Genomic DNA, 72089 nt, shown 5'->3' with positions numbered 1-72089 from the left:
TGGGATTTGTAGGGCTCCTCCATGCAGAAAGCCCTTCGCGGGACACCTCGGGAAGGTTCCTGGTCTTTGTCTCGCCTGGTGCTCGGCTGGTGCTGGGGAGACACACCCCTTTGAGGGTCCGCAGCGGCTGGTAGCTGGGGCAAAGTTGTTGGAGTCTCTTCCCATCTTGATCCTGGTCTTTCCTTTTCATCTATTTTGCCTTCATGTCTCATATCAGATATTTTGTCTTTCAGTTTCAACAATTCAGATATGTCTTCATCCTCTTCATATTCTAGTTCTTCTCTTTCTAGGTGCTCCACAATGTGAGCCCACAATGATATACACGATTTGCGATTAACACTTCTTAATATGTTAAGAAAATCACATATTTCTAGCAAGTAATTTTCGGTCAGGTCATTCAACGTTCCTACCACCTGTTCGTGTAACTGCTCGATTTTGTCGACGCTGTAGAAGTTCGGTTGACTGTGCAGGAGTGATTTCTGAACTGGGCCGTCTTTACCGTCTCTTTAATGATCTCCGCTTGGCCTCAGATGACGAGTACTCAACTGCCAACTTAAAGTTCTTCTTCACAGCAACACCTCTCCTACCTGCTTTCTTCCTGGTTTGTAGTGTTTGGATTTAGCTGGCTCAGAATTCAGTGAACAGGTCGTGGACACTGGTCATCTAAGCAGCAATCCCAGCGGTGCCTCCAAATGTTGCACCCTGCATTTGCATACGTATTGCTTAAACACAGGGAAAAATAATCATAAAGGCCGGTTGTTGTTATCTTCAAGGCAACCTTTACTGTAATAAATGAACATTCCCCGCGCTTCAAACCTTATGTACCCAGACATAAAAAATCAAATACCGATACATACTCTTGCTATTTGCCTAGAGGCATCAATAATCAAAGACTGATAAACATCCAATCTCAAAAATAGTTTTACATCACTGATAGGTTCATGAATAATTACCCTTCTGATGTAATTATCAATCACTGCAGGCAGACATGTTATTCAATTATTGACATTTAATTAAATAGATTGCATCATGGATAAGAACCTTAAGGGAAGATACAGCAAAGCCCCTTGTCTTCACGTATCTTCTCGAACGGTAATTCGCGTACGGCTTTAAGGCCATAAATCAAAACAATTACAAGATTGTTGATTAATTCAACATGCGTTAGCAAAAACAACATCTGTAGCTATAATAACAATCAAGGTATTTTCACAATAACAGAAAAGGAAACTAAAACTAACCCTCATTTGGATTAAAACAATCACAACTTCATTTGACCAAACAATAATATAACAATTACACAAAGAAGCCCGAAATGCGTCACAAGGTATGCACACTATACGAGTGTTATGGAAGTGGCAGATATCCCGAGTCCTTGCTGCCTCCTCGGAGCCCGATACTGGGTGAGATGTAGGATAAACAATCCTTGGAGAAGAAGTCACTTTCCGAACAATAGAAAGAATGATTTAACAAAGAAATGATTTACTACACATATATGAAAAATAGTAATACAGAATAAACCCAACAATCACACATGCAATCATTTATAAATTAAACACTTTAGCATGTCACCCCCTATTATTAATAACTTACACAGTTTAGTCTGTCACACAACCACAATCACATGTTTTGGATACTATTTATGGTGGGAAATAGTCCTAGAACCATCCTGGATCTTTATTTTTAGACAGAATAGTGAAAATACATCCACCTACACAATCAACACTAACTCTGGGTAAAAGCACTAACTTGAGCCGACTGGGCTTGGTTCTAATACAACCACCATGCAAAATAAAGATCCCAAATGGAGGTCATTGATTCGGGCATAAAATAACTTCTGAACATCCCTAGATGATTATTTTTATACAGAATAGTCAAAAATACAACCCCATTCCCTTTGGACACAAGTAACAGGTATATACACAAACCAGAACAGACTGGGCCTGGTTCTAATACAACTACTATTTTTGTCGCAAAATGCATGTTTTTGACAGTATTTATGGTGGGAAATAGTCCCAGAAGATCCCTGGATCTTTATTCTTACAGAGAATAGTGAAAATACATCCATCCACACGATCGACACTAATTGTGGGTAAACGCACCAACCAGAACCGACTGGGCCTGGTTCTAAACCACCACTTGTAAATAAAGTGACCAAACGTAAGTAATTCATTCGGGCATAACAGAACTTCTGAACATCGCAAGATGATTATGTCTATACAGAATAGTCAAGTCTACATCCCCATCATCATCCGACTGGACCCTGTTATAATGCAACCACTATTTTGTATATGTGACAGGGTAAAGTGAGTTAAGTTATAAATGAGTGCATGTGTTATGTAAAAATGGTTTTGGGGTTGGGGGTTTATCATTTTTCGATTATTGATGCCTCCAGCCAAATAGCAAGGGTATAGAGGGGTATTCGAGTTTTTGTGTAAAAATGGACTCACGTAGCTATCACGTGGTAATTACGCAGGTATCATGCAGCGGGCATGCGGGAAACATGCAGATGATGCGTGGGGGTCATGAAGCGGGGTGTAGTTAAAAGCAGAGGGGGTTTTCAGGCATATCACTAAAGGTTTGCTTGAAGTAAACAACTGGACCTGTCTGATTTTTCCGCCCTGTCTTTTAAAGGTATTTTGTTTTGTTTTGATGACCGATTGAGTGTGGTGTTTGCAAGAGACAATAGTTAGCATTTGAGAGAGAACATAATGTCCAGTAATGTTTGTTTACGTTTTATGTTTGTGCGTGAATGTGCGAGTCTCGGGTGTATAGTCTATAGCAGTGGTTTTCAAAGTGGGCGGTACCGCCCCCCGGGGGGTGGTGTGAACTTTCAGGGGGGCGCTGACGAATAAACAGGCGAATGGGGGGCGTTGAAATAGTGAAGGGGGCGATGGAGCAATTACAGTAAAATGTGACGTTGGTGTTTGTAGAAAGACCGGAAAAATTGATTGTCTGTAATAAAAAGTCGACAAAAAAACAAGCTTTATTGAAACAAGAAACGTTGTCTGCTCGAGCGCTCACGAGCAGCGCGCATATACCGTATATCACTAATTGTCGCGAGTTTATCGTCGATGCAGGCGACTGGGGAAACCACCACCATCCAGTCAGCCGCAGAGGAGCACACAATAGCGCGCCGGCAACGCTTAACCACAGACGTATGCGCACAGCGACCGGCTTAATCCATCAGCTATCAATTTTTATGATTCGAGGTGAAGAATAAATGATAACCATTTTTGTTTATTAAAATTGTTTTTTTTAGTCTTCAAACTGTTTGTGATTGAAGAATCAACCAATTCTTGTGACATTTAGCAATATAGTCGTTCTAGCGTTCGTTGGAAAGGGGTAAAGAGGGGGGCGTTGGCATTTTGGCCCGGCGGTGAAGGGGGCGGTGGCCAAAAAAGTTTGAAAATCACTGGTCTATAGCAAGCTACCTTCGGCCGCCATTATAGCGTTAGAATGATAGTGCGCAGTATATGACGGCCGTAGTAAAGGAAGATATGTTATTGAGATTTCACAAGCCTCGAGTAGAGCACGGGTAGTGGCGTTAGCAATGTACCCTAAGCCACCATTAGCGTTAGCATTGTGATGTGTATGTGTGTATGACGATCGTAGCACTGAAGCTAAGCTATGCTATTGAGATTCCTTTGCTTGCCCTGCTAACTAGTTGAGGACTTTGCTAAGTTGCAAAACAAGAAGTGACAATTTACCATAGTCAGAAGTTATGACCGTTTATGCAACAAGTACATTGTTTTGGTTTATAACGGGTTGTTAATATATTTAGATGTATATATTTAGGTGTTAATATATTTATATGTATATATTTTGGTGTTATTGTATATTGTGTTTTTGTGTGAATTGATTTGAGATATCACTAAAGGTTTGCTTGAAGTAACAACAACTGGACCTGTCTGATTATTTCCCCCTGTCTTTTAAAGGCAAATACATTGCCCGGAATTCAGGGGTGCAACATATAGCAAAATGCATGTTTTGGACACTATTTATGGTGGGAAATAGCCCCAAAACCGTCCTGGATCTTTATTTTAAAAAAAAAAACAGTGAAAATACATCTACCCACACAATGGATACTATTTCAGGGTAAAAGCACCAACCAGAACCGACTGGGCCTGGTTCTAAACCACCACTTGTAAATAAAGTGCCCAAATTGAGGTCACTGATTCGGGCATAACAGAACTTCTGAACATCCCTAGATGATTATTTTTATACAGAATAATCAAAAATACCTCCTAATCATCATTGGACACAATTTCTGGGTAAAAACACCAACCAGAACCGACTGGGCCTGGTTCTAATACAACCACTATTTTAATCGCAAAATGCCTGTTTTGGACACTGTTTTTGGTGGGAAATAGCTCCAGAATCACTTAGAATGATGCCAATGAAAGACTTACTTGAATTGGACGAGTCTACACTATATACACAGGAACTATGTGTTTCTGACAATGTGTTTGGCAGCAGGGGAACGTTTCAGTTTTTATTGCCTTAATGTGCTTTTCATGGCCTGAAAATCACGTTTTGGCCAAGTATGATAGTTTTTATTGTAACCTAATTTTTTATCACTTAGAATTATGCCAAATAAAAAACTTACATGAATTGGACGATTTTACACTATATACACAGTAACCATGTGTCCCTAACAGTTTGTTTGGTAGCCGGGGAACTTTTCAGTTTTTATTGCCTTTATATGCTTTTCATGCCCTGAAAATCACGTTTTGGCCAAGTATGATAGTTTTCATTATAACTTAATTTCTAGCCATGAGAATGATGCCAAATGGATAACTTACTTGAAGTGGACAATTTTACACTATATACACAATAACTATGTGTCTCTGACAGTTTGTTTGGCAGCAGGGGAACATGTAAGATTTGACAAAGTATCTTTGCAAATGCTTGTTCATATTGTATAAGTTTTTGTAAGTATAACAGCATCGTAGTCATCCTTATGACTGACATGTCAGCATAAACACCCAATTGTCTGACTGAATAATCAATCTTAGTCTTGTGATTGGGGTGACATGTCAGCACAAATACTCAACTGTCCGACACTGATCAATTACTTTTTGCCCTGCAAATGACTGAAATGTATCTGTCCAAAGTCCTAGTGACAACTGTCAGTTTTTCCTGTATTTAAGTCACACACACTGGTCATTCGACTAGAGTTGCAGGAACATCGCGTTGAACAGGACCCTACTGTAGGAACTCTCACTGTCCACTTTGCAGTCTGGTAATAAACCTATTTTCTATTTAAATTGATCTCACTGTTTCTTAGCCTGCTCCTGAAGTTGTAGTTTCAGACCTAACATACTATGGTGCCGAAAACCCGAGACCCAACAGCCAACAATTGCCGGAGTGACGACGGAGCAAGACGATAGCAACCTCCATTGAAAGGATCAACCCGACAGCTGTTCTGTCGCCGCTGCGGTGATCTGGTGACGGGTCTCCTGAACTGGAGCAGGTTCGGAACGAGAAAGATTGTGAGTTCACCCTTTGATTTCTGTCTCTGTGAAGTGTAATAATTTGAATAAGTATTATCACTGCGGTAGTAATAACAGTTTATGGTCTGGGACCACCTTGCACAGAACGTAATAGTTTTTGGGTCCGGGACCAATGAAAGTAGAACAAGAATAAGCAAGGGCTTTATAGTCTTGGTCTGTTAATTGAGCCAGGGACTCAACTAAGACTTTTGGTCTTTGTGTATTCAGAGATATTGGGTGAAACACAAAGTAGAGATCAATTTTGGGTAATTTAGAAAATAATTGTTGTTTAAACTATTAAGTAAGTGATTAATATGGGTCAGAAAGCAACAAAAGGGGTGGGTTTATTGTCAGACTGCAAAATAAAAATCGGAGAGTTACCGGATGTGAAATATATGCAAATGCATTGTATGGGAAGTTGCCTGTATCTGCCAAGATGGGTGAAGAAACATGGTTTCTGTCCCAATTTGAAGGATATGGAAAGTTTGATGAGCTCAGAAAGGAAATTGTTAAAGGAAAGAGAGAGACAGGAAAAGAAACGAGAGGAAGTGGAGAAAAAGTTGTTGGTGTTGAAAATATGGAAAGAACAGTGAGTGAAACGTCTACACGACATCGAAAAAAAGAAGAAAAAGAAGAACGAGCGTAAACAAGGTCTCATCACCACCATGAAAATCAGCCCGGAAGAAGAAACCAAAGTCCATCGGAGACCATCACAACCAGAAAACGCCCACGCTGCTGAAAGATTGCCCAACTCTCTTCCTCCAGCGGCGCCACCCACCGCTCTTATCTACCCCTCCCTCGTAGGATTGGTACGCCCCCCCCCCCCAAAATATGATACCTCCGCCCCGCGCGCTGACGACACCATTTTGTCACAAGGCCACACCAGATCCGGCAACTCCTACCGACCTCAAAACTCTGGAGAATATTGGAACGGAAGAGGAAGAGGGGTTGGGGTTTTGTTAGCCCCCTTCACAAACGATGGCGGCAGAAAAAAATAAATGTCGAAACCTACCCAATGATGGCTGTGGCGACTCCAAGGTGGGGGGAAAAACAACAACCACCCACCCTATTGGTCTACCGACCCTGGACCGAGGCAGAATGCCTGGAAGCATGCAAGGGACTAGGGGATGTGGAAGAAAATGCGGAACAATGGGCCTGAAACTTCCGTTAGTTAGTGGCATCCAATCACCTAGATGGAGCTTAAGTGGAGAAAGCCTTAAAGAACTCTCTGAAACATAGATTTGGCAGAGTCAGAGAGAGATTCACAGAACGTGATGCAGGGGGAAACGTATTAGCCTCCGACTCCCAAGCCCTAAACGGAGAAATAGAAAGGCTACTAGGAAGAGCAGTGGCAATGTTCCAGAGATCCCCCGACAACCAAAGAATAAGGACATGTACGCAGAAAGAGGGCGAGAGTACAAATGATTACTATGCCAGATTAGAAAGCTGTGTCAAGTCCAACAGCCGCCTGATGGAAGACGGCGATGAAAATGGCCCATTCCGAGTCCAGTTGAAACAATGGTTTATCGAAGGACTCCAAGTTCCCATTTCCGGATTCATCAGAAAACACTTTGTCACCTACAAGACTGCCTCATCCGCTGACCTACTCCAATGGGCAAGCCACGCAGAGGAGAACATTCGCTCCAAGAAGGAAAGGGCCCAGGTGACCGCCAGCGCACAAATGATAACCGAGGTGCTTCAAGCCACCACCATGTTTGTCGAGGATACAGATCCCTGAGAAATGCCTCAGAAACCCGCAACATTGACCAGTAAACCCGTGATCGAATTGGTAGACGATGCTACAACTGTCACCAGAAAGGACACTGGGCCCGAGACTGTCCAGAGTCTCACCTAAAGAGACAGTTTGGATTCTATTACTCAGGACCACAGAGACAACGGGAGGACAGGGAACCCCAATACGATGAACCACAATGACGCCAGAAGTCCGCCCAAGAGGACTCCCTCGAACCATCTATGAGGGGATGGGAGGACGAGGAAAACGAGGACGAAGAAGAAATTAACCTAGGTAACAAGGAACCCCTCCCCTTCCCAGCTATGGACTTTGCAGTCTATGCCGCATACTCCCGATCTTTGGACAACCAACCCCGAGTACAACTCTTGGTAGGGCCTCACCGCACACCAGTTTGGTTCCTGGTGGATTCAGGGGCCGATCGGACCGCCCTGTCCAACAAGGTTCCAGGAGTCAAGCCGGAGGGGTTGATCTGTTTGGATATGGCTATTCCAATGTTAATCTTTTATTTCAAAGGACTGCTTGCGTGAGTTTTTGACTGTTACTCAAGTAGATTGCAGTACTTAAATGTGTCCGCAAGACGGCGAAAATGAGCACTTTTCAGGTGTAACACATAGGGAAAATGTTCTTATTTTTTATTCTTTTTTTTCATTCTCCAGCTTCCCTCCCCGGGGGAAATGCACTCAATAACCCTAACCCAAATATTAACCCCTAACAATAACCCTAACCCCTAACAATAACCCGAACCCCTAACAATAACCCTAACCCCTAACAATAACCCTAACCCCTAACCATAACCCCAACCCCTAACAATAACCCTAAACATAACCCAAACCCCTAACAATAACCATGACACCAACCGTAACCCCAACCCCTAACAATAACCATAGCACCAACCATAACCCCAACCATAGCCCAGCCCGAAACCCCGACCATAACCCCAACCATAACCCCAACCATAACCCCAACCATAACCCCAACCATAACCCCAACTATAACCCCAACCATAACCCCAACCATAACCGTAACCCTAACCATAACCCCAACCATAACCCCAACCATAACACTAACCATAACCCCAACAATAAGACAGCCCGTAACCCCGACCATAACCCCAACCATAACCCAGCCCGTAACCCCGACCACAACCCCAAACATAACCCAGCCCGTAACCCCGACCATAACCCCAACCATAACCCAGCCCGTAACCCCGACCATAATCCCAACCATAACCATAACCCCAACCATAACCAAAACCCTAACCATAACCCCAACCATAACCCTAACCCCAACCCTAACCCCAACCTAAACCCCAACCATAACCCCAACCATAACCCCAACCATAACCCTAACCCCCAACCATAACCCTAAACCCAACCATAACCATAACCATAACCCCAACCATAACCATAACCCTAACCATAACCCCAACCATAGCCCAGCCCGAAACCCCGACCATAACCCCAACCATAACCCCAACCATAACCCCAACCATAACCCCAACTATAACCCCAACCATAACCCCAACCATAACCTTAACCCTAACCATAACCCCAACCATAACCCCAACCATAACACTAACCATAACCCCAACAATAAGACAGCCCGTAACCCCGACCATAACCCCAACCATAACCCAGCCCGTAACCCCGACCACAACCCCAACCATAACCCAGCCCGTAACCCCGACCATAACCCCAACCATAACCCAGCCCGTAACCCCGACCATAATCCCAACCATAACCATAACCCCAACCATAACCAAAACCCTAACCATAACCCCAACCATAACCCTAACCCCAACCCTAACCCCAACCCTAACCCCAACCTAAACCCCAACCCCAACCCCAACCATAACCCTAACCCCCAACCATAACCCTAAACCCAACCATAACCATAACCATAACCATAACCCCAACCATAACCATAACCCTAACCATAACCCCAACCATAACCCTAACCCCAACCATTTCCCTAACTGTAACCATAACCCTAACCATAACCCCAACCCCAGCCCCAACCATAACCCTAACCATAACCCTAACCCCAACCATAACCATAACCATAACCCTAACCCTAACCATAACCCCAACCATAACCCTAACCCCCAACCATAACCATAACCCTAACCATAAACCTAACCATCTTGGACTACAATAACAATCAAAGTATTTTACCAATAACAAAAACAGGAGAATAGACCTAACAACATTTAGATTAGAACAATTATGCAACTTCCTTGACCTAAGAATCATATAATATAATCATAATCATATAATAATTACATAAAGAAAAACCCGAAGTCCACGGTCAAATAACAGAACAACATTCTTGTTATTGGCCGAATAGCCCTGGCCTCGTTACAAACACTTTGAAAATAGAAAGAGAATGATTTAACAAAGAAATGAATTAATACAACTATATTTATAATAGTAATACAGAATAAACCCAACATTCCCCCGTTTTTATAACATGTATGTTATTAATCATTTCTTAGTAATCACAAAATGGTAATGTCGGGTGACTGTGATTTTTCCCCGCCTACTCCTTACTCCCATGGCTGTTCTGAAAGAGAAAGAACATAATTATATTCGTCCAATTTGTCCTCGGATTTACCGTACTCCTGGACCTCACTGCATTCCCCAAACCGTCCCATAAGATACAACTCATGTACTTTAGAATTTGTAGGGGCAATTGCAGTAGTTATAAGTCGGCTTAGCAAGGAGCGCAAACAGGGGATACTACATCACCCACACAATGGTAGGATAGCGGTAATTGTGCCTATAGTCACCACGAAGGATGTAGCCAAATCTTTAGATTTTCCAAAGGTCTTATCCCACCAATCTGACAATGCGGACGTATCTACTCCAGAATGCTCTTGCATATTGCGGTTCAGTGTTTGCAGGCCAGTAATGGCCCTGGTGAGAGATCCACTGGGTGACGTGTTGTTCAGTATGAAGGTGCAACATTGTTTTCCAAACATTGCACACACGCCCCCTGTTTCAAGGATCATATCCACCGCTATGCGATTCTGGAACGCCATCAGACTGGTAGCTGCCAGTTGTTCCTTCATGGCCACAAATCCCTGTTTAATATAATTTCCAAGTTTTGGACATTGTAATGTAAGTAATTTATTCTATCCACATTTTTGTTTGGGGTGATTAGAAGGAAGATAGATTCCCAACCTGCTGCGATCTGATTAGCCAGCTTATACTCATCTGGTACGCCCCGGGGGATGCCAATCGTATCAATGTATGTTGGATCTCCTTCCCTCCATGCCTCTCGACGATGTCGGGAGGGTCGACCCTTCAGCACCTCCGAATTCTGAGCCGCCAATTGTATCTCTTCCACTGTGGATGGAAAAACAGACACCGGTAAGAGCAGTGAGACCAAAGTACCTAGTCCTGCCGCGTTTCGGCAGGAGTCGTATAATTTATCTACCACCCCGCCACCATAGGCCAGAACGTGGTATCAGGGGTGTAGTTTGTTTTAGAACGCCGGTACACCACGTCTCATTTATCGCCCCCAGCTTCAGACCATGCCCTGTAAGGTTTAAGCAGGTAAAATGATTAAACAGTGGAAAGATTGACTTCCTATTTACTGCGTAACAGGATAAACACTATTTCAATATTTTTTTCTGTACAAGTAGGACACGTTTTTTTTTCATTTGTAAAAACACTTTTCCCCAAAAGAATGGTGATTGAGGGAGTTGTAAGATCCCATCGTATTTTCCCTTGTCTGGTAGTTTATTCTAATCCTTTGTAAGATGGTTTAGTCTCAATTGAAACCATATGGAGACGTCAAACCCGATATAAAAGAGTTCCCTATAGTTTTATGGTATTGCTTGCTGAGCAATAATCTTTTCTTACCCGTCCTCTCAATGTTTCAATTGAGACCACCCTTTTACCAAAGTAGCTCCACATAGTGCTTGCCTTCTTTACACTCCATTAACAGCGCCCAATTATCCCCCGTTTGGGAAATCCCTGTTTCAGAAATAAATTTCACAGGTTAATATGTCAGTCCAAGCTTTCCAATCTTGACCAATTTCTGCAACAAGGCTTTTCCCAATCTTTAATTTTTTGCTGTTAATGTACCACACATATTTCCCACCATAGATTGACCCCTTGTATGGCAACCGGGACGTCGCCGAGTCCAAATATATATTTTCAATCTGGAAATTTGATTTAGTAGGTAATGTTAATTAAATGTAAATGTGAATTTTTCCCGGTTTACCCTCCCGTAAGAAGGTGTATCCTCAATTGAAACGCCTCCGCCTTTTTCTCCAACTGGAGAAAACAACCCTACTGTGGAAAGGAATAGAATCACAATCATCATTAATCTCATTGCCCCAAAAGCAATAATTGTTTTCAACATGACTTTTTGTCTTTGTTTAGGGATTTTTCCTCTTGAAACGTTTCAATTTAGACAACCTTCTTACTGTGGGAAAGGTGCATCCGTGTCCCCTTTCAGTAACAAGGACCCTCCCACTTTGCGTTGCTCCGATGTTTCTTCTTTTATGCTGCGTATCAGCATCCAGTCTTCAAGAATCACCGTCACTTCGTCCGTTTCCTGTTGAGAAGCAAAATCTCCCTCTGATAGTCTAAATTTGGTGTGTTTTTTTTTCCTGATAGATTTGCCTCATCATCCAATTGTCATTGTGTAGTGAACAATAACAATTTGTAAGGTCTACCAAACAGGACTTCATATAAGGTCCGCCAATTGTGGATGGTAGACAACTATTATATTGACAAAATGGGAGCCATTATCACTATAGATAGTTTCTGGAATTCCATATTGTGGAATGATATCTATATGATCTAATAAAATAAAATCTATATGTATCTTTTGAAATGGACATGTAGGTATGCATATAGATTTAAACCATAAGCCTTGTAGCGCCGTTGTAGCAAGGCCACCTCCCCCTTGTCGAGACATAGGACTTCCCTTGACTCAAGCCCAAATTATTTTCTTATTGATCTTTTATTGATAGATTATGTCTCGGTGGTCTGCCAATCAAAAAACACAAAAAGACAAACTATCATTCACGCTCACACTCATAAACAGAAGAATTTAGTGTGTTCAACCAGTCTAGCATCCATAATTTCATTTTGTGGGAGTAAACTGGAGTACCCGGAGAAAATCCACAAATTCTCGAGGACGCCATGAATACCCCACATTCCGGAAGGTCTGGATCCACCCCGCATTCATTAGTAGATCCTTTAATTTACACACCCCCACTCTAGTATTTTAACCGTTTGTAAAAAATTACCTTCAAGTTTCACACAAAGTTATATCCTTTTTAATGCTATCAGTTTAGCTGTTTGTTCCCCGAATTGAGGTGGCAATAGTTTCACATTTAAGGTTTTTATTTTCACAGCCGCCATGACCTAATGGCCCCCTATCAGGTTTTTTGGAAAATCCCAATTCCCCATAATAGCATGCCAATCACCTTTTAATGCGGCCATCCAAATTTGTTTCCACTTTTTTCAGGTGATAAGATAATCTCACCCATTTGTAAAACAAATTCATCCACGCCTATTTTATACAACATGACGCCTATGGCCTTTATTACGTCGCCTTGACTCCAAATTCTATGAACCAAGATAACACGGCGAATTTGTAAGCGAATTTCGCCCATCCCATTTTGTTCATAGATAACCCATCTACCTAAAGCGTCACTTGTTTCAAAACATGAAAGGCCCCACTAGAATTTGGGCATCAAGCGCCAAATAGAGCCTATTTACACATTTGTCTCAAATTTGTTTTAGATATGGGGTCCCCAATTTCCCAAAATTTCCCAGAATTCATGTACCAACACATCCTGTCAAAATCCAAAGCGACTAACATAACCTGTTTCAAAGCCAGATTTTGGAATTTGGAGAATTTCTCCTTTCCCCCTCTTATCTAAGCTTGTTATTGCCACTCGTTATCACTGTAACATTCAGGCGTATTAACCCCATCGTTGCAATGGTACGAATTTCAAGCTAAAGTTCTCACCAATTTGCATGCCCTTAAAGCAGTAAAAAGCAACGTTATTTGGTTGTATCAATTGACCAATGCTTATCCAATCCGTAATATCCCTAAAATCATCAATATGACCTGTGACAAAGCATATTTCCTCCCGCCAGGACAACAGACAATGTTTTTTCAAGTACACTTTGAAAAACATTCCATGTTACTCCATTCTTAGGGAAAATATGCTCATCCTAAACCAATTATTTTATCTACAATTCACCTAATTATTTGGATGAATGCCATGAATTTCCTAATGCCACTGTCGCATTGTAAATTTCCCATCTGATGTCGTTAACAGCCAAATAACTCAATACCTACTATATACTTTGTAAATCACATCATATTATGTTTACTTAAGACAAGAGTCATTTCCCATAGCTCCCTGTTACCAAAACATAAATCTACAACAATTAAATTAGAGAAATCAACCTTTTGTTAGGCATTTTCTAATTACAATTTTTAATGTTTTAAAAACCTTATTGTCACCAATATACCATAATATTGTAAATTTTGTCATCCTGGCCTTTTCTTTAACCAGCCAACCTCCTGGATTAAAGTATTTTGAACAATCAAAATATTCAGAAATAGTATTACTATTATTTTATCCTCCAAAAGCTAGTTTCCTTTAACTAAGAGCCCTTTGAAATCCACAATTGCTCAAAAATGACTATTTTGGTCTATTCCCAAATCCAAAGCTTTTTACCAAATCAACCTTTTACGAAACAGATTTTCTATCCTCTTAATATACATTTCATTTTAAAACCCAAAAAATGAATGCGAAAGCATTCGCATAAACTTGCATTTCTTGCAGACCATGTATTGTTCTTATTCTATAAAATCCAAACAGAAAACGCCATAAGCCGCTAACTATGACCTCCACTCTTGCTGCGAAAGCAGCATTGTTATCTTATGTTTACAAACCAGCGAGTCAACACTTGAAACGTCGCCTCTTTTTTCCCTGTGCCCAAATACAACGCTTTTTAGAGAAGACAACCATTAAACAGTCAAATAAACCCCTCTTCCGATATTCAACTACATCACAATATTTTTCCAAGACCCCATATATCCAGAATATGTATGCTGCAAGCACAACAATATGGCAAAAACCCATGTTCTGCCCTCAAGTTTGCTTCAGCACCCCCAAAGCCAATTATTATTATTATAATGTCTTCACGGAAAGGATCACAAAATTTTAGTCGTTTACACGGTCCGAACGCTCCCGAAAGCCCAACACAGTTAAATCGTCTGCCCCGCGGCCCACAGGTTTCACTCCCATCTAATCAGCAGCCGCTGCACCAGAACGCTTCTCCCGCAGTCGACACATTATTTGGCAAGTCTAGAGCATAATAAAAACACAGGTGACATTCCCTGCTAAACATTTAAATGATCATTTTGTATATATTCTTTTGTCTTTTTAAACACCATCTTCCCGCTAGCGGACGGGATCAAAACCCAAGCTGCAATAAGCCATCACATTGCTGTAAATTGATAGTACATATAGGTTATATTAACAAAGCACCACCAGCACTTGGAAATAACAATTCTAATTGTTGTTATACAAGCCCCAGCATCACAAAAAACCCAATTTAATTGTAATCACAAAACGTCATACCTGGATTAACCAAATCAAATACCAGTGTCTCCATTAATTTTCTATTTTTGTTAAACTTCCTCCGCGCCCGTCACCCATCTGTAAATATTTTCCCCGTTATCCGAGGAGGCCCCACTATTTTTCCTTACCAAACAGTACTTTCCCGCCCCCACGGTCTTAAATATATATCCCCGTTATCTGAGGGAGCCCCCCCCCCCACTATTTTCCCCACTATTAGTGTCTGTGGAACAAGCTGTTACACTTTTATCCATTCACATATTATTTATATATGTATATTACCTCTATGCATTATTGCATATATTATCCTGCATTTTATGCATTTTTAAGCTGGCCAGCAAACCCATATTTATTTATCCATAAATTAAGCTGTGTAATATTTTTAAAGCGTTTTGTCTTTCCAATTTTTTCCAATCCTTACAAGTTAGACGTATTTTTTTGGATCGTCATCCAAACCCGCCTTACAACACGTGTTTCCCGTATTTTACTTTTTTGTGTGAGTTCGTGTGCCTCACACAGTTAACTTTATTATATTTATTATTATTATTATTATTACCTCTTCAACTGTATTTCCTAGGCTTATCTTAAATTTACTGCAGAAACCACACAAACACCATACAACGTTTACAATATATTCGTGCCTACCCTTGAGACACAGGACACTTTCCAGCCCCAAAATTGTACCTCCAGTACAATATATTCGTGCCTACCCTTGAGACACAGGACACTTTCCAGCAAAGTGCCCCAAACCGTACCTGCCATTGACTAGTATAAACACAGGGTTTTTGTCGCCATCACCCAGGACGCGAAACCAGCCCACAATGGACCTCACATTCAATGTCCCTTTAACGCATTTGGAAACACCGTCACAACATGCAGACATTAATGTGGACTTACCCGAGATCCATCAGATGTCTCCCTCCAGCAGGAAAAGTCTTCAACCGCCGAGAATCCAGGCGCCCCCGTCGAAAACTCCGGCCCACCAAGGGTTTTGAAGACGCCGTGCGCACGGTCACTTACCAGATGTCGAACAGCAGCGCCTGGGTTCTCGCTCCGGTATATTGACCTCCATGGCTCAGAAGGACCAAAATGTTAGGTTCATTAATAATTACCTTCGTCCGTAATTATCAATAACTGCAGGCAGACATCTTATTCAATTATTGACATTTAATTAAATAGAATGGATAACAGGTAAAACCTCAGAGGGGAGATTCAGCAAGTCAGGGTTTCTCCTACAACTTCCGAACGTCTCCCCGAATAGACGTTTTCGTACGACTCTTATTGCCATGAATCAAAACAATTTACAGAGTTGTTGATCATTCCATCACGTATGAGTAAAAACAACATCTGGGACTACAATAACAATCAAAGTATTTTACCAATAACAAAAACAGGAGACTAGACCTAACAACATTTAGATTAGAACAATTATGCAACTTCCTTGACCTAAGAATCATATAATATAATCATAATCATATAATAAATACATAAAGAAAAACCCGAAGTGCACGGTTAAATAACAGAAACAACATTCTTGTTATTGGCCGAATAGCCCTGGCCTCGTCACAAAGAGACTACCAAATCTCAAGGACCCAGATTGGGTGGATTGTTTGTATAACCATCCTGGAACAGGCAGTCCAGGTTAAAAATGACTTGGCGGTTATTCGTGACCTCGCAACACTTTGAAAATAGAAAGAGAATGATTTAACAAAGAAATGAATTAATAAAACTATATTTATAATAGTAATACAGAATAAACCCAACAATAACCCTAACCATAACCGCAACCATAACCATAACCCCAACCATAACCCTAACCCTTACCCTAACCCTTATCCTAACCATAACCCCAACCATATCCCCAACCATAACCCTAACCATAACTCCAACCATAACCCAGCCCGTAACCCCGACCATAACCCCAACTATAACCCAGCCCGTAACACCGACCATAACCCCAAACATAACCCAGCCCGTAACCCCGACCATAACCCCAACCATAACCCAGCCCGTAACCCCAAACATAATCCCAACCATAACCATAACCCCAACCATAACCATAACCCTAACACTAACCCCAACCATAACCCTAACCCCCAACCATAACCCTAACCCCAACCCTAACCATAACCCTAACCCTAACCATAACCCTAACGATAACCCTAACCATAACCCCAACCATAACCCTAACCATAACCCTAACCCCAACCGTAACCATAACCCTAACCCTAACCATAACCCCAACCATAACCCTAACCCCAACCATAACCAAAACCCTAACCATAACCCCAACCCCAAACATAACCCTAACCATAACCCCAACTATAACCCTAACGTTAACCATAAACATAACCCCAACCATAACCCTAACCATAACCCGAACCATAACCCTAACCCTAACCCGAACACAAACCATAACACTAACCCTAACCATAACCCCAACGATAACCCTAACCATAACCCCAACCATAACCCTAACCATAACCCGAACCATAACCCTAACCCTAACCCTAACCCCAACCCCAACCCCAACCCCAACCCAAACCCAAATCATAACACTAACCCTAACCATAACCCCAACCATAACCCTAACCATAACCCCAACCATAAACCTAACCATAACTCCAACCCTAAACATAACCCCAACCATAACCCCAACCATAACACTAACCATAACCCCAACCATAACCCTTACCATAACCCCAACCATAACCCCAACCATAACCCTAACCATAACCCCAACCATAACCCTAACCATAACCCCAACCATAACCATAACCCCAACCATAACCTTAACCATAACCCTAACCATAACCATAACCCCAACCATAACCATAACCCTAACCCTAACCCAACCATAACCATAACCATAACCCAGCCCGTAACCCCGACCATAACCCTAATCATAACCCCAACCATAACACCAACCCTAACCCAGCCCGTAACCCCAACCTTAACCCTAACCATAACCCCAACCAAAACCATTACCCCAACCATAACCATAACCCCAACCATAACCATAACCCCAACCATAACCATAACCCCAACCATAACCCCAACCATAACCCTAACCATAACCCTAACCATAACCCCAACCCTGACCCTAACCATAACCCCAACCATAACCATAATCCTAACCATAAACCCAACCCTAACCCTAACCCTTGACATTTGACCCTTGACCTTTGACCTTTGACCTTAACCATAACCATAACCCAAACCTAAACCATAACCATAACCACAACCACAACCACAACCACAACCCTAACCCTAACCTTTGACATTTGACCTTTGACTAAAGGAGGTCAAAGGTCAGGGGTTGGGGTTATGGTTATGGTTTGGGTTATGGTTATTGTTAGGGGTCTGGGTTATGGTTATGGTTAGGGTTATTGTTAGGAGTTGGGGTTATTGTTAGGGGTTGAAGTTATGGTTTGGGTTATGGTTATTGTCAGGGGTTATTGTTAGGGGTTATGGTTATTGTTAGGGGTTTGGGTTATGGTTGGGGTTATTGTTGGGGTTATTGTTAGGGGTCTGGGTTTTGGTTATGGTTAGGGTTATTGTTAGTGGTTGGGGTTATGGTTATTGATAGGGGTTGGGGTTATTGTTGGGGGTTATGGTTATTGTTAGGGGTTATGGTTATTGTTAGGGGTTGGGGTTATTGTTAGTGGTTAGGGTTATTGTTAGGGGTTATGGTTATTGTTAGGGGTTATTGTTAGGGTTTGGGGTTATAGTTATGGTTGGGGTTATTGTTAGGGGTTTGGGTTTTTGTTAGGGGTTATTTTTAGGGGTTGGGGTTATTGTTAGCGGTTGGGGTTACTGTTAGGGGTTGGGGTTTTTGTTAGGGTTTGGGGTTATGGTTATGGTTGGGGTTATTGTTAGGGGTTCGGGTTATGGTTATTGTTAGGGGTTGGGGTTACTGTTAGGGGTTGGGGTTATTGTTAGGGGTTGGGGTTATTGTTAGGGGTTGGGGTTATGGTTATGGTTGGGGTTATTGTTAGGGGTTATGGTTATTGTTAAGGGTTCGGGTTATGGTTTGGGTTATGGTTATTGTTAGGGGTTGGGGTTATGGCTTGGGTTAGGGATATGGTTGTGGTTATTGTTAGGGGTTGGGGTTATGGTTATGGTTAGGGTTATTGTTAGGGGTTGGGGTTATGGTTATTGTTAGGGGTTGGGGTTATTGTTAGGGGTTGGGGTTATTTTTGGGGGTTATGGTTATTGTTAGGGGTTATGGTTATGGTTATTGTTAGGGGTTATGGTTATGGTTATTGTTAGGGGTTGGGGTTATTGTTAGGGGTTAGGGTTATTCTTAGGGGTTATGGATATTGTTAAGGGTTGGGGTTATGGTTATGGTTGGGGTTATTGTTAGGGGTTGGGGTTATTGTTAGGGGTTGGGGTTATTGTTTGGGGTTATGGTTATTGTTAGGGGTTATGGTTATTGTTAGGGGTTGGGGTTATTGTTAGGGGTTGGGGTTATTGTTAGGGGTTAGGGTTATTGTAAGTGGTTATTTTTAGGGGTTGGGATTATTGTTAGGGGTTGGGGTTATTGTTAGGGGTTGGGGTTATTGTTAGGGGTTAGGGTTATGGGTATGGTTGGGGATATTGTTAGGGGATATGGTTATTGTTAGGGGTTGGGGTTATGGTTTGGGTTATGGTTATTGTTAGGGGTTGGGGTTATGGTTTGGGTTAGGGCAGTGCTTCTCAAATAGTGGGGCGCGCCCCCCTGGGGGGGCGCGGTGCGATACCTGGGGGGGCGCGTGTAACCCTGGGGAACAGGATTTTATTCGGCCGTACTAGTATAAAGTGTAATTGCGCATCCACAACAGTAGCCTGCAGTGGCGCTCTCATTGTTACTTCTGTCATGTTTGTGAGAGTGCAACATTTCACATGTTGTACCTATAACACTTTTATAAAATGATTTTATTTATAGTCACGGTGGGAAGTGGGGGGGGGGGGGGGGCGCGAATAGTTTTATTCTTGCTAGGGGGGGCCTAACAGAAAATAATTGAGAAGCACTGGGTTAGGGTTATGGTTGTGGTTATTGTTAGGGGTTGGGGTTATGGTTTGGGTTAGGGTTATTGTTAGGGGTTGGGGTTATTGTTGGGGGTTATGGTTTTTGTGAGGGGTTGGGGTTATGGTTATTGTTAGGGGTTGGGGTTATTGTTAGGGGTTAGGGTTATTGTTAGGGGTTGGGGTTATTGTTAGGGTTTAGGTTTATTGTTAGGGGTTGGGGTTATTGTTAAGGGTTATGGTTATTGTTAGGGGTTGGTACAGTAGACAATAATATTTGTGATTATAATAGTGATTGTATTTTAATAGGTCGGGTTCGGTTCTGGAAGGTTATTTTACCTATGGATGTGGTCAGATCTCTGGGTGCATGTATTTTCTATCATTTTGTGTAAAAATTATAATCCTGGCTGGTTCTATGGCTATATGCGACCATTATTAGTGTTCAAATTAGTCATATTTGTCATTCAAATAGTGTTTGCATTATAACAGGTTGCGTTCGGTTCTGGAGGGTCATTTTACTTATGGATGTGGTCTAATTTCATATTGGATGTATTTTCCACAGGGTCATTTTACTTATGGATGTGGTCTAATTTCATATTGGATGTATTTTCCACCATTCTGTATAAAATATATACTTTCATGGACGTTCTGGGGTTATTTCCATCCATAAATAGTGTCCGAAACAAGCATATTTAATAATAAAAATCCCTTAAAACCAATAAAATGGATTAAATTTACGACTAAAACGTATTTAAATGATGAAATATAATTACTTGATTTTTAAAAAATATATTCTGTATTTTTAGACACTATAAATGAGCCCAGGGAACGTAATTTAGCAATAAAAAAGGGTTATTTTAACTAGTTGTAATGACAAAATTTGTTAGCCAGACGGTAGAGTTTCTCCCTTTTCCAAACAGCGTCCATCGTCTATTTCTTACGGTAGTGTATAAAAATGGGTCCAAAACGGTTCTGTTGGGTCAATTTACACGGGGTAAAGTGCCTGAATATTTGCTGGGACTATATGACTTTTTCTATCAAAAGAATCAGTTTTGGGTGTATATTCAGCCGGGAAATGGTTTTGGTACAAATAAAAATGGATGACTGATTTGTAGTTGCGTGTACTAAAAACGTTCCATTTCAATTCTGGAGGGTTATTTTGATTTGAGATATTTTTCTTTCTATAGATAGATGTATTGTTGATTGATTGGTGAAAAAATTAACTTCCAGGGATATTCTGTTGATTTTTTATAACTATAAATAGTAGCATAAATCATGCCTATTTGCGCTAAAATGATGCTTGCATTATAACAAGGTCCAGTCGGTTCTGGTTGTTGTTTTTAACTGAGAATTGTGTCAAATGTGTGAAAGGATGTATTTTACTTATGCTGTGTAAAAATAAAGATCTAGTAATGTTCTTGGACTATTTTATACCATAAATAGTGTCATAAACATGGGCACTTGATATAGCATAGTGCCTTGTATTAAAAACGGTCCATTTCGGTTCTGGAAGGTTATTTTTATTCAGGACTTTGTCTTATCTCTGGGTGGATGTATTAATGACTGATTTGTGAAGAAATTAACTTTCAGGGACGTTCTGGGACTATTTCTAACCATAAATAGTGTCAAAAAATGTGTTTATTTGCGATAAAATGTTGCCTGTATTTGAACCAGGTCCAGTTGGTTCGACCCGGGGATGGTGTCCATTGAATAAAAGAATGTGTTATTGATTAAATAGTGTAAAAATTATCATCTAGAGATGTTCTGGAGCTTTATTATTCCATAATCAATGACCTCCATTTGGGTACTGTGTTTTTGCATGGTGGTTGCATTATAACCGGTCCATTTCGGTTTTGGATTGTTGTTTTAAATAGAATTTTTTTCATTGTGTTTGTAAATGTATTTTGCTTATTCTGGGTAAAAAAAAAGATCATGGGTGGTTCTGGGGCTATTTGTCACCATAATAAATGTCAAAAACATGGTAATTTGCGATAAAAATAAGGGTTGCATTATAACCGGTCCATTTCGGTTCTGATGATTTTATTTGCCTGTTACTTGTGTTTAATGATGATGTGAATGTATTTTCTAATTTAATTCAAAGTTTCATCATCCAGGCATGTTCTGTGGCTTTGTAATATCATATTCAATGACGTCTAATTTTTTACTTTATTTTGCACGTTTTTTGTATTAGAACCGAGCCTACTCGGTTCTGGTTGGTGCTATTAATTAGAATTTTTAAGATTTTGTGAGTGGATGTATTAGCATTTTTCTGTGAAAAAAATCAACATCCAGGATGGTTCTGGGGCTATTTGTCACCATAATAAATGTCAAAAACTTACTAATTTGCGATAAAAATAAGGGTTGCATTATAACCGGTCCGTTTCGGTTCTGGTGGGTGTATTTGCCCAAAATCTTTGTGCATTGATGATGATGATGATGTATTTTTGACAATTCTGTATAAAAATTATCATCCAGGCATGTTTTGTGGCTTTGTAATGTTATAATCAATGACCTCAATTTTTGAATTATTTTTGCACATTTTTTTGTATTAGAACCGAGCCTACTCGGTTCTGGTTGGTGCTGTTAACCAGGGGTTTTTATCTCATGTAGATGAATGTGTTCAATCATTCTGTGTAAAAATGAAGATCCAGAATGGTTCTGGGGCTATTTGCCACTATAAAATGTGCTCAAAACATGTTAATTTGCCATAAAAATAAAGGTTGCATTATAAACTGTCCATTTCGGTTCTGGTGGGTGTGTTTGCCCAAAATCTTTGTCCATTGATGATGGTGATGTTTTTTTTTGACAATTCTGTATAAAATTTATCATCCAGGGATGTTCTGGGGCTTTGTAATATCATATTCAATGACGTCTAATTTTTTACTTTATTTTGCACGTTTTTTTGTATTAGAACCGAGCCTACTCGGTTCTGGTTGGTGCTGGTAACCAGGGGTTTTTACCTCATGTAGATGAATGTGTTTCAATCATTCTGTGTAAAAATGAAGATCCAGGATGGTTCTGGGGCTATTTAACCAGAATTTTTTAGATTATGTGAGTGGATGTATTTCAATTATTCTGTAAAAAACAACAACATCCAGGATGGTTCTGGGGCTATTTGTCACCATAATAAATGTCAAAAACATACTAATTTGCGATAAAAATAAGGGTGTCATTTTAACCGGTCCATTTCGGTTCTAGTGGGTGTATTTGCCCAAAATCTTTGTGCATTGATTATGTTGATGTATTTTTGACAATTCTGAATAAAAATAATCATCCAGGGATGTTCTGGGGCTTTGTAATATCATATTCAATGACGTCTAATTTTTTACTTTATTTTGCACGTTTTTTTGTATTAGAACCGAGCCTACTCGGTTCTGGTTGGTGCTGGTAACCAGGGGTTTTTACCTCATGTAGATGAATGTGTTTCAATCATTCTGTGTAAAAATGAAGATCCAGGATGGTTCTGGGGCTATTTAACCAGAATTTTTTAGATTATGTGAGTGGATGTATTTCAATTATTCTGTAAAAAACAACAACATCCAGGATGGTTCTGGGGCTATTTGTCACCATAATAAATGTCAAAAACATACTAATTTGCGATAAAAATAAGGGTGTCATTTTAACCGGTCCATTTCGGTTCTAGTGGGTGTATTTGCCCAAAATCTTTGTGCATTGATTATGTTGATGTATTTTTGACAATTCTGAATAAAAATAATCATCCAGGGATGTTCTGGGGCTTTGTAATATCATATTCAATGACGTCTAATTTTTTACTTTATTTTGCACGTTTTTTTGTATTAGAACCGAGCCTACTCGGTTCTGGTTGGTGCTGGTAACCAGGGGTTTTTACCTCATGTAGATGAATGTGTTTCAATCATTCTGTGTAAAAATGAAGATCCAGGATGGTTCTGGGGCTATTTGTCACCATAATAAATGTCAAAAACATGCTAATTTGCGATAAAAATAAGGATTGCATTATAACCGGTCCATTTCGGTTCCGGTGGGTGTATTTGCCTGGAACTTGTATCTAATAATGACATGGATGTCTTTCTGACTAAGATGTGTAAAACTTATCACCCATTGATGTTCTGGAGCTTTGTTATACGTACCATAATCAATGAACTCAGTTTTCGCAATTTATTTTGCAAGTTTTTTTGTATAAGAACCTAGCCCACTCGGTTCTGGTTGATGCTGTTAACTAAAGGTTTTTACACAATGTAGGTGAATGTGTTTCAATCATTCTGTGTAAAAATAAAGATCCAGGATGCTTCTGGGGTTATTTGCCATCATAAAGAGTGTCAAAAAATGCTAATTTGCGATAAAAATATAGGTTGCATTATAACCGGTCCATTTTAGTTCTGGTGGGTTTATTTGCCTAAGACTTGTGTCTATTGGTGACATGGATGTCTTATTGACTGATATATGTAAAAATTATTACCCAGTGATGTTCTGGAGCTTTGTTATACCATAATCAATAAACTCAGTTTTCACAATTTTTTTAAAAAAGTTTTTTGTATTAGAACAAAGCCCACTCGGTTCTGGTTGATGTTGTTAACCAGGGATTTTTACTTCATGTAGATGGATGTGTTTCAATCATTCTGTGTAAAAATAAAGATCCAGGATGGTTCTGGGGCTATTTGCCACTATAAAATGTGTTCAAAATATGCAAATTTGCGATAAAATCAATGCCTGTATTAGAACCGGTCCATTTCCGTTCTGGTTGGTGTATTGACCCAGGATTGGTTTCTAATGAGAATGTGAATGTGTTTTCTAATCTTATTTAAATTTTTATAATCCAGACATGTTCTGGGGCTTTGTTACACTATAATCAATGACCTCCAATTTTGTACTTTATTTTGCACGTTTCTCTTATTAGAACCGAGCCCACTCAGTTCTGGTTAATGCTATTAATCAGGGATTTTTCCCCAATGTGGGTGAATGTATAACAATCGTTTTGTGTAAAAATAAAGATGTAGGGTGGTTCTGGGGCTATTTTATATTATAAAATGTGTCCAAAACATGCTAATTTGCGATAAAAATAGTGCCTGTGTTGCACCCCTGAATTCCGAGCAATGTATTTGCCTTTAAAAGACAGGGGGAAATAATCAGACAGGTCCGTTGTTGTTACTTCAAGCAAACCTTAAGTGATATCTCAAATCAATTCACACAAAAACACAATATATAATAACACCTAAATATATACATATAAATATATTAACAACCCGTTATAAACCAAAACAATGTACTTGTTACATAAACGGTCATAACTTCTGACTATGGTAAATTGTCACCTTTTGTTTTGCAACTTAGCAAAGTCCTCAACTAGTTAGCAGGGCAAACAAAGGAATCTCAATAGCATAGCTTAGCAAAGTCCTCAGCTAGTTAGCAGAGAAAACAAAGGAATCTCAATAGCATAGCTTAGCTTCATTGCTACGATCGTCATACACACACATCACAATGCTAACGCTAATGGCGGCCGAGGGTACATTGCTAACGCCACTACCCGTGCTCTACTCGAGGCTCATGAAATCGCAATAACATACCTTCCTTTACGACGGCCGTCATATACTGCACACTATCATGCTAACGCTATAATGGCGGCCGAAGGTAGCTTGCTATAAACCATAAACCCGAGACTCGCACATTCACGCACACACATAAAAACGTAAACAAACATTACTAGACATTATGTTCTCTCTCAAATGCTAACTATTGTCTCTTGCAAACACCACACTCAATCGGTCATCAAAACAAAACAAAATACCTTTAAAAGACAGGGCGGAAAAATCAGACAGGTCCAGTTGTTTACTTCAAGCAAACCTTTAGTGATATGCCTGAAAACCCCCTCTGCTTTTAACTACACCCCGCTTCATGACCCCCACGCATCATCTGCATGTCTCCCGCATGCCTCCTGCGTGATACTTGCGTGATTACCACGTGATAGCTACGTGAGTCCATTTTTACACAAAAACTCGAATACCCCTCTATACCCTTGCTATTTGGCTGGAGGCATCAATAATCAAAGAATGATAAACCCCCAATCCCAAAAACCAATTTTACATAACACATGCACTCATTTATAACTTAACTCACTTTACCCTGTCACACCTGTAATATAACCGGTCCAATTTGGTTCTGGTAGGTGTATTTACTCAGGACTTGTGTCCAATGATGAAATGGATCTATTACTATTCTATATAAAAATTATCATCCATGGATGTTCTGGGGCTTTGTAATGTCCAAATCAATGACCTCTATTTGTGTACTTTATTTTTGCATGGTTGTTGTATTAGAACCGGTCCATGTCGGTTCTGGAGAATGCTATAAACCAGTATTTTTACCCCCGTATAGGTAGATGTATTATAATCATTCTGTGAAAAAATAAACTTCCAGGGACATTCTGGGGCTATTTGCCATCACAAATATTGTCAAAAAGTGTATTTTTGTGATAAAAATAGTGCTTGTATTAGAACCGGTCCACGTCGGTTCTGGAGAATGCTATAAACCAGTATTTTTACCCCCGTATAGGTAGATGTATTATCATTATTCTGTGAAAAAATAAACTTCCAGTGACATTCTGGAGCTATTTGCCATCACAAATAGTGTCAAAAAGTGTATATTTGCGATAAAAATAGTGCTTGTATTAGAACCGGTCCATTTCGGTTCTGGTTGGTGTATTTACTCAAAACTTGTTTCCAATGATGATGGGAAAGTATTATTGACTATTCTGTATAAAAATTATCATTCAGGCATGTTCTGAAACTTTGTTATACTATAATGAATGACCTCTATTTGAGCACTATATCTTGCACATTTTCATGTATTAGAACTGGTCCATATCGGTTCTGAATGATGTTATTAACCAGAAATTGTGTCTATTATGTTTGTGGAGGTATTTACGGTTTTTTGTGTAAAAATAATCATCCTGGCTGGTTCTGGGACAATTTCAGGAACGTTTTGGGACTATTTCCCACCATAAATAGTATCAAAAACATGCTTATTTGCGATAAACTCAGTGGTTGCATTATAAGAGGTTGGGGTTCGGTTCTGGTGGGTTGTTTGACCTGGAAATGGTGTCTATTGATGATGTGGATTCTAATATGATTTAAAGTTTCATCATCCAGGGATGTTCTGGAGCTTTGTTATGTCCAAATCAATGACATCCAATTGACCACTATGATTTTGCATGGTTGTTGTATTAGAACCGGTCCATGTCAGTTCTGGTTAGTGCTATTAACTTGAATTTTTTTATATTGTGTATATGGAACTATTTTGCTTATTCTGTGAAAAATAAAGATTAAAGATGGTTCTGTGGATATTTGCCACTATAAAATGTGCTCAAAACATGCTAATTTGCAATAAAAACAATGTCTTTATTATAACCGGTCCATTTCGGTTCTGGTTAGTGTATTGACAAAGGGTTGGTGTCCAATGATGATGTGGGTATATTTTCTAAAATACTTTAAAGTTTTATCATTAAGGCATATTCTAGGGCTATAATATAATCAATGACCTCTATTTGGGTACTCTATTTTTGCATAGTTGTCGTATTAGAACCGGTCCATGTCAGTTCTGGAGGATGCTATTAATAAGATATTTTTATATTGTGTATATGGATCTATTTTGCTCATTCTTTGAAAAAATAAAGGTTATGGATGGTTCTGGGGCTATTTGCCACCATAATAAAGGTCAAAAACATGCTAATTTGCGATAAAAACAATGTCTTTATTATAACCGGTCAATTTCGGTTCTGGTTGGTAAATTGACCCAGGGATGGTGTCCAATGATGATGTGAATCTATTTTCTATTATAGTTTAAAGTTTTATCATTAAGACATATTCTGGGGCTTAGTTATACCGTAATCAATGACCTCTATTTGGGTACTCAATTTTTGCATAGTTGTCGTATTAGAACCGGTCCATGTCGGTTCTGGAGGATGCTATTAATTAAATTTTTTTATATTGTGTAGATGGATCTATTTTGCTCGTTCTGTGAAAAAATAAAGATTATGGATGTTTCTGGGGCCATTTGCCACTATAATACATGTCAAAAACATGCTAATTTGCGATAAAAACAATGTCTTTATTATAACCGGTCCATTTCGGTTCTGGTTAGTTTATTGACACAGGGTTGGTGTCCAATGATGATTTGAATCTATTTTCTAATATACTTTAAAGTTTTATCATTAAGACATATTCTGGGGCTTAGTTATTCTATAATCAATGACCTTCATTTGGGTACTGTATTTTGCCACTTTATTTGTATTAGAACCAAGCTCAGTCGGTTCTGTTTGGAGCAATTAAACAAAGTTTTTTCCCCCTTGTAGATTAATGTATTTTTGTCATTCTGTGAAAAAATAAAGATCCAGGATGGTTCTGGGGCTATTTCCCATCATAAACAGTGTCCAAAACAGTCATATTTGCGATGAAATTAATGGCTGCATTATAAGAGGTTGGGTTCGGTTCTGGTGGGTTGTTTGGCCTAAAATTGGTGTCTAATGATGATATGAATGTATTCTCTAATGAAATTTACATTTTTATCATCCTGGTATGTTCTGGGGCTAAGTTATACTACAATGAATGACCTCGAATTGACCACTTGATTTTTGCATGGTTGTTGTATTAGAACCAGTCCATATCGGTTCTGGTTGGTGCATTTACTCGGGAACTTTGTCCATCATGTTGGTCAATGTATTTTTAATATTCTGTGTAAAATTTATCATCATAACAGGTTCTGGGACTATGTGCGACAACAAATAGTCTCTAAAACCAGTATATTTGCGATAAAATCAGTGCTGGTATTATAACCGGTCCATTCCGGTTCTGGTGGGTTTATTTAGTTGTGGATGGTGTCCAATAAAAATATGGATCTAATTTTTACTGTTCTGAAATTTTTTTTTCATCCTGGGTTGTTTTGGGCCTTAGTAATGTCCAAATCAATGATCTCCAATTTACCACTTTATTTTGCGACGTTGTTGTATTAGAACCGGTTCATATCGGTTCTGGATGGTGCATTTACTCGGGACCTTTGTCCATTATGTTGGTAGATTATTTTTCGATCATCTCTGAAAAAATAATCATCCTAGCTGGTCCTTGGGCTATAGGCGACAACAAATAGTGTCAAAGACTTGTAAAATTCCGGCAAAATCAGTGCTTGTATTATAACCGGCCCATTCCGGTTCGGGTGGGTGTATTTAGTTGGGGATGGTGTCAAATGATGACATTGATCTATTTCTGACTAATCTAACCTTAAAAATAACCTTAACTAAAAATATCATCCAGTTATGTTCTGGGCCTTAGTTATGTCTAATCAATGACCTCCAATTGACCACTTTATTTACAAGGAATGCTTGTATTAGAACTGGGCCCAGTCGGTTCTGGTTAGTGCATTTACTTAGGAACTTTGTCCATTATGTTGGTAGAGGTATTTTTGTTAATTTGTGAAAAAATAATCATCCTAACTGGTTCTGGGGCTATAGCCGACAACAAATAGTGTCAAAAACTTGCAAAATTGCGATAAAATCAGTGCCTGTATTATAACCGGTCGGTGTCGGTTCTGGTTGGTCTATTGTCACGGAAATGGTGTCCAATGATAAAAGGGATCTATTATTGACTAATGTCTATAAAAATTATCATCCAGTTATGTTCTGGGGCTTAGTTATGTCCAAATCAATGACCTCCAATTGATCACTTTATTTACGAGGAATGCTTGTATTAGAACCGAGCCAAATCAGTTCTGGTTGGTGCCTTTACTCAGGAATAGTCTCATATTTGTGGGTGAATGTATTTCTGACTATTCTGTGTTAAAATCATCATCGTAGCATGTTCTAGGGTTATTTGCCACCATAAATAGTGTCAAAAACATGCTAATTTGCGATACAAAATGTACCTGTATTATAACCGGTCGGTGTTGGTTCTGGTTGGTCTATTGACACGGGGATGGTGTCCAATGATGAAAGGGATCTATAATTGACTATTCTGTATAAAATTATCATCCAGGGATGTTCAGAAGTTCTGTTATGTCCAAATCAATGACATCGACTTTGGACACTTTAACATCACATATTTTGTATTAGAAAAAGGCTCAATCGGTTCTGGATGTTTATTTTATACACAAATAGTGTCATATGACTGGTTGAATGTATATTTAACTATTCTGTTTAAAAATAAGGATCCAGGCTGGTTCTGGTCAAAATAGGGGCCCAAAACATGCATATTCACATAGAATGTATTTAATTCGACCTCCATAAATGGTTAAAGTGTATTAAAATAGACCTCCATGAATGGTGGAAGTGTATTAAAATAGACCTCCATAAATGGGTAAAGTGTATAAAAATGGTCCTCCATAAATGTTGAAAATGTTTTTAAATAGACCTCCTTAAATGGTGAAAATGTATTAAAATAGACCTCCATAAATGGTAAAAGTGTTTAAATAGACCTCCATAAATAGTGAAAATGTATTAAAATAGACCTCCATGATTGATAAAAGTGTATTTAAATGGACCTCCATAAATGGTAAAAATGTATTAAAATAGACCTCCAGAAATCACCAAAATGTATAAAAAGAGACCTCCATAAAACGTGAGTGTATGAAAATAGACTTCCATGGAGAAATAAACCTCCAGAAATGCTTAAAATGTATAAAATAGGACCTCCATAAAACGTGAAAGTGTATAAAAATAGACTTCCATGGAGAAATAGACCTCCAGAAATGCTCAAAATGTATAAAATAGGACCTCCATAAAACGCAAAAGTGTATTTAATTCGACTTCCATGGAAATGGGTCTTTAGGATTTTTCAAAGGGGTGCTTTCCGTGGGTGCGCCACCGCTCACGGCCATACCACCCTGAAAAGGCCCGATCTCATCCGATCTCGCAGGCCAAGCATGGTTCGGGCCTGGTAAGTACCTGTTTGGGAGACCGCTTGGGAATACCAGGTGCTGTGAGCATCATGCCCCGCATCTTTTTCGACATTTCATGGATGTCCAACTGCTGGCGCAATACCGCACACAGCCTTACCACCCTGAAAAGGCCCGATCTCGTCCGATCTCGGAAGCCATGCATGGTTCGGGCCTGGTAAGTACCTGTTTGGGAGACCGCTTGGGAATACCAGGTGCTGTGAGCATCATGCCCCGCATCTTTTTCGACATTTCATGGATGTCCAACTGCTGACGCAATACCGCACACAGCCTTACCACCCTGAAAAGGCCCGATCTCGTCCGATCTCGGAAGCCAAGCATGGTTCGGGCCTGGTTAATACCTGTTTGGGAGACCGCTTGGGAATACCAGGTGCTGTGAGCATCATGACCCAGATCTGATCATATCCCAGATTTTTTCGACATTTCATGGGTGTCCATCTGCAGGTATTGTACTGCTCACGGCCATACCACCCTGAAAAGGCCCGATCTCGTCCGATCTCGGAAGCCAAGCATGATTCGGGCCTGGTTAGTACCTGTTTGGGAGATCGCTTGGGAATACCAGGTGCTGTGAGCATCATGTCCCAGATCTTTTTTTGACATTTCATGGGTGTCCATCTGCTGGCACTATACTGCTCACGGCCATACCATCCTGATAAGGCCCAATCTCGTCTGAGCTCGGAAGCCAAGCATAGTTCGGGCCTGGTAAGTACCTATTTTGGAGACCGCTTGGGAATACCAGGTGCAGTGAGCATCATGCCCCGCATCTTTTTCGACATTTCATGGGTGTCCATCTGCTGGGGAATTACCGCTCACGGCCATACCACCCTGAATAGGCCCGATCACGTCCGAACTCAGAAGCCAAGCATGGTTAGGCCTGGTTAGTACCTGCTCGGGAGACCGCTTGGGAATACTGGGTGCTGTGAGCATCATGCCCCGCATCTTTTTCGACATTTCATGGGTGTCCATCTGCTGCCAATGTACCGCTCACGGCCATACCACCCTGAAAAGGCCCGATCTCGTCCGACCTCGGAAGCCAAGCATAGTTTGGGCCTGGTTAGTACCTGTTTGGGAGACCGCTTGGGAATACCAGGTGCTGTGAGCATCATGCCCCGCATCTTTTTCGACATTTCATGGGTGTCCATCTGCTGGTGCAGTACCGCTCACGGCCATACCACCCTAAAAAGGCCTGATCTCGTTCGATCCTGGAAGTCAAGCATGGTTCGGGCCTGGTTAGTACCTGTTTGGGAGACCGCTTGGGAATACCAGGCACTGTGAGCATCATGTCCCAGATCTTTTTTCGACATTTCATGGGTGTCCATATACTTTCGGCCTTCCAAAGCCTGAAGGACTTCCCTCCTTTACACGTCCGGGCGACATTTCATTGAAGCGATCCTTTCTGACAAACTGCATTCACCTAGTAGTCGAAGGAATTAAAGCAAGAAAATAATGGGCAGCAACCGAGTCGACTACATTAACGAATGGCCGTCCAAAGAGGACCCGCCCTTTTGCCAACACCGGACCCAAATACACGACCCCCATGCCGAAAATTGGAACATCATGCCCCGCATCTTTTTCGACATTTCATGGGTGTCCATCTGCTGGCGCAGTACCGAATGCGGTCATACCCCCCTGAAAAGGCCCGATCTAGTCCGATATCGGAAGCCAAGCATGGTTTGGGCCTGGTTAGTACCTGTTTGGGAGACTGCTTGGGAATACCAGGTGCTGTGAGCATCATGCCCCGCATCTTTTTCGACATTTCATGGGTGTCCATCTGCTGGTGCAGCACCGCTCACGGCTATACCACCATGAAAAGGCCCGATCTCGTCCGATCTTAGAAGCCAAGCATGGTTCGGGCCTGCTTAGTACCTGTTTGGGAGTCCACATGGGAATACCAGGTGCTGTTAGCATCATGTCCCAGATCTTTTTTCGACATTTCATGGTGTCCATCTCCTGGCACAATACCGCTCACGGACATACCACCCTGAAAAGGCCCGATCTCGTCCGATATCGGAAGCCAAGCATGGTTTGGACCTGGTTAGTACCTGCTTGGGAGACTGCTTGGGAATACCAGGTGCTGTTAGTGTCATGTCCCAGATCTTTTTTCGACATTTCATGGAAGTCCATCTGCTGACATTGTACAGCTCACGGCCATACCACCCTGAAAAGGCCCGATCTCGTCCGGTATCGGAAGCCAAGCATGGTTTGGACCTGGTTAGTACCTGCTTGGGAGACTGCTTGGGAATACCAGGTGCTGTTAGTGTCATGCCCCGCATCTTTTTCGACATTTAATGGGTGTCCATCTAATGGAGCATTACCGCTCACGGCCATACCACCCTGAAAAGGCCCGATCTCGTCCGATCTCGGAAGCCAAACGTTGTTCGGGCCTGGTTAGTACCTGTTTGGGAGACCGCTTGGGAATACCAGGTGAGGTGATCATCATACCCCGCATCTTTTTCGACATTTGATGGGTGTCCATCTGCTGGTGCATTGTGGCTCACGGCCATACTACCCGAAAAGGCCTTATCTCGTCCGATATCGGAAGTCAAGCATGGTTCGGGCCTGGTTAGTACCTGTTTGGGAGACCGCTTGGGAATACCAAGTGCTGTGAGCATCATGTCCCAGATCTTTTTTCGACGTTTCATGGGTGTCCATCTGCTGGTGCAGTACCGCACGCGGTCATACCACCCTGAAAAGGCCCGATCTCGTCCGATCTCAGAAGCCAAGCATGGTTCGGGCGGGCCTGGTTAGTACCTGTTTGGGAGACCACTTGGGAATACCAGGTGCTGTGAGCATCATGTCCCAGATCTTTTTTCGACATTTCATGGGGGTCCACCTGCTGGTGCAGTATCGTTCACGGCCATACCACCCCGAAAAGGCCTGATTTCGTCCGATCTTGGAAGTCAAGCATGGTTCGGGCCTGGTTAGTTTCTGTTTGGGAGACCGCTTGCGAATACCAGGTTCTGTGAGCATCATGCTCCGGATCTTTTTCGACATTTCATGGGTGTCCATCTCCTTTCGGCCTTCTAAAGCCTAAATAACTTCCTTCCTGGTTGGGAGACCGCTCGGGAATAACCCCAACCCATAACAATAACCTTAACCCAAACCATAACCCCAACCATAACCATAACCCCAACAATAACCATAACCCCAACCATAACCATAACCCCAACCATAACCATAACCCCAACCATTACCATAACCCCTAACCCCTGACAATAACCCTAACCCAAACCCCTAGCAATAACCCTAACCCAAACCATAACCCGAAGCATAACCCCAACCATAACCCAAACCGTAACCCAAACCGTAACCCAAACCGTAACCCAAACCGTAACCCAAACCGTAACCCAAACCGTAACCCAAACCGTAACCCAAACCGGAACCCAAACCGTAACCCAAACCGTAACCGAAACCGTAGCCCAAACCGTAACCCAAACCGTAACCCAAACCGTAACCCAAACCGTAAACCAAACCGTAACCCAAACCGTAACCCAAACCGTAACCCAAACCGTAACCCAAACCGTAACCCAAACCGTAACCCAAAGCGTAACCCAAAGCGTAACCCAAAGCATAACCCAAACCATAACCCAAACCATAACCCAAACCATAACCCAAACCAAAACCCAAACCATAACCCAAACCATAACCCAAACCATAACCCAAACCATAACCCAAACCATAACCCAAACCATAACCCAAACCATAACCCAAACCATAACCCAAACCATAACCCAAACCATAACCCAAACCATAACCCAAACCATAACCCAAACCATAACCCAAACCATAACCCAAACCATAACCCAAACCATAACCCAAACCATAACCCAAACCATAACCCAAACCATAACCCAAACCGTAACCCAAACCATAACCCAAACCATAACCCAAACCATAATCCAAACCATAACCCCTAACCCCTAACAATAACCCTAACCCAAACCCTAACCCAAACCCTAACCCCAACCCCTAACAATAACCCTAACCACAACCATAACCCCAACCATAACCATAACCCAAACCATAACCCAAACCATAACCCAAACCATAACCCAAACCATAACCCAAACCATAACCCAAACCATAACCCAAACCATAACCCAAACCATAACCCAAACCATAACCCAAACCATAACCCAAACCATAACCCAAACCATAACCCAAACCATAACCCAAACCATAACCCAAACCATAACCCAAACCATAACCCAAACCATAACCCAAACCATAACCCAAACCATAACCCAAACCATTATCCAAACCATAACCCCAACCCCTAACAATAACCTTAACCCAAACCATAACCCCAACCATAACCATAACCCAAACCACAACCCCTAACATTAACCCTAACCATAACCTTAACCCCAACCATAACCATAACTATAACCAAAACCCAAACCATAACCCCTAACCCCCTAAAAATAACCCTAACCCAAACATACCCCCAACCGCTAACAATAACCCTAACCCAAAGCATGCCCCCTAACCCCTAACAATAACCCTAACCCAACCATAACCCCAACCATAACCCCAACCATAACCCCAACCATAACCATAACCCAAACCATAACCCCAACCATAACCATAACCCAAACCACAACCCCTAACCCCTAACAATAACTGATAGGTCTGAAAATACAACTTCAGGAGCAGGTTAAGAACGAGTGAGATCAATTTAAATAAGAAATAGGTTTATTACCGGACTGCAGGATGGTTGGAGAATGCTCCGACAGCTGTGAACCTCTCACAGCCTGCCTTCCTCGCGATTCTCTCTGAATGAACAGAGCTCAGTCTTTTTATAGGAACTATAGGGTAATATTTCTAAGACAGTGATGTAGGACAGAGCTTATGTAAACAAAACTTTGGGCTAATATGGTTAGACATTAGCAGGTTTAAGTTGTATGCAAACATGATATTTTTATAGCACACACAAACTGCCGCAGCCTATCTTATATTGCGCGTTTCGAACAAACAGTTCCAAAGTGAGTTGGCCATATTCCACAATACGTACAAACAATTGCAAGGCCAGCTAGTTAGCTATCTTACAATTCGTAGTGCGAACAAACAATTGCAAGGCCAGCTAGTTGGCTTTTCCTCGTTCCACTGTCCTAACAAACAATTGTAAAACCAGTTTGGCCACATTGGCTGGACATGAACAAACAATTATTAAACCAGTTGGCAGGTCTACCCCAATAATAACCCTATCCCAAACCATAACCCCAACCCCTAACAATAACCCTAACCCAAACCATAACCCCAACCATAAGCATAACCCAAACCATAACCCCTAACAATAACCCTAACCCAAACCATAACCCCAACCATAACCATAACCCCATCCATAAGCATAACCCAAACCATAACCCCTAACAATAACCCTAACCCAAACCATAACCCCAACCCCTAACAACAACCATAACCCAAACCATAACCCCAACCATAACCATAACCCAAACCATAAACCCTAACCCCGAACAATAACCTAACCCATACCATAACATAACCAAAACCATAACCCCTTACAATAACCCTAATCCAAACCATAATCCAATCCATAACCACAACCCCAACCATAACATAACCCAAACCATAAACCCCAACCCCTAACATTAACCATACCCCAAACCATAACCCCTAACCCTTAACAATAACCCTAACATAAACCATAAACCATAACCCCAACCCCTAACAATAACCCTAACCCTAACCCTAACCCTAACCCAAACCCTAACCTCAACCATAACCATAAACCCAACCAGAACCCCTAACCCCTAAAAATAACCCTAACCCAAATCATAACCCCTACCCCTAACAATAACCCTAAACCAAACCATAACCCCAACCATAACCATAACACCAACCATAACCATAACCCCAACCATAACCATAACCCCAACCATAACCCCTAACAATAACCCTAACCCAACCCATAACCCCAACCATAACAATAACCCAAACCATAACCATAAGCAAAACCATAACACCTAACAATAGCCCTAACCAAAACCATAACCCCAACCCCTAACAATAACCCTAACCCAAACCATAACCATAACCCCAACCATAACCATAACCCAAACCATAACCCCAACCATAACCATAACCCAAACCATAACCCCTAACATTAACCCTAACCCAAACCATTAACCCAACCCCTAACAATAACCCTAACCCAAACCGTAACCCCAACCATAACCATAACCCAAACCATAACCCCAAACTCCTAACAATAACCCTAACCCAAACCATAACCCCTCACTCCTAACAATAACCTTAACCCAAACCATAACCCCAACCATAACCCCAACCATAATCCCAACCATAACCCAAACCATAACCCCAACCATAACCCCAACCATAACCCCAACCATAACCCCAACCATAACCCCAACCATAACCCCAACCATAACCCCAACCATAACCCAACCCATAACCCCAACCATAACAATAACCTAAACCATAACCCCTAACAATAACCCTAACCCAAACTATAAACCCAACTCCTAACAATAACCCTAACCCAAACCAAAACCCCAACCCCTAACAATAACCCTAACCCAAACCATAACCCCTAACCCCTAATAATAACCCTAACCATAACCATTACCCCAACCCCTATCAATAACCCTAACCCAACCCATAATCCCAACCATAACAATAACCTAAACCATAACCCCTAACAATAACCCTAACCCAAACTATAACCCCAACCCCTAACAATAACCCTAACCATAACCATAACCCCAACCCCTATCAATAACCCTAACCCAAACCATAACCATAACCCCAACCATAACCATAAACATAACCCAAACTATAACCCCTAACCCCTAACAAAAACCATAACCATAACCATAACCCCTAACAATAACCCTAACCCAAACCATAACCCGAACCATAAACATAACCCAAACCATAACCCCTAACAATAACCCTAACCCAAACCATAACCCCAACCATAACCATATTCCCAACCATAACCATAACCCCAACCACAACCCAAACCATAACCCAAACCATAACCCAAACCATAACCCAAACCATAACCCAAACCATAACCCAAACCATAACCCAAACCATAACCCAAACCATAACCCAAACCATAACCCAAACCATAACCCAAACCATAACCCAAACCATAACCCAAACCATAACCAAAACCATCACCCAAACCATCACCCAAACCATAACCCCTAACCCCTAACAATAACCCTAACCCAAACCATAACCCTTAACCCTTAACAATAACCCTAACATAAACCATAAACCATAACCCCAACCCATAACAATAACCCTAACCCTAACCCTAACCCTAACCCAAACCATAACCATAACCCTAACCCTAACCCCAACCATAGCCATAAACCCAACCATAACCCTTAACCCCTAACAATAACCCTAACCCAAACCATAAGCCCTACCCCTAACAAAAACCCTAAACCATAACCATAACCCCAACCATAACCATAACCCCAACCATAACCCCAACCCCTAACAATAAACCCAACCCAAACCATAACCATAACCCCAACCATAACCATAACCCCAACCATAACCATAACCCAAACCATAACCCAAACCATAACCCAAACCATAACCCAAACCATAACCCAAACCATAACCCAAACCATAACCCAAACCGTTACCCAAACCATAACCCCAACCATAACCATAACCCAAACCATAACCCCTAACATTAACCCTAACCCAAACCAAAAGCCCAACCCCTAACAATAACCCTAACCCAAATATTAACCCCAACCATAACCATAACCCAAACCATAACCCCAAACTCCCAACAATAACCCTAACCCAAACCATAACCCCTAACTCCTAAAAATAACCTTAACCCAAACCATAACCCCTAACTCCTAAAAATAACCTTAACCCAAACCATAACCTCAACCATAACCCCAACCATAACATAACCCAAACCATAAACCCCAACCCCTAACATTAACCATACCCCAAACCATAACCCCTAACCCTTAACAATAACCCTAACATAAACCATAAACCATAACCCCAACCCCTAACAATAACCCTAACCCTAACCCTAACCCTAACCCAAACCCTAACCTCAACCATAACCATAAACCCAACCAGAACCCCTAACCCCTAAAAATAACCCTAACCCAAATCATAACCCCTACCCCTAACAATAACCCTAAACCAAACCATAACCCCAACCATAACCATAACACCAACCATAACCATAACCCCAACCATAACCATAACCCCAACCATAACCCCTAACAATAACCCTAACCCAACCCATAACCCCAACCATAACAATAACCCAAACCATAACCATAAGCAAAACCATAACACCTAACAATAGCCCTAACCAAAACCATAACCCCAACCCCTAACAATAACCCTAACCTAAACCATAACCATAACCCCAACCATAACCATAACCCAAACCATAACCCCAACCATAACCATAACCCAAACCATAACCCCTAACATTAACCCTAACCCAAACCATTAACCCAACCCCTAACAATAACCCTAACCCAAACCGTAACCCCAACCATAACCATAACCCAAACCATAACCCCAAACTCCTAACAATAACCCTAACCCAAACCATAACCCCTAACTCCTAACAATAACCTTAACCCAAACCATAACCCCAACCATAACCCCAACCATAATCCCAACCATAACCCAAACCATAACCCCAACCATAACCCCAACCATAACCCCAACCATAACCCCAACCATAACCCCAACCATAACCCCAACCATAACCCAACCCATAACCCCAACCATAACAATAACCTAAACCATAACCCCTAACAATAACCCTAACCCAAACTATAAACCCAACTCCTAACAATAACCCTAACCCAAACCAAAACCCCAACCCCTAACAATAACCCTAACCCAAACCATAACCCCTAACCCCTAATAATAACCCTAACCATAACCATTACCCCAACCCCTATCAATAACCCTAACCCAACCCATAATCCCAACCATAACAATAACCTAAACCATAACCCCTAACAATAACCCTAACCCAAACTATAACCCCAACCCCTAACAATAACCCTAACCATAACCATAACCCCAACCCCTATCAATAACCCTAACCCAAACCATAACCATAACCCCAACCATAACCATAAACATAACCCAAACTATAACCCCTAACCCCTAACAAAAACCATAACCATAACCATAACCCCTAACAATAACCCTAACCCAAACCATAACCCGAACCATAAACATAACCCAAACCATAACCCCTAACAATAACCCTAACCCAAACCATAACCCCAACCATAACCATATTCCCAACCATAACCATAACCCCAACCACAACCCAAACCATAACCCAAACCATAACCCAAACCATAACCCAAACCATAACCCAAACCATAACCCAAACCATAACCCAAACCATAACCCAAACCATAACCCAAACCATAACCCAAACCATAACCCAAACCATAACCCAAACCATAACCCAAACCATAACCCAAACCATAACCAAAACCATCACCCAAACCATCACCCAAACCATAACCCCTAACCCCTAACAATAACCCTAACCCAAACCATAACCCTTAACCCTTAACAATAACCCTAACATAAACCATAAACCATAACCCCAACCCATAACAATAACCCTAACCCTAACCCAAACCATAACCATAACCCTAACCCTAACCCCAACCATAGCCATAAACCCAACCATAACCCTTAACCCCTAACAATAACCCTAACCCAAACCATAAGCCCTACCCCTAACAAAAACCCTAAACCATAACCATAACCCCAACCATAACCATAACCCCAACCATAACCCCAACCCCTAACAATAAACCCAACCCAAACCATAACCATAACCCCAACCATAACCATAACCCCAACCATAACCATAACCCAAACCATAACCCAAACCATAACCCAAACCATAACCCAAACCATAACCCAAACCATAACCCAAACCGTTACCCAAACCATAACCCCAACCATAACCATAACCCAAACCATAACCCCTAACATTAACCCTAACCCAAACCAAAAGCCCAACCCCTAACAATAACCCTAACCCAAATATTAACCCCAACCATAACCATAACCCAAACCATAACCCCAAACTCCCAACAATAACCCTAACCCAAACCATAACCCCTAACTCCTAAAAATAACCTTAACCCAAACCATAACCCCTAACTCCTAAAAATAACCTTAACCCAAACCATAACCTCAACCATAACCCCAACCATAACCATAACGCAAACCATAACCAAAACCATAACCATAACCAAAACCATAACCATAACCATAACCCAAACCATAACCCCTAACCCCTAACAATATCCCTAACCCAAACCATAACCCAAAGCCCTAAAAATAACCAAAACCATAACCCCAACCATAACCATAACCCAAACCATAACCCCAACCCCTAACAATAACCCTAAACCAACCCATAACCCCAACCATAACAATAACCTAAACAATAATCCCTAACAATAACCCTAACACAAACTATAACCCTAACACCTAACAATGACCCTAACCCAAACCAAAACCCCAACCCCTAACAATAACCATTACCCAAACCATAACCCAAACCATAACCCAAACCATAACCCAAACCATAACCCAAACCATAACCCAAACCATAACCAAACCATAACCCAAACCATAACCCAAACCATAACCCAAACCATAACCCAAACCATGACCCAAACCATAACCCAAACCATAACCCAAACCATAACCCAAACCATAACCCAAACCATAACCCAAACCATAACCCAAACCATAACCCCTAACCCCTAACAATAACCATAACCATACCCATAACCCCAACCCCTATCAATAACCCTAACCCAAACCATAACCATAACCCCAACCATAACCATAACCATAACCCAAACCATAACCCCTTACAATAACCCTAATCCAAACCATAATCCAATCCATAACCACAACCCCAACCATAACATAACCCAAACCATAACCCCCAACCCTTAACATTAACCATATCCCAAACCATAACCCCTAACCCTTAACAATAACCCTAACATAAATCATAAACCATAACCGCAACCCCTAACAATAACCCTAAACCTAACCTTAACCCTAACCCTAAACCAAACCCTAACCCCAACCATAACCATAAACCCAACCAGAACCCCTAACCCCTAAAAATAACCCTAACCCAAATCATAACCCCTACCCCTAACAATAACCCTAAACCAAACCATAACCCCAACCATAACCATAAACCCAACCAGAACCCCTAACCCCTAAAAATAACCCTAACCCAAATCATAACCCCTACCCCTAACAATAACCCTAAACCAAACCATAACCCCAACCATACCCATAACCCCATTCATAACCATAACCCCAACCATAACCATAACCCCAACCATAACCATAATCCCAACCATAACCATAACCCCAACCATAACCCCTAACAATAACCCTAACCCAACCCATAGCCCCAACCATAACAATAACCCAAACCTTAACCATAAGCAAAACCATAACACCTAACAATAGCCCTAACCCAAACCATAACCCCAACCCCTAACAATAACCCTAACCCAAACCATAACCATAACCCCAACCATAACCATAACCCAAACCATAACCCAAACCATAACCCAAACCATAACCCAAACCATAACCCAAACCATAACCCAAACCATAACCAAAACCATAACCAAAACCATCACCCAAACCATCACCCAAACCATCACCCAAACCATCACCCAAACCATCACCCAAACCATCACCCAAACCATCACCCAAACCATCACCCAAACCATAACCCCTAACCCCTAACAATAACCCTAACCCAAACCAAAACCCCTAACCCTTAACAATAACCCTAACATAAACCATAAACCATAACCCCAACCCATAACAATAACCCTAACCCTAACCCAAACCCAAACCCAAACCCTAACCCCAACCCCAACCATAGCCATAAACCCAACCATAACCCTTAACCCCTAACAATAACCCTAACCCAAACCATAAGCCCTACCCCTAACAATAACCCTAAACCATAACCATAACCCCAACCAAAACCATAACCCCAACCATAACCATAACCCCAACCATAACCATAACCCCAACCATAACCCCAACCCCTAACAATAAACCCAACCCAAACCATAACCATAACCCCAACCATAACCATAACCCAAACCATAACCCAAACCATAACCCAAACCATAACCCAAACCATAACCCAAACCATAACCCAAACCATAACCCAAACCATAACCCCAACCATAACCATAACCCAAACCATAACCCCTAACAATAACCCTAACCCAAATATTAACCCCAACCATAACCATAACCCAAACCATAAACCCAAACTCCCAACAATAACCCTAACCCAAACCATAACCCCTAACTCCTAAAAATAACCTTAACCCAAACCATAACCCCTAACTCCTAAAAATAACCTTAACCCAAACCATAACCTCAACCATAACCCCAACCATAACCATAACCCAAACCATAACCAAAACCATAACCCCTAACAATAACCCTAACCCAAACCATAACCCTAACCCCTAACAATAACCCTAACCCAAACCATAACCCCAACCATAACCATAACCCAAACCATAACCCCTAACCCCTAACAATATCCCTAACCCAAACCATAACCCAAAGCCCTAAAAATAACCAAAACCGTAACCCCAACCATAACCATAACACAAACCATAACCCCAACCCCTAACAATAACCCTAACCCAACCCATAACCCCAACCATAACAATAACCTAAACCATAACCCCTAACAATAACCCTAACCCAAACCAAAACCCCAACCCCTAACAATAACCCTAACCCAAACCATAAACCAAACCATAACCCAAACCATAACCCAAACCATAACCCAAACCATAACCCAAACCATAACCAAAACCATAACCCAAACCATAACCGAAACCATAACCCATACCATAACCCAAAACATAACCTAAACCATAACCCAAACCATAACCCAAACCATAACCCAAACCATAACCCAAACCATAACCCCTAACCCCCAACAATAACCCTAACCATAACCATAACCCCAACCCCTATCAATAACCCTAACCCAAACCATAACCTTAACCCCAACCATAACCATAACCCAAACCATAACCCCTAACCCCTAACAAAAACCCTAACCATAACCATAACCCCTAACAATAACCCTTACCCAAACCATAACCCGAACCATTACCCGAACCTTAACCATATCCCAAACCATAACCCCTAACCCCTAACAAAAACCCTAACCATAACCCCTAACAATAACCCTTACCCAAACCATAACCCGAACCTTAACCATAACCCAAACCATAACCCCTAACCCCTAACAATAACCCTAACCCAAACCATAACCCCAACCATAACCATATTCCCAACCATAACCCCAACCACAACCCAAACCATAACCCAAACCATAACCCAAACCATAACCCAAACCATAACCCAAACCATAACCAAAACCATAACCCAAACCATAACCCAAACCATAACCCAAACCATAACCCAAACCATAACCCAAACCATAACCCAAACCATAACCCAAACCATAACCCAAACCATAACCCAAACCATAACCCAAACCATAACCCCAAACCATAACCCAAACCATAACCCAAACCATAACCCAAACCATAACCCAAACCATAACCCAAACCATAACCCAAACCATAACCCAAACCATAACCCAAACCATAACCCAAACCATAACCCAAACCATAACCCAAACCATAATCCAAACCATAACCAAAACCATAACCCCTAACAATAACCCTAACCCAAACTATAACCCTAACCCCTAACAATAACCCTAACCCAAACCATAACCCCAACCATAACCCTAACCCAAACCATAACCCCAACCATAACCATAACCCAAACCATAACCCCTAACCCCTAACAATATCCCTAACCCAAACCATAACCCAAACCCCTAAAAATAACCAAAACCATAACCCCAACCATAACCCAAACCATAACCCCAACCCCTAACAAAAACCCTACCCAACCCATAACCCCAACCATAACAATAACCTAAACCATAACCCCTAACAATAACCCTAATCCAAACTATAACCCTAACACCTAACAATAACCCTAACCCAAACCAAAACCCCAACCCCTAACAATAACCCTAACCCAAACCATAACCCAAACCATAACCCAAACCATAACCCAAACCATAACCCAAACCATAACCAAAACCATAACCCAAACCATAACCAAAACCATAACCCAAACAGTAACCGAAACCATAACCCATACCATAACCCAAAACATAACCTAAACCATAACCCAAACCATAACCCAAACCATAACCCAAACCATAACCCAAACCATAACCCAAACCATAACCCAAACCATAACCCAAACCATAACCCCTAACCCCTAACAATAACCCTAACCATAACCATAACCCCAACCCCTATCAATAACCCTAACCCAAACCATAACCATAACCCCAATCATAACCATAACCCAAACCATAACCCCTAACCCCTAACAAAAACCGTAACCATAACCATAACCCCTAACAATAACCCTTACCCAAACCATAACCCGAACCATTACCCGAACCTTAACCATAACCCAAACCATAACCCCTAACCCCTAACAATAACCCTAACCCAAACCATAACCCCAACCATAACCATATTCCCAACCATAACCCCAACCACAACCCAAACCATAACCCAAACCATAACCCAAACCATAACCCAAACCCTAACCAAAACCATAACCCCAACCATAACCATAACCCAAACCATAACCCCTAACCCCTAACAATATCCCTAACCCAAACATAACCCCAACCCCTAAAAATAACCCTAACCAATACCATAACCCCAACCATAACCATAACCCCAACCCCTAACAATAACCCTAACCCAACCCATAACCCCAACCATAACAATAACCTAAACCATAACCCCTAACAATAACCCTAACCCAAACTATAACCCCAACCCCTAACAATAACCCTAACCCAAACCAAAACCCCAACCCCTAACAATAACCCTAACCCAAACCATAACCCGAACCATAAACATAACCCAAACCATAACCCCTAACAATAACCCTAACCCAAACCATAACCCCAACCATAACCAGATTCCCAACCATAACCAGATTCCCAACCATAACCATAACCCCAACCACAACCCAAAACATAACCCAAACCATAACCATAACGCAAACCATAACCAAAACCATAACCCAAACCATAACCCAAACCATAACCCAAACCATAACCCAAACCATAACCCAAACCATAACCCAAACCATAACCCAAACCATAACCCAAACCATAACCCAAACCATAACCCAAACCATAACCATAACCATAACCATAACCATAACCCAAACCATAACCATAACCATAACCCAAACCATAACCCCAACCATAACCATAACCCAAACCATAACCCCTAACCCCTAACAATTACCCTAACCCAAACCATAACCCCAACCATAACCATATTCCCAACCATAACCATAACCCCAACCATAACCATAACCATAACCCTAACCATAACCATAACCATAACCATAACCCAAACCATAACCCCTAACAATAACCCTAACCCAACCCATAACCCCAACCATAACCATAACCAGAACCATAACCATAACCTAAACCATAAACATAACTCAAACCATAACCCAAACCATAAACATAACTCAAACCATAACCCAAACCATAACCCCTAACAAATATCCCTAACCCAAACCATAACCCCAACCCCTAACAATAACCCTAACCAAAACCATAAACCCAACCATAACCATAACCCAAACCATAACCCCAACCCCTAACAACAACGCTAACCCAAACCATAACCCCAACTATAACCATAACCCAAAACATAACCACAACCATAACCAAAACCCCAACCATAACCATAACCCAAACCATAACCCCTAGCCCCTAACAATAACCCTAACCCAACCCATAACCCCAACCATAACCATAACCCAAACCATAACCATAACCCAAACCATAACCCCTAACAATAACCCTAACCCAAACCATAACCATAACCCTAACCATAACCATAACCCCAACCCATAACAATAACCCTAAACCTAACCCAAATCATAACCCCAACCATAACCATAACCCTAACCATAACCCCTAACAATAACCCTAACCCAAACCATAACCCCAAACCATAACCCCTAACCCCTAACAATAACCCTAACCCAACCCATAACCCCAACCTTAACCATAACCCAAACCATAACCATAAGCCAAACCATAACACCTAACGGTAACCCTAACCCAAACCATAACCCTTACCCCTAACAATAACCCTAACCCAAACCATAACCCCAACCATAACCATAACCCAAACAATAACCCCTAACCCCTAACAATATCCCTAACCCAAACCATAACCCCAACCCCTAAAAATAACCCTAACCAAAACCATAACCCCAACCATAACCATAACCCCAACCCCTAACAATAACCCTAACCCAACCCATAACCCCAACCTCTAACAATAACCCTAACCCAAACCATAACCCAAACCATAACCCAAACCATAACCCAAACCATAACCCAAACCATAACCCAAACCATAACCCAAACCATAACCCAAACCATAACCCAAACCATAACCCAAACCATAACCGTAACCATAACCCAAACCATAACCCAAACCATAACCCAAACCATAACCCAAACCATAACCCAAACCATAACCCAAACCATAACCCAAACCATAACCCAAACCATAACCCAAACCATAACCCCTAACAATAACCCTAACCATAACCATAACCCCAACCCCTATCAATAACCCTAACCCAAACTATAACCCCAACCCCTAACAATAACCCAAACCAAAACCCCATCCCCTAACAATAACACTAACCCAAACCATAACCCAAACCATAACCCAAACCATAACCCAAACCATAACCCAAACCATAACCCAAACCATAACCCAAACCATAACCCAAACCATAACCCAAACCATAACCCAAACATTAACCCAAACCATAACCCAAACCATAACCCAAACCATAACCCAAACCATAACCCAAACCATAACCCAAACCATAACCCAAACCATAACCCAAACCATAACCAAAACCATAACCCAAACCATAACCCAAACCATAACCCAAACCATAACCCAAACCATAACCCAAACCATAACCCCAACCATAACCATAACCCAAACCATAACCCCTAACATTAACCCTAACCCAAACCATTAACCCAACCCCTAACAATAACCCTGACCCAAACCGTAACCCCAACCATAACCATAACCCAAACCATAACCCCAAACTCCTAACAATAACCCTAACCCAAACCATAACCCATAAAACAAAAATAAAATTTGATGATATTACACTATGTATAGAGAGACATTTGTGTCTCTGACAGTTTTACACAGTTTTACAAGTTATGACTCCAGACTCTTAATTTACAATTCTGCCTTTATGGATACATTGCATCACCACCCCCTGAGTGGATCACTTACCTCTCACTGTCTTTCACTTACCTTCATTCAGCATGTAGGTGTCAGATCACCTTGTACCTAATGTCTATTCATATTACCTCACCCGAAGTTATTACACAGAAGGGATTGTGTTGTGTTACCCCAAGTTTAGAGTCCCAACGGATGTGGGAAACTTACAGCGTCTGTCTGCCAGAGAGCAGCAGCTGGAACTGATTGTGACCAGGGTGGCATGGGTCCCTGATCATGTCCCTGGCTCTGCTGAGGTAACGATGGCTGGCAATGTCTTCCAGTGAGGGCAGAGTAGCCGACGATCTTCTGCGTAGTGGTGATACCTTTCTAAATAGCCTTTTTGTCTGCTGCCGTTCTTCCCGCGTACCACCAAATGTGCTTTTTATGTGCTGATAAGCACGTTTTGGTCGAATATGAAAGTTTTCAAGTGTGCACTTGACCCTAGATGACCTGGAGAGTGACAGTTACTCCTGAAGTTGAACCTCTTCTCATCGCACAATACAAGGAAAAAATTGCAAACCCTGTTAGCCAGCCTTGCTTATATTTCTCGAGGCGAACAAACAATTGCAAGGCCAACTAGTTAGTCTTTCTTACATTCCATGATCTTTTAATTCAATTGTAAAACCAGTTTGGCTAGTCTACCTTGCATTCTATGATCTTATCAAACAAAGGTAAAACCAGTATGACCACATGGTGCGACAAGAATAAACAATTATTAAGCCAGTTAGCCAGTCCATCCCACAATTCCCTCCTTTTGTGTCTGTGAAAATATCGAAATATTGAAATGGCTGTTTCCATGAGCCAGAGAAGAACCAGTCAAGCCATCCTCGTTGTGGAACTGAATCTCCGGTCACAGCTCTCTGCATGTTCCTAATAGCCTGCAGGGCATCATGGACCGAGCAGGACATGCCGGCAGGGATGAAGGGGCAGCACGAGTCTCCCACCATGGCACACACACAGCCCCGCTGGGTGGCCACCCCGTCAAGAGCAGGGCAGCCCTGGAAAATCACCTGGGCCATGGCGGCTACCCAGCCTGACTGATGCGCCGACACAGGCCCGGAACCTGCCTTCAATGGTCTTCAAATGCAGGGCGTTCCTTGCCGCTCCCACTCAAAAGAACTGAGCCATTACGATTTTGGATGAGACTGACCAGTATTTGTGTTTGAGGGACACATCCGAGCCACACACTTGATCATGGTCGTGAGCTCCGTCAATAATGTGCCCAAATGGAGGTCATTGATTCGGGAATAACAGAACTTCTGAAGATCCCTAGATGATTATTTTTATACATAATAATCAAAAATACATCCCCATCGTCAATGGATACAATTTTTCGGGTAAATTCACTAACCAGAACAGACTGGGCCTGGTTCTAATACAACCACTATTTTAATCCCAGAATGCCTGTTTTGGACACTGTTTATGGAGGGAAAATAGCTCCAGAACCATCCTGGATCATTATTTTTACACAGAATAGTGAAAATACATCCATCTACACATTCAACACTAATTATGGGTAGAACCACCAACCAGAACCGACTGGGCCCGGTTCTAATACGACCACTATTTTAATCGCAAAATGCCTGTTTTGGACAATGTTTATGGTGGGAAACATTATTTTTATAGAAAATAGTGAAACTACATCTACCTACTCAATCAACACAAATTCTGGGTAAATACATCAACCAGAACCGATTAGGCCTTGTTCTAATACAACCACTATTTTTATCGCAAAATGTTTTGGACACTATTGACGGTGGGAAATATTCCCAAAACATCCCTGCATCTTTAATTTTACTCATAATAGTGAAAATGCATCCATCCAAACAATTGACACTAAATCTGGGTAAAAGCGGCAACCAGAACCGACTGGGCCCGGTTCTAATACGACCACTATTTTAATCGCAAAATGCCTGTTTTGGACAATGTTTATGGTGGGAAACATTATTTTTATAGAAAATAGTGAAACTACATCCACCTACTCAACCAACACAAATTCTGGGTAAATACACCAACCAGAACCGATTGGGCCTTGTTCTAATACAACCACTATTTTTATCGCAAAATGTTTTGGACACTATTGACGGTGGGAAATATTCCCAAAACATCCCTGCATCTTTAATTTTACACATAATAGTGAAAATGCATCCATCCACACAATTGACACTAAATCTGGGTAAAAGCGGCAACCAGAACTGACTGGTCCCGGTTCTAATTCAACAACCATGCAAAATTAAGATCCATTGGAGGTTTTTTATTCTTGTATAAAAAAAGCCCCAAAACATCCCTGCATGATTATTTTTAAACAGAATAGTAAAATATACATCCCAATCATCTTTGGACACAAGTTTCAGATATAAACAGCAACCAGACCCGACTGGACCCAGTTATAATGCAACTACTATTTTTTATCGCAAAATGCATGTTTTGGAGAAATTTTATGCTGGGAAATAGCCCTAGAACCATCCTGGATCTTTAATTTTAGACAGAATTGTGAAAATACATCCACCTACACAATCATTACTAACTCTGGGTATAAGACCCAACCAAAACCGACTGGGCTTGGTTCTAATACAACCACCATGCAAAATAAAGTGCCCCAATGGAGGTCATTTATTCGGGCATAAAATAACTTCTGAACATCCCTAGATGACAATTTTTATACAGAATAGTGAAAAATACAACCCCATTCCCATCGGACACAAGTTACGGGTGTATACACAAACCAGAACCGACTGGGCCTGGTTCTAATACAACCACTATGCAAAATAAAGTGCCCAAAGGGAGGTCATTGATTAGGGCATAAAAAAACTTCTGAAAATCCCTAGATGATTATTTTTAAAGAGAATAGTCAAAAATACATCCCCATTATCATTTGACACAAGTTCCGGCTACATACATCAACCAGAACCGACTGGGCCTGGTTCTAATTCAACCACCATGCAAAATAACGATCCATAATGGAGGTTTATGATTCTTGTATAAAAAAAGCCACAAAACATCCCTGCATGATTATGTTTAAACAGAACAGTAAAATATACATCCCCATCATCTTTGGACACAAGTTTCGGATATAAACAGCAACCAGAACCGAGACGACCCAGTTATAATGCAACTACTATTTTTTATCGCAAAATGCATGTTTTGGAGACTATTTATGATGGCAAATACCCCTAGAACCATCCTGGATCTTTATTTTTAGACAGAATAGTGAAAATACATCCACCTACACAATCAACACTAACTCTGGGTAAAAGCACCAACCAGAACCGACTCGGCTTGGTTCTACTACAACCACCATGCAAAATAAAGTGCCCAAATGGAGGTCATTTATTCGGGCATAGAAAAACTTCTGAACATCCCTAGATGATATTTTTTAATACAGAATAGTCAAAAATACAACCCCATTCCTATTGGACACACATTACGGGTGTAGACACAAACCAGAACCGACTGGGCCTGGTTCTAATACAACCACTATTTTTGTCGCAAAATGCATGTTTTTGACACTATTTATGGTGGGAAATAGTCTCAGAACATCCCTGGATCTTTATTCTTACAGAGAATAGTGAAAATACATCCACTCACACAATCGACACTAATTGTGGGTAAAGCACCAACCAGAACCGACTGGGCCTGGTTCTAAACAACCACTTGTAATTAAAGTGCCCAAATTGAGGTCATTGTTTCAGGCATAACAGAACTTCTGAACATCCCTAGAATATTATTTTCATAAAGAATAATCAAAAATACATCCCCATCATCATTGGACACAATTTCTGGGTAAAAACATGAACCAGAACCGACTGGTCCTGGTTCTAATACAACCACTACTTTAACCGCAAAATGCCTGTTTTGGACACTGTTTGTGGTGGGAAATAGCTCCAGAACCATCCTTGATCATTATTGTTATACAAAATAGTGAAAATACATCCACTCACACAATAAACACAAATTCTGGGTAAAAGCACCAACCAAAACCGACTGGGCCTGTTTCTAAACCACCACTTGTAAATAAAGTGACCAAATGAAAGTAATTCATTCGGGCATAACAGAACTTCTGAACATCGCTAGATGATTACTTCTATACAGAATAGTCAAGTATACATCCCCATCATAATTGGACACAAGTTTCGTATACAAACACCCACCAGAACCGACTGGACCCTGTTATAATGCAGCCACTATTTTGTATCGCAAAATGCATGTTTTGGACACTATTTATGGTGGGAAATAGCCCCAAAACTGTCCTGGATCTTTATTTTTAGACAGAATAGTGAAAATACATCTACCCACACAATGGATACTATATCTGGGTAAAAGCACCAACCAGAACCGACTGGGCCTGGTTCTTAAAAACCACCACTTGTAAATAAAGTGCCCAAATTGAGGTCATTGATTCGGGCATAACAGAACTTCTGAACATCCCTAGATTATTTTTATACAGAATCTGACGATTTGTTTGGCAGCAGGGGAACACTTCAGTTTTTATTGCCTTAATGTGCTTTTCATGCACTGAAAATCATGTTTTGGCCGAGTATGATAGTTTTCATTATAACTTATTTTCTATCACTAAGAATGAAAAAAAAAAGGAAAATCTTACTTGAATTGGACAATTTTACACTATATACACAGTAACTATGTGTCTCTGACAGTTTGTTTCGCAGCGGGGGAACATTTTAGTTTTTATTGCCTTAATGTGCTTTTCATGCGCTGAAAATCACGTTTTGGCCAAGTATCATAGTTTTCACTATAATTTAATTTCTATCACTTAGAATGATGCTAAATGAAAAACTTACTTGAATTGGACGATTATACAATATATACACAGTTACTATGTGTCTCTGACAGTTTGTTTCGCAGCGGGGGAACATTTCAGGTTTTATTGCCTTAATGTGCATTTAATGCACTGAAAATCACGTTTTGGCCAAGTATCATAGTTTTCACTATTACTTAATTTCTATCACTTAGAATGATGCCAAAGGCAAAACCTACTTGAATTGGACGATTTTACACTATATACACAGTAACTATGTTTCTCTGACAATTTGTTTGGAAGCAGGGGAACATTTCAGTTTTTATTGCCTTAATGTGCATTTCATGCGATGAAAATCACGTTTTGGCCAAGTATCATAGTTTTCACTATAACTTAATTTCTATCACTCAGAATGATGCCAAATGAAAAACCTACTTGAATTGGACGATTATACACTATATACACAGTAACTATGTGTCTCTGACAGTTTGTTTGGCAGCAGGGGAACATTTCAGTTTTTATTGCCTGAATGTGCTTTTCATGCGCTGAAAATCATGTTTTGGCCAAGTATCATAGTTTTCATTATAACTTAATATCTAGCCATAAGAATGATGCCAAACTAAAAACTTATTAAATTATAAAATTTGATGATATTACACTATGTATATAGCGACATTTGTGTCTCTGACAGTTTTACACAGTTTTACAAGTTATGACTCCAGACTCTTAATTTACAATTCTGCCTTTATGGATACATTGCATCACCACCCCCTGAGTGGATCACTTACCTCTCACTGTCTTTCACTTACCTTCATTCAGCATGTAGGTGTCAGATCACCTTGTACCTAATGTCTATTCATATTACCTCACCCGAAGTTATTACACAGAAGGGATTGTGTTGTGTTACCCCAAGTTTAGAGTCCCAACGGATGTGGGAAACTTACAGCGTCTGTCTGCCAGAGAGCAGCAGCTGGAACCGATTGTGACCAGGGTGGCATGGGTCCCTGATCATGTCCCTGGCTCTGCTGAGGTAACGAGGGCTGGCAATGTCTTCCAGTGAGGGCAGAGTAGCTGACGATCTTCTGCGTAGTGGTGATACCTTTCTAAATAGCTTTTTTGTCTGGTGCCGTTCTTTCCGCGTACCACCAAATGTGTTTTTTATGCGCTGATAAGCACATTTTGGTCGAATATTAAAGTTTCCAAGTGTGCACTTGACCCTGGATGACCTGGAGAGTGACAGTTACTCCTGAAGTTGAACCTTTTTTCATCGCACAATTCAAGGAAACAATTGCAAACCCTGTTAGCCAGCCTTTCTTATATTTCGCGAGGCGAACAAACAATTGCAAGGCCAACTAGTTCGTCTTTCTTACATTCCACAATCCTTTTAATCAATTGTAAAACCAGTTTGGCTAGTCTACCTTGCATTCTACGATCTTAACAAACAAAGGTAAAACCAGTATGACCACATGGTGCGACAAGAATAAACAATTATTTAGCCAGTTAGCCAGTCCATCCCACAATTCCTTCTTTTGTGTCTGTGAAAATATCGAAATATTGAAGTGGCTGTTTCTATGAGCCAGAAAAGTACCAGTCAAGCCATCCTCGTTGTGGAACTGAATCTCCGGTCACAGCTCTCTGCATGTTCCTAATAGCCTGCAGGGCATCATGGACCGAGCAGGACATGCCGGCAGGGATGAAATGGCAGCACGAGTCTCCCACCATGAAACACACACAGCTCCACTGGGTGGCCACTCCGTCAAGAGCAGGGCAGCCCTGGAAAATCACCTGGGCCATAGCGGCTACCCAGCCTGACTGATGCGCCGACACAGGCCTGGAACCTGCCTTCAATGGTCTTCAAATGCAGGGCGTTCCTTGCCGCTCCCACTCAAGGGAACTGAGCCATTACGATTTTGGATGAGACTGACCAGTATTTGTGTTTGAGGGACACATCCGAGCCACACACTGGATCATGGTCGTGAGCTCCGTCAATAATGTGCCCAAATGGAGGTCATTGATTCGGGAATAACAGAACTTCTGAAGATCCCTAGATAATTATTTTTATACATAATAATCAAAAATACATCCCCATCGTCAATGGATACAATTTTTCGGGTAAATTCACTAACCAGAACAGACTGGGCCTGGTTCTAATACAACCACTATTTTAATCGCAGAATGCCTTTTTTGGACACTGTTTATGGTGGGAAAATAGCTCCAGAACCATCCTGGATCATTATTTTTACACAGAATAGTGAAAATACATCCATCTACACATTCAACACTAATTATGGGTAGAACCACCAACCAGAACCGACTGGGCCCGGTTCTAATACGACCACTATTTTAATCGCAAAATGCCTGTTTTGGACAATGTTTATGGTGGGAAACATTATTTTTATAGAAAATAGTGAAACTACATCTACCTACTCATTCAACACAAATTCTGGGTAAATACACCAACCAGAACCGATTGGGCCTTGTTCTAATACAACCACTATTTTTATCGCAAAATGTTTTGGACACTATTGACGGTGGGAAATATTCCCAAAACATCCCTGCATCTTTAATTTTACTCATAATAGTGAAAATGTATCCATCCACACAATTGACACTAAATCTGGGTAAAAGCGGCAACCAGAACCGACTGGGCCCGGTTCTAATACGACCACTATTTTAATCGCAAAATGCCTGTTTTGGACAATGTTTATGGTGGGAATTATTATTTTTATAGAAAATAGTGAAACTACATCCACCTACTCAACCAACACAAATTCTGGGTAAATACACCAACCAGAACCGATTGGGCCTTGTTCTAATACAACCACTATTTTTATCGCAAAATGTTTTGGACACTATTGACTGTGGGAAATATTCCCAAAACATCCCTGCATCTTTAATTTTACACATAATAGTGAAAATGCATCCATCCACACAATTGACACTAAATCTGGGTAAAAGCGGAAACCAGAACCGACTGGTCCCGGTTCTAATTCAACAACCATGCAAAATTAAGATCCATTGGAGGTTTTTTATTCTTGTATAAAAAAAAGCCCCAAAACATCCCTGCATGATTATTTTTAAACAGAATAGTAAAATATACATCCCAATGATCTTTGGACACAAGCTTCAGATATAAACAGCAACCAGACCCGACTGGACCCAGTTATAATGCAACTACTATTTTTTATCGCAAAATGCATGTTTTGGAGAAAATTTATGCTGGGAAATAGCCCTAGAATCATCCTGGATCTTTAATTTTAGAATGAATTGTGAAAATACATCCACCTACACAATCAAAACTAACTCTGGGTATAAGACCCAACCAGAACCGACTGGGCTTGGTTCTAATACAACCACCATGCAAAATAAAGTGCCCTAATGGAGGTCATTTATCCGGGCATAAAATAACTTCGGAACATCCCAAGATGACGATTTTTATACAGAATAGTGAAAAATACAACCCCATTCCCATCGGACACAAGTTACGGGTGTATACACAAACCAGAACCGACTGGGCCTGGTTCTAATACAACCACTATGCAAAATAAAGTGCCCAAAGGGAGGTCATTGATTAGGGCATAAAAGAACTTCTGAAAATCCCTAAATGATTATTTTTATAGAGAATAGTCAAAAATACATCCCCATTATCATTTGACACAAGTTTCGGCTACATACATCAACCAGAAACGACTGGGCCTGGTTCTAATAGGACCACTATTTTAATCGCAAAATGCCTGTTTTGGACACTATTGACGGTGGGAAATATTCCCTGAACATCCCTGCATCTTTAATTTTACACAGAATAGTGAAAATGCATCCATCAACACAATTGACACTAATTCTTGGTAAAAGCACCAACCAGAACCGACTGGGCCCGGTTCTAATTCAACCACCATGCAAAATAACGATCCATAATGGAGGTTTTTGATTCTTGTATAAAAAAAAGCCAAAAAACATCCCTGCATGATCATGTTTAAAGAGAATAGTAAAATATACATCCCCATCATCTTTGGACACAAGTTTCGGATATAAACAGCAACCAGAACCGAGACGACCCAGTTATAATGCAACTACTATTTTTTATCGCAAAATGCATGTTTTGGAGACTATTTATGGTGGCAAATACCCCTAGAACCATCCTGGATCTTTATTTTTAGACAGAATAGTGAAAATGCATCCATCAACACAATTGACACTAATTCTTGGTAAAAGCACCAACCAGAACCGACTGGGCCCGGTTCTAATTCAACCACCATGCAAAATAACGATCCATAATGGAGGTTTTTGATTCTTGTATAAAAAAAAGCCAAAAAACATCCCTGCATGATCATGTTTAAACGGAATAGTAAAATATACATCCCCATCATCTTTGGACACAAGTTTCGGATATAAACAGCAACCAGAACCGAGACGACCCAGTTATAATGCAACTACTATTTTTTATCGCAAAATGCATGTTTTGGAGACTATTTATGGTGGCAAATACCCCTAGAACCATCCTGGATCTTTATTTTTAGACAGAATAGTGAAAATACATCCACCTACACAATCAACACTAAATCTGGGTAAAAGCACCAACCAGAACCGACTCGGCTTGGTTCTACTACAACCACCATGCAAAATAAAGATCCATAATGGAGGTTTTTGATTCTTGTATAAAAAAAGCCCCAAAACATCCCTGCATGATTATTTTTAAACAGAATAGTAAAATATACATCCCCATCATCTTTGGACACAAGTTTCGGATAAAAACAGCAACCAGAACCGAGACTACCCAGTTATAATGCAACTATCCATCATTCCTGCCTGCCTAAAATCTGCCACCATCATTCCTGTCCCCAAAAAGCCAACCATTGGCAGCTTGAATGATTACAGGCCTGTTGCTCTCACGCCTGTGATCATGAAGTGCTTGGAAAAGTTGGTGGCCCGACACATCAGAAGGACAATCCCCCCCTCAGTTGACCCTCACCAGTTTGCTTATAGAGAAAACAGGTCCACTGAGGATGCTATCGCCGTGTTTCTTCACACAGCACTGAGCCACCTGGAGCACCAGGGGAACTATGTGAGGATGATTTTCATAGACTATAGCTCAGCCTTTAACACTATCAAGCCGGACATCCTGAAGGACAAACTCTACCACCTTGGACTATCCTCTTCAATCTGCTGCTGGATAAGGAACTTCTTGACTGGTCGACCACAAACTGTCAGAATGGGTCCACACCTCTCTTCCGCCATTACACTGAACACTGGCTCACCACAAGGCTGTGTACTGAGTCCTCTCCTGTACTCCCTGTACACATACGACTGCACACCAGCCCACCAGTCAAACTCTATCATCAAATTCGCCGATGACACCACTGTGATCGAACTCATCTCAGGCGGGGATGAGTCAGCTTACAGAGACGAGGTCGACAAACTGTCTTCTTGGTTCTCGGCGAACAATCTTACACTAAATACCGCAAAGACTAAAGAAATAATCCTGGACTTTCGCAAGCGCAGCACAGACCTGGCCCCACTCCTCATTAACGGAGTATGTGTAGACAGGGTCCAATCCTTCAAATTTCTGGGAGTCCACGTCACGGATAGGCTCTCCTGGTCCACAAACACCACAGTGTTAGTGAAGAAGGCCCAGAAACGACTCCACTTTCTCAGGGTACTGAGAAGGGACAAATTGGACACCAAGCTTCTGGCAACCTTCTACAGAGCCACTGTGGAGAGCATCCTGACTTACGGCATAACAGTGTGGTATACCGGAAGCACGGCAGCAGACAAAAAAAGCCATACAGAGGGTGATAAACACTGCCCAGAAGATCGTCGGCTGCTCTCTGCCATCACTAGAAGACATTGCCAACCCCCGATACCTTAGAAGAGCCGGGTCCATTGTTGGAGACCCATACCACCCTGGACACGGCCTGTTCCAGTTGCTTCCATCTGGCAGACGCTACAGGTCCTACAAAGCACGGACAAACAGGCTCAAGGACAGCTTTTTCCCAACAGCCATCACGTCTCTGAACCTGCAGCAACACGTGACGTGACGACTACACATATCCCTACAATGAAATTAAGTCAAGTCGAAATGAAGTAACAGGAAAGTCGTTTGGCGCAGATCTGCCTTCCAAAGGCTGACTGAGGGAGGGTAAGTATAAAGACTGAGAGGTAAGTGATCCACCTTATTCTTGTTGGCATCGGTGAGGCAACTTGCAGTCGCCGCAAAATGGCGCTCAAGGCGGAGAGCTAACAAGTATGAATATGTCATAAATAAATGTCATAAATGTGTCTGGCCTGGGAAGACGAACTTGTGGAGAAGCACTATACAATTTCGTCATACGCTGCTGAGGGTATGATGACTACTAGGCTTTTTGTCAAGTCAATGATGACGACAATGCCTATGTCTGATTTTCATTTTTTCATTTTTTCAACAACTATTTTTTATCGCAAAATGCATGTTTTGGAGACTATTTATGGTGGTAAATACCCCTAGAACCATCCTGGATCTTTATTTTTAGACAGAATAGTGAAAATACATCCACCTTCACAATCAACACTAACTCTGGGTAAAAGCACCAACCAGAACCGACTGGGCTTGGTTCTACTACAACCAACATGCAAAATAAAGTGCCCAAATGGAGGTCATTTATTCGGGCATAGAAGAACTTCTGAACATCCCTAGATGATAATTTTGATACAGAATAGTCAAAAATACAACCCTATTCCTATTGGACACACGTTACGGGTGTAGACACAAACCAGAACCGACTGGGCCTGGTTCTAGTACAACCACTATTTTTGTCGCAAAATGCATGTTTTTGACACTATTTCTGGTGGGAAATAGTCTCAGAACATCCCTGGATCTTTATTCTTAAAGAGTATAGTGAAAATACATCCACCCACACAATCGACACTAATTGTGGGTAAAGCACCAACCAGAACCGACTGGGCCTGGTTCTTAACAACCACTTGTAAATAAAGTGCCCAAATTGAGGTCATTGATTCGGGCATAACAGAACTTCTGAACATCCCTAGAATATTATTTTTATAAAGAATAATCAAAAATACATCCCCATCATCATTGGACACAATTTCTGGGTAAAAACACGAACCAGAACCGACTGGTCCTGGTTCTAATACAACCACTACTTTAACCGCAAAATGCCTGTTTTGGACACTGTTTGTGGTGGGAAATAGCTCCAGAACCATCCTGGATCATTATTGTTGTACAAAATAGTGAAAATACATCCACTCACACAATAAACACAAATTCTGGGTAAAAGCATCAACCAAAACCGACTGGGCCTGTTTCTAAACCACCACTTGTAAATAAAGTGACCAAATGAAAGTAATTCATTCGGGCATAACAGAACTTCTGAACATCGCTAGATGATTATTTCTATACAGATAGTCAAGTATACATCCCCATCATAATTGGACACAAGTTCCGTATACAAACACCCACCAGAACCGACTGGACCCTGATATAATGCAACCACTATTTTGTAGCGCAAAATGCATGTTTTGGACACTATTTATGGTGGGAAATAGCCCCAGAACTGTCCTGGATCTTTATTTTTAGACAGAATAGTGAAAATACATCTACCCACACAATGGATACTATATCTGGGTAAAAGCACCAACCAGAACCGACTGGGCCTGGTTCTTAAAAACCACCACTTGTAAATAAAGTGCCCAAATTGAGGTCATTGATTCGGGCATAACAGAACTTCTGAACATCCCTAGATGATTATTTTTATACAGAATAATCAAAAATACATCCTTATCATTATTCGACACAATTTCTGGGAAAAACACCAACCAGAATCGCCTGGGCCTGGTTCTAATACAACCACTATTTTAATCGCAAAATGCCTGTTTTCGACACTTTTTATGGTGAGAAATAGCTCCAGAAGCACCTAGAATGATGCCAATGAAAGACTTACATGGATAGGACGATTTTACACTATATACACAGGAACTATGTGTCTCTGACAGTGTGTTTGGCAGCAGGGGAACGTTTCAGTTCCACTATTTTTATCGCAAAATGTTTTGGACACTATTGACGGTGGGAAATATTCCCAGAACATCCCTGCATTTTTAATTTTACACATAATAGTAAAAATGCATCCATCCACACAATTGACACTAAATGTGGGTAAAAGCGGCAACCAGAAACGACTGGGCCCGGTTCTAATTCAACCACCATGCAAAATTAAGATCCATTGGAGGTTTTTGATTCTTGTATAAAAAAAGCCCCAAAACATCCCTGCATGATTATTTTTAAACAGAATAGTAAAATATACATCCCTATCATCTTTGGACACAAGTTTCAGATATAAACAGCAACCAGACCCGACTGGACCCAGTTATAATGCAACTACTATTTTTTATCGCAAAATGCATGTTTTGGAGAAAATTTATGGTGGGAAATAGCCCTACAACCATCCTGGATCTTTATTTTTAGACAGAATTGTGAAAATACATCCACCTACACAATCAATACTAACTCTGGGTATAAGCACCAACCAGAACCGACTGGGCTTGGTTCTAATACAACCACCATGCAAAATAAAGTGCCCAAATGGAGGTCATTTATTCGGGCATGAAATAACTTCTGAACATCCCTAGATGATGATTTTTATACAGAATAGTGAAAAATACAACCCCATTCCCATCGGACACAAGTTACGGGTGTATACACCAACCAGAACCGACTGGGCCCGGTTCTAATTCAACCACCATGCAAAATAACGATCCATAATGGAGGTTTTTGATTCTTGGATAAAAAAAGCCCCAAAACATCCCCGCATGATTATGTTTAAACAGAATAGTAAAATATACATCATCTTTGGACACAAGTTTCGGATTTAAACAGCAACCAGAACCGAGACGACCCATTTATAATGCAACTACTATTTTTTTTCGCAAAATGCATGTTTTGGAGACTATTTATGGTGGCAAATACCCCTAGAACCATCCTGGATCTTTATTTTTTGAAGGAATAGTGAAAATACATCCACCTACACAATCAACACTAACTCTGGGTAAAAGCACCAACCAGAACCGACTCGGCTTGGTTCTACTACAACCACCATGCAAAATAAAGTGCCCAAATGGAGGTCATTTATTCGGGCATAGAAGAACTTCTGAACATCCCTAGATGATATTTTTTTATACAGAATAGTAAAAAATACAGCCCCATTCCTATTGGACACACGTTACGGGTGTATACACAAAACAGAACCGACTGGGCCTGGTTCTAATACAACCACTATTTTTGTCGCAAAATGCATGTTTTTGACACTATTAATGGTGGGAAATAGTCTCAGAACATCCCTGGATCTTTATTCTTACAGAGAATAGTGAAAATACATCCACCCACACAATCGACACTAATTGTGGGTAAAGCACCAACCAGAACCGACTGGGCCTGGTTCTAAACAACCACTTGTAAATAAAGTGTCCAAATTGAGGTCATTGATTCGGGCATAACAGAACTTCTGAACATCCCTAGAATATTATTTTTATAAAGAATAATCAAAAATACATCCCCATCATCATTGGACACAATTTCTGGGTAAAAACACGAACCTGAACCGACTGGTCCTGGTTCTAATACAACCACTACTTTAACCGCAAAATGCCTGTTTTGGACACTGTTTGTGGTGGGAAATAGCTCCAGAACCATCCGGGATCATTATTGTTATACAAAATAGTGAAAATACATCCACTCAACAATAAACACAAATTCTGGGTAAAAGCACCAACCAAAACCGACTGGGCCTGTTTCTAAACCACCACTTGTGAATAAAGTGACCAAATGAAAGTAATTCATTCGGGCTTAACAGAACTTCTGAACATCGCTAGATGATTATTTCTAAACAAAATAGTCAAGTATACATCCCCATCATATTTGGACACAAGTTCCGTATACAAACACCCACCAGAACCGACTGGACCCTGTTATAATGCAACCACTATTTTGTATCGCCTGTTTTGGACACTGTTTATGGTGGGAGATAGCTCCAGTATCACCTAGAATGATGCCAATGAAAGACTTACTTGAATTGGACGATTTTACACTATATACACAGGAACTATGTGTCTCTGACAGTGTGTTTGGCAGCAGGGAAACTTTTCAGTTTTTATTGCCTTAATGTGCTTTTCATGGCCTGATAATCACGTTTTGGCCAAGTATGATTGTTTTCATTATAACTTAATTTCTAGCCATGAGAATGATGCCAAATGGATAACTTACTTGAATTGGACGATTTTACACTATATACACAGTAACTATGTGTCTCTGACAGTTTGTTTGGCAGCAGGGGAACATGTAAGATTAGACAAAGTATCTTTGCAAATGCTTGTTCATATTGTATACATTTTTGTGAGTATAACAGCATCGTAGTCATCCTTATGGCTGACATGTCAGCATAAACACCCAACTGTCTGACTGAATAAACAATCTTAGTCTTGTGATTGGGGTGACATGTCAGCACAAATACTCAACTGTCTGACACTGATTAATTACTTTTTGCCCTGCAAATGACTGAAATGTATCTGTCCAAAGTCTTAGTGACAACTGTCAGTTTTTCCTGTATTTAAGACACACACACCGGTCATTCGACTAGAGTTGCAGGAACATCGCGATGAGCAGGACCCTACTGTAGGAACTCTCACTGTCCACTTTGCAGTCTGGTAATAAATCAATTGGTCCGGGACCAATGAAAGTAGAACAAGAATTAGCAAGGGCTTTATAGTCTTGGTCTGTTAATAGAGTCAGGGACTTAACTAAGACAAAGTCAGGGACTTTTGGTCTTTGTGTGTTCAGAGATATTGGGTTAATCGCAAAGTAGAGATCAATTTCGGGTAATTTAGAAAATAATTGTTGTTTAAACTATTAAGTAGGTGATTAATATGGGTCAGAAAGCAACAAAAGGGATGGGTTTATTGTCAGATTGCAAAATGAAAATCGGAGAGTTACCGGGACGAGATATCATGGTCCAGCTTGGGCTAAGCCTAGTGGCCACCCAAAATGGCCTCCGACCCAGGGAAATACAGACCAAAAATATCTTCCACACCACATCTAACAGCTTCTACTCTCTCGACATTGTCGGGAATGATTCTGCAAGGTAGCTGAAAGTCTAAGAGAACAGTCTGAAGATATCTGCCCAGCAGCACCAGGACAGGAACAACAAACATGGCCATTACATGTCACCCTGAAGTTCATGGGAGACCGGACGACAAGTGGTTAAACCAATTCTCACAGTTGCCCACTCAACGAATCATAATTAACCACGTATATGCAACTGACCTAATGGACAACCCATTGCCCCCGGACACATTGCCTATGGGGATGGATCATCATCAAAAACCCTGGATGGAGAAAAACACAACGTATATGCCGTGGTGACTCAAAAAGACAACCTCAAGACAGGATGACTCCCCGGCGACTGGTCTGCACAAGCCGCAGAAAAAGTGGCACTGACAGAGGCATGTAGACTATTCCTAGAACAAGACGTGACGGTGGAAAGACACAGCCCAATCCCTGCTGAATTCCTAAGAGAAATGCAAAATCATGCCCCAGAAGAAGAGAAACTGCAATGGGAAACAGAAGGAGCCACTCAACACAAGAATGGACTCTATGCAGTAGAAAACAAGCCATGCGTGACAAGATCATTGTTTGAAGTAATTGCCAAATTGAGCCATGGGAGGAGCCATGTCTCAACAGGAGGGATGATCAGTACAGTACAATAAACAATGCATGTTCCCAGAAGTCTCCAAACTTACTTCAATTTTTTTGGCAGAAACTGTCTGAACTGCTGTAGACACAACTCTCAAGGCAACGAACGACCCAAGCATGGAACAAGGCAAACAGGAACATATCCCTTCGAGCTTCTGAAGATGGATTTCATCAAACTGAACCAAAGTGCTGGACTCGTCGAACAAACCATTAGAACAGTAAAACTCAGACTCAGAAAAACCATGGAAGACACAGGAAAACCATGGCAAGAATGCCTGAGCCTGGTAGAAACGTACATGAGAATCATTCCAACAGCACAGAGATGCACACCATTTGAGGCAGTGAACGACAGACCCTTCCACTTAACAACGTGGGAAAAAGATCTGGTGGTAGAAGAGAAAGGAGAAACAGATTCCCTCACTAAGTGGTTATGCAAAATGTTCCAAGAAATAACTGAGATGAATGCAAAATAATCTGCCGACATCTTCTCTGTCTCCCACAGAGGAGGTCCTGTCCCCAGGAGACCTGGTACTCGTCAAGGTGATAAAAAGAAAGTGCTGGTCTTCTCCACGTTGGGACGGACCTCACCGTGTGATTTTGCCCACACCCACTGCCATCAAAATCGAAGGAAGAGACACCTGGATACATCAGTCCCACAGTAAACAAAGTACAAGAATGAAGTGGCTACTCATCATCATCATCACCGCTCTGTGTTCAACCACATGGGGGGAACGTACCAGAACCTTGGTACACTCCCACTGGAGGAGAATGGCCCACTAGCTGGTTTAGGAAACGATCAGGGGCCCCCAAATCTGCATCCCATTAACCAAGACACCAATCGTCGTTCAAGTCCCTTTGCTCAGCCTACAGCTTACTCACTTGGGATTACACAGGACTGACTCCAGTTATTTCTATTGGTACCTACAAGCTCCCAGAGTCTGAGTGGTCTGGCCAGACACCTGGGACCAGGTCCTCCTCCATACAGGCTACAAGACAATCACATGGCCCCTTTCCAAAGAAGCTACTACCAGGACCGCTAACTTCACCAAGTTAGCCACCACCATCAAAGATGGTAAACATACGCTGGAGCTCACGACCAATATCCAACAAAAAGGCTGCATCAACCTATGCCTCCGACCGGACCGACCAGGAAAAGACCCCCTCTTTACTATCACCATCCGCACTACTAGTCCAGCCATGGTCCCCAAAGTGATTGGTGTGAACCCCTTCGTAGAACCATCCGCCACACGCCTACTCAAAATCCGTACGCCAGGAACACCTAAGCCTGAGGAGATACACCTAATTCTCGCCCATGTCCAAACACAAGAGGAAAACGAGTACAACCCGATGATGAGGAACAGTTAATACAGATACACCGCACTCACAGCCCGCGCCACAACCACAGCTATGGTCCAACCGACAGAACGAAGAATTCGCCAACCTCACCTACAACTGTATCCTGGGTAATCTGAGAGAATCCTTCCAGCAAAGCTCGACCGCCTACATACCATGGTCGCAGTACCATTAGCAGCTACAGTCAATACCGCAACGTAAGTCCAGTGCAACAACCGAACAGACTGTTATCCATCCTGTTTCAACTTCAGCGGACCGGATCCGAAGACCCCTTTAGACCAAGTTCACGTCACCAGGTGTGCCGAGATCAGACACATTCCTTCCCAATCATGGACAGTACTGGACCAAATATGGTGGCTCTGCGAATGGCAAGTGTATATGATCATCCCCGCCAATACAACTGGGCTCTGTGTCCCTACATCTGCATCCGACCACACGTACGTTCTAACAGCAGACTCGATTCCAACTGTCGACGCCAACCCACATCTACCCACCAGGCGTCAACGACGGAGCTTTGATTTCTTCCCCCATGATTCAGTGTGGGGCTCGGATGTCCCCCTCGTATACAAACACTGGTCAGTCTCCTCCAAAATCATGATGGCGGTGTTCCCCAGGGTAGGAACAGCGAAGAACACCCTACGTCTGGAAACCATTGACTACAGATTCCAGGCCCGACACTCATCAATTACTTTTTGCCCTGCAAATGACTGAAACGTATCTGTCCAAAGTCCTAGGGACAACTGTCAGTTTTGCCTGTATTTAAGACAAACTCACTGGTCATTCAAATAGAGTTGCAGTAACATCGCAGTGAACAGGACCCCACTGTAGGAACTCTCACTGTCCACTTTGCAGTCTGGTAATACATATTTTCTATTTAAATTTAACTCACTCTTTCTTAGCCTGCTCCTGAAGTTGTATTTTCAGACCTAACAAACATTTCAGTTTTTTTGCCCTAATGTGCGTTTCATGCGCTGAAAATCACGTTTTGGCCAAGTATCATAGTTTTCACTATAACTTAACCTAACCCTAACCCTAACCCTACCCCTAACCCTAACCCTAACCCTAACCCTAATTCTAACCCTAACCCTAACCCTAACTTCCATCACTTAGAATGATATCAAATGAAAAACCTACTTAATTTGGACGATTATACACAGTAACTATGTGTCACTGACAGTTTGTTTCGCAGCGGGGGGACATTTCAGTTTTTAATGCCTTAATGTGCATTTCTTGCGCTGAAAATCACGTTTTGGGCAAGTATCACAATTTTCACTATAACTTAATTTATAACACTTAGAATGATGTAAATGCAAAACTTACTTGAATTGGACGATTTTACACTATATACACAGTAACTATGTGCCTCTGACAGTTTGTTTCGCAGCAGGGGAACATTTCAGTTTTTATTGCCTTAACGTGCGTTCCATGCGCTGAAAATCACGTTTTGGCCAAGTATCATAGTTTTCACTATAACTTAATTTCTATCACTTAGAATGATGCTAAATGCAACACTTACTTGAATTGGACGATTTTACACTATATACACAGTAACTATGTGCCTCTGACAGTTTGTTTCGCAGCAGGGGAACATTTCAGTTTTTATTGCCTTAACGTGCGTTCCATGCGCTGAAAATCACGTTTTGGCCAAGTATCATAGTTTTCACTATAACTTAATTTCTAGCACTTAGAATGATGCCAAATGCAAAACTTACTTGAATTGGACGATTTTACACTATATACACAGTAACTATGTGCCTCTGACAGTTTGTTTCGCAGCAGGGGAACATTTCAGTTTTTATTGCCTTAACGTGCGTTTCATGCGCTGAAAATCACGTTTTGGCCAAGTATCATAATTTTTTACTATAACTTAATTTCTATCACTTAGAATGATGCCAAATGAAAAACTTACTTGAATTGGACAATTATACACTATATACACAGTAACTATGTGTCTCTGACAGTTTGTTTCGCAGCAGGGGAACATTTCAGTTTTTATTGCCTTAAAGTGCGTTTCATGCGCTGAAAATCACGTTTTGGCCAAGTATCATAGTTTTCACTATAACTTAATTTCTATCACTTAGAATGATGCTAAATGCAAAACTTACTTGAATTGAACGATTTTACACTATATACACAGTAACTATGTGTGTCTGACAGTTTGTTTCGCAGCAGGGGAACATTTCATTTTTTATTGCCCTAATGTGCGTTTCATGCTTTGAAAATCACGTTTTGGCCAAGTATCATAGTTTTCACTATAACTTAATTTCTAGCACTTAGAATGATGCCAAATGAAAAACTTACTTGAATTGGACAATTGTACACTACATACACAGTAACTATGTGTCTCTGACAGTTTGTTTCGCAGCAGGGGAACATTTCAGTTTTTATTGCCCTAATGTGCGTTTCATGGGCTGAAAATCACGTTTTGGCCAAGTATCATAGTTTTACTATAACTTAATTTCCATCACTTAGAATGATGCTAAATGCAAAACTTACTTGAATTGGACGATTTTATACTATATACACTATGTGTCTCTGACAGTTTGTTTCGCAGCAGGGGAACATTTCAGTTTTTATTGCCTTAACGTGCGTTTCATGCGCTGAAAATCACGTTTTGGCCAAGTATCATAATTTTCACTATACCTTTAAATGCAAAACTTACTTGAATTAAACGATGTTACACTATATACACAGTAACTATGTGCCTCTGACAGTTTGTTTCGCAGCAGGGGAACATTTCAGTTTTTATTGCCTTACCGTGCGTTTCATGCGCCGAAAATCATGTTTTGGCCAAGTATCATAGTTTTCACTATAACTTAATTTCTATCACTCAGAATGATGCCAAATGATAAACCTACTTGAATTGGACGATTATACACTATATACACAGTAAATATGTGTCTCTGACAGTTTGTTTGGCAGCAGGGGAACATTTCAGTTTTTATTGCCTTAATGTGCTTTTCATGCGCTGAAAATCATGTTTTGGCCAATTATCATAGTTTTCATTATAACTTAATATCTAGCCATTAGAATGATGCCAAATTAAAAACTTATTAAATTATAAAATTTGATGATATTACACTATGTATATAGCGACATTTGTGTCTCTGACAGTTTTACACAGTTTTACAAGATATGACTCCAGACTCTTAATTTACAATTCTGCCTTTATGGATACATTGCATCACCACCCCCTGAGTGGATCACTTACCTCTCACTGTCTTTCACTTACCTTCATTCAGCATGTAGGTGTCAGATCACCTTGTACCTAATGTCTATTCATATTACCTCACCCGAAGTTATTACACAGAAGGGATTGTGTTGTGTTACCCCAAGTTTAGAGTCCCAACGGATGTGGGAAACTTACAGCGTCTGTCTGCCAGAGAGCAGCAGCTGGAACCGATTGTGACCATGGGTCCCTGATCATGTCCCTGGCTCTGCTGAGGTAACGAGGGCTGGCAATGTCTTCCAGTGAGGGCAGAGTAGCCGACGATCTTCTGCGTAGTGGTGATACCTTTCTAAATAGCTTTTTTGTCTGCTGCCGTTCTTTCCGCGTACCACCAAATGTGTTTTTTATGCGCTGATAAGCACATTTTGGTCGAATATTAAAGTTTCCAAGTGTGCACTTGACCCTGGATGACCTGGAGAGTGACAGTTACTCCTGAAGTTGAACCTTTTTTCATCGCACAATTCAAGGAAACAATTGCAAACCCTGTTAGCCAGCCTTTCTTATATTTCGCGAGGCGAAAAAACAATTGCAAGGCCAACTAGTTCGTCTTTCTTACATTCCACAATCCTTTAAATCAATTGTAAAACCAGTTTGGCTAGTCTACCTTGCATTCTACGATATTAACAAACAAAGGTAAAACCAGTATGACCACATGGTGCGACAAGAATAAACAAGTATTTAGCCAGTTAGCCAGTCCATCCCACAATTCCTTCTTTTGTGTCTGTGAAAATATCGAAATATTGAAGTGGCTGTTTCCATGAGCCAGAGAAGTACCAGCGGCTACCCAGCCTGACTGATGCGCCGACACAGGCCCGGAACCTGCCTTCAATGGTCTTCAAATGCAGGGCGTTCCTTGCCGCTCCCACTCAAGGGAACTGAGCCATTACGATTTTGGATGAGACTGACCAGTATTTGTGTTTGAGGGACACATCCGAGCCACACACTGGATCATGGTCGTGAGCTCCGTCAATAATGTGCCCAAATGGAGGTCATTGATTCGGGAATAACAGAACTTCTGAAGATCCCTAGATGATTATTTTTATACATAATAATCAAAAATACATCCCCATCGTCAATGGATACAATTTTTCGGGTAAATTCACTAACCAGAACAGACTGGGCCTGGTTCTAATACAACCACTATTTTAATCGCAGAATGCTTTTTTTGGACACTGTTTATGGTGGGAAAATAGCTCCAGAACCATCCTGGATCATTATTTTTACACAGAATAGTGAAAATACATCCATCTACACATTCAACACTAATTATGGGTAGAAGCACCAACCAGAACCGACTGGGCCCGGTTCTAATACGACCATTATTTTATTCGGAAAATGCCTGTTTTGGACAATGTTTATGGTGGGAAACATTATTTTTATAGAAAATAGTGAAACTACATCTACCTACTCAATCAACACAAATTCTGGGTAAATACACCAACCAGAACCGATTGGGCCTTGTTCTAATACAACCACTATTTTTATCGCAAAATGTTTTGGACACTATTGACGGTGGGAAATATTCCCAAAACATCCCTGCATCTTTAATTTTACTCATAATAGTGAAAATGCATCCATCCACACAATTGACACTAAATCTGGGTAAAAGCGGCAACCAGAACCGACTGGGCCCGGTTCCAATACGACCACTATTTTAATCGCAAAATGCCTGTTTTGGACAATGTTTATGGTGGGAAACATTATTTTTATAGAAAATAGTGAAACTACATCCACCTACTCAACCAACACAAATTCTGGGTAAATACACCAACCAGAACCGATTGGGCCTTGTTCTAATACAACCACTATTTTTATCGCAAAGTGTTTTGGACACTATTGACGGTGGGAAATATTCCCAAAACATCCCTGCATCTTTAATTTTACACATAATAGTGAAAATGCATCCATCCACACAATTGACACTAAATCTGGGTAAAAGCGGCAACCAGAACCGACTGGTCCCGGTTCTAATTCAACAACCATGCAAAATTAAGATCCATTGGAGGTTTTTTATTCTTGTATAAAAAAAGCCCCAAAACATCCCTGCATGATTATTTTTAAACAGAATAGTAAAATATACATCCCAATCATCTTTGGACACAAGCTTCAGATATAAACAGCAACCAGACCCGACTGGACCCAGTTATAATGCAACTACTAATTTTTATCGCAAAATGCATGTTTTGGATAAATTTTATGCTGGGAAATAGCCCTAGAACCATCCTGGATCTTTAATTTTAGACAGAATTGTGAAAATACATCCACCTACACAATCAATACTAACTCTGGGTATAAGACCCAACCAGAACCGACTGGGCTTGGTTCTAATACAACCACCATGCAAAATAAAGTGCCCCAATGGAGGTCATTTATTCGGGCATAAAATAACTTCTGAACATCCCTAGATGATTATTTTTAAAGAGAATAGTCAAAAATACATTCCCATAATCATTTGACACAAGTTCCGGCTACATACATCAACCAGAACCGACTGGGCCTGGTTCTAATAGGACCACTATTTTAATCGCAAAGTGGCTGTTATGGACACTATTGACGGTGGGAAATATTCCCTGAACATCCCTGCATCTTTAATTTCACACAGAATAGTGAAAATGCATCCATCAAATCAAATGACACTAATTCTTGGTAAAAGCACCAACCAGAACCGACTGGGCCCGGTTCTAATTCAACAACCATGCAAA

The 72089-nt window shown here is 41.1% G+C and overlaps 12 pseudogenes; all 12 read left to right on the top strand.

Moving 5' to 3' along the window:
- Positions 1 to 30700: 30700 nt before the first annotated feature.
- Positions 30701 to 30820, top strand: LOC144192877 (5S ribosomal RNA; annotated as a pseudogene).
- A 56-nt stretch (positions 30821 to 30876) lies between these two features.
- On the top strand, positions 30877 to 30996 carry LOC144192868 (5S ribosomal RNA; annotated as a pseudogene).
- A 56-nt stretch (positions 30997 to 31052) lies between these two features.
- On the top strand, positions 31053 to 31172 carry LOC144192878 (5S ribosomal RNA; annotated as a pseudogene).
- Positions 31173 to 31244: 72 nt separating this feature from the next.
- Positions 31245 to 31364, top strand: LOC144192876 (5S ribosomal RNA; annotated as a pseudogene).
- A 233-nt stretch (positions 31365 to 31597) lies between these two features.
- LOC144192879 (5S ribosomal RNA) lies at positions 31598 to 31716 on the top strand (annotated as a pseudogene).
- Positions 31717 to 31772: 56 nt separating this feature from the next.
- Positions 31773 to 31892, top strand: LOC144192867 (5S ribosomal RNA; annotated as a pseudogene).
- A 56-nt stretch (positions 31893 to 31948) lies between these two features.
- LOC144192874 (5S ribosomal RNA) lies at positions 31949 to 32068 on the top strand (annotated as a pseudogene).
- A 509-nt stretch (positions 32069 to 32577) lies between these two features.
- On the top strand, positions 32578 to 32697 carry LOC144192869 (5S ribosomal RNA; annotated as a pseudogene).
- Positions 32698 to 32753: 56 nt separating this feature from the next.
- On the top strand, positions 32754 to 32873 carry LOC144192875 (5S ribosomal RNA; annotated as a pseudogene).
- A 57-nt stretch (positions 32874 to 32930) lies between these two features.
- Positions 32931 to 33050, top strand: LOC144192873 (5S ribosomal RNA; annotated as a pseudogene).
- A 56-nt stretch (positions 33051 to 33106) lies between these two features.
- Positions 33107 to 33226, top strand: LOC144192872 (5S ribosomal RNA; annotated as a pseudogene).
- Positions 33227 to 33458: 232 nt separating this feature from the next.
- Positions 33459 to 33582, top strand: LOC144192870 (5S ribosomal RNA; annotated as a pseudogene).
- The last annotated feature ends 38507 nt before the right edge of the window (positions 33583 to 72089 follow it).

This window comes from Stigmatopora nigra, unplaced genomic scaffold (genome assembly GCF_051989575.1).
Source record: "Stigmatopora nigra isolate UIUO_SnigA unplaced genomic scaffold, RoL_Snig_1.1 HiC_scaffold_27, whole genome shotgun sequence".
Lineage (NCBI taxonomy): Eukaryota > Metazoa > Chordata > Actinopteri > Syngnathiformes > Syngnathidae > Stigmatopora > Stigmatopora nigra.
Note: the sequence above shows the minus strand (reverse complement) of the source record. Positions and strands in the feature narration are given on the sequence as shown.